This window comes from Oreochromis aureus, linkage group 19, assembly GCF_013358895.1.
Source record: "Oreochromis aureus strain Israel breed Guangdong linkage group 19, ZZ_aureus, whole genome shotgun sequence".
NCBI classification, from domain to species: Eukaryota; Metazoa; Chordata; class Actinopteri; order Cichliformes; family Cichlidae; genus Oreochromis; species Oreochromis aureus.
In genome coordinates this window covers 268,089-339,716 of record NC_052960.1, presented here as the reverse complement: position 1 = coordinate 339,716, position 71,628 = coordinate 268,089, and the positions used below count along the sequence as shown (strand labels likewise).

Sequence of the window (71,628 nt, the reverse complement as noted above, 5' to 3'; positions counted from 1 at the left end):
ATCTGGGGATGCTGATGTTCGCTTTGAGTAAATTTCTGTTTTGTTGATTTGGGTTAGACCATATTATTACATTATAAAATGCTAAAAGGGAAAACATTTTTTGATATAACTCAAGTTACCATTAACTGAGGTAACTCATGATTAATAACTGTTCTGTTTAAGTTTATTTTTTGTCATGACACAGACTGGATCATAAAGGGGAGAGTTAAGTACAGGTTTTGTTTCCAGGAAGTTCCAAGGATCCAGACTTTGCATGGAGCAACGACTTGGAGAAGATTTGACATAATAATTAAATTGATCTTATTCCTTAAACACAGGTTTTCAGGGCTGGAGCAAAATACCGGAGAGGAGGATGGCTGAAGTGTTCTGAGAAATGATATGATATGACTAACCTTTTTCCCTTTTAATTTCCTAAGCTTGGGTGAAGTATTTTGAGTTTTTTGCCACATGAGATGTGTCAAAAAAGAGAGGGATTTAAGATTTAATTTGTTTAATTTGAAATGGGTTTTAGTATGATTTTATAACGATTGGGGTTTTTTGATAATTTAGATATGGTAAAATTCTTTAAATTCTTTAAAGAGAGGATTAAAATGAACTGAATTAGGTTTAGAAGATAAATTGCTGGTGTTAATAAGAAGTTGTATACAAAACTTAAAGGGAAACTGTGGGAATAAAGGATATGCTTTGGGGAAAAATAGTGAAGATTTTATGAGTAGAAAATGTTTGGTTTCTTTTTGACTTTTAGAATAAGTTGTTATACTATAGGCTTTAGAAACAGATATTAAACAGATTTATTTCTAGGGTAGAGGAGAGCTTTTTATGAGGATGATTTCATACACATTGCATTTTGTGCCTTTGAAAGAGTTGTGGCTCAATTCGTCTCTTGAGGGTCAAAAACTTTTGGTTAGCGTTAGGATTAGCCAATCTACTGTGAGGATGATATGAGTTATGGAAGGATTGCGCACGCTTACAGACATATAGAGTTCATCAACACACCTGACAGTATTGATTCCAGGCAAAAGGCCTGAAATCCATTTAGCATTTAACTGAATAGGAGTGGGCTTGTAACTAAATTGGGTGACATGTAAAATATTGAGATAACACATGCAGCTCCAAATGAGTCTTATTATATAAAATGCAGCTACAGAATAACGAACGCTTGTCGAAGTGACCAAGGTTTCTTTTTGCTTTAAACCAGGACCAAAGGGGGGAAAGCTTATGTATTTTGGTTAAGACTGATAGAATATAATGACTGATAAAATATAATTAGAATGTACCATTACATTAAGAGCAGCAAAAATGAAATAAAATGCTGTACCAAAACAGGTTATAACACAGGAAATGTGAGTTCTAAAATACAGTTAGATTTCAGCTTTTAGCTATGATGAAATTTATTTAGGAGCTAATGATCATATGTTTACACTTAGTTGATTAAAATGGTTGTTTTTTCTTTGACCCTTGTGTAGAATAAGTGGTTATGATGATTTTTCTTGTGAAAGGTGATTTTAGGCCAGAGCTGTGACAGCACAGGATGTTGAATAAAGTGAACAACAGGAAACATATGACAACAGTGCTGTAAGACTGTTAAAATGCTGTAGATTGAGATGAGTGATGTTTAAGATTATATAGGAACAAAAGTCAGAAAATCAGAAGATAATTAGGTTTATGCTTTTGATTAAAGACTCCCCAACATAATAGGTTGAACCAAGTTTGAATAAAGAGAACAATTGATGGACATAAGTGAGGGGAAGAGCATAGTAGGGAGAAGGTTCTTTTTATCCATTACAGTTAAGGTGAATCTAGTCTTAGACTAGGAACTACTCTGTGAATTATTAGTTTCGGTCATGCTTTTATTTGTTTTGGTGACCTCTGGATAACATCCAGAGGTCAAGAGAGGAATTGTTGGGAACGAAATATTATTTTTTGTCATTTTTGTTATTTCCATTTATTATTTTATTTTTATTAATTCTATTTTTATTATTTTGTTATTACTGTTATTACTGTCATTACTGTTGCATCAGTATTGAAGTATTGATACAAGAGGTATTGATATTGCATTCAGATGTTCAAACATATTGGTATCATATTAACCTTTATTACAGGTCCAGAAAGAACCACTTTAAACTGTTGAGTTGAATCTATAACCCGAAATGCTTTTGAATTTATAATCTTAAATGTTTATGCAGACTGCATTGTGAAAGAAAAGGCCTAACCCTGAGTATCCTCAAAATAAGACGGGAAACTGCATGCTTTGCAGGAAGTGAAACCAAAACCAGAGTTGCAGTGCAAATAATTCTGAGAGCAGTTTGGATGATGCTATTATCATCTTTTATGCATTTATATTTCTGATTAAGCTTTGATTAAGCTTTAAGTAGTTGGATTAGATTGAAACAGTTGTTTTATACATTTTACATAGAAGTTAAGATCATTACACACAGGATGGTCTTAGCCTGGTTGCCTAAGTTGAGGTCAACTAAGGTTCAGAAAGCAGATGCAAACTCTGCACGCACAGACAGACGTGACATACACATACAGACACAAATAGTGAGAGGTCACGACACGTACGCAGTACACAGCATGCACGCGCCCCCGCACGTCCACACACACACAGACTCATTTAGTAGGTAAGAGTTTATGACTGCAAAGTTGTGCATGAGTGACATTTTGTGCAGAACGTGGACCAGATGTCCCAGAAGATAAGCGACAGCGAAGACAGCTGACAGGAAGCACCTGGCGTCGACCCGAAGAAGATGTTCTGTTTTAGACTATGTTAAGAGTCATTGTGGTTTTGGAGTGACGTATGCTTTGTTTAAATCTGCCTAGCAACAGAAAAGGGGGCTGTATTATCTTAACCCTATAAAACCGTTGTCTGAATATGGTAAAGCAGTTCAATACTGATTGGGTTGTTGAACTCACACGTGTTCATTAAAATGCCGTCTAAATTGCACCCGCCCGGATCTGTGGTTATTTATGGATTCCTCTCTCAACATTGAACCCTGACAATATACAATAAAGCGGTGCATGCTCAATCTCTGACTGAAAGCGCTAATTCGTCATTCGGCTTTTGTCAGACTAAAGTCACTGTTAAAACTGTTTGAAAAGCTAAGCTATACAACAAGGAGAGATTGATGCTACGTCCACACGTACCTGGGTATTTTTGAAAACGCAGATTTTTCTATGCGTTTGCACCTTTCGTCCACACGTAAACGGCGTTTTCAGTCACTGAAAACGGAGATTTCTAAAAACGCCTGCCAGGGTGGATATTTTCGAAAACTCCGTTTTTGCACTTACGTGTGGACGAGAAAAACGGAGAAAACGCAGCGTCAAAGGTGTGCGCCTTTTTTGACGTCACACTGTGCGCCACGTTATTGTTTCGGTGAAATGAATTTCTACAATACTGTTACTGTTAATTGTACTCTCTGCAGTGTTTAAATGCTTACATATACACACATAGTTACTGTCCCTCCACACATACGACTCGGTTCTGTTTCTATGCCCCATCTTTGTTTACTATTTCCTACCGAGGCTTCTAGACTTCTGATTGGCCAACATTTCTACACAGTTAGGAATATATCGCCACCTGTTGCTTTGGCATGTTCCTTGCAGCGTTTTCCTTCATTTCTGCGTTTACGTGTGGACGGGATTATTTTTTAAAACGAAAACGGAAAATCTCCGTTTTCAAAAATACCCGTATGCGTGTGGGACGTAGCCTGAGAATTTCCTTTTAGTTCTCAGTTTATTTGATATTGACAAAAGTTAGTCAATTTTGTCTGTTCTTCTGTAAAACGACCTAAGATTTATTTTTAGAATTAAAATTTTGTTTCTAAGTGGAATTGACAATTTAGTGGTCTGTTTTGTTTGTTCTATTTTGAAACTTAAACGCTTTAGCGGCTGCCTTTTTGTGTAGTTTACAATATTTGCCTTTATCTGAAACTGAAGTCTCATGTTCCTTAAGTACATCTACCCTGTTGAACTTATTATGGGAAATAAATATTTTAATTAAAACAAGCTGCTAATTATTTCACATTTTACTTGTGAGCAACGGCACATTTAAATCTTACAAATATAGTTATTTGGCTTATATCGTGATATATATCGTTATCGCCTGAAATGAAAAAAACATATCGTGATATGAAAAAATCTTATATCGCCCAGCTCTACTTGAGGGCCAATTAAAAATGGACCGCAGGCCGCACTTTGGACACCCCTGCTGTATTCTCTCCGCTGGCTCACCACCATAGGGCATGTGAGTGAAGTTGGCCCCCCCACCTTCTTCAAATCCAACAAAAGTGGTATCAAACGTTTGTGCTACGTTTGTGCTGGTTTGTGCTGCAAAAATTTTCGTTTGCGCTGCTATCATTTTAAAGATATTAATAAAAATTTCTAGAGGTCATCAGAGGTCAACCAGCCCCCCCATATTAATTAAATCAAACAAAATGGGTGTCAATCAACTGTGCTACGTTTGTGCTGGTTTGTGCTGCTAAAATTGTTGTTTGTGCTGCTTCTGTTTTAAAGATATTAATGAAAATGTAAAGGTCAAAAGGTCAACCAGCCCCCCCACATTACCCAAATCCAACAAAAGTGGTATCAAACGTTTGTGCTACGTTTGTGCTGGTTTGTGCTGCAAAAATTTTCATTTGTGCTGCTATCATTTTAAAGATATTAATAAAAATTTCTACAGGTCATCAAAGGTCAACCAGCCCCCCCATATTAATGGAATCAAACAAAATTGGTGTCAATCAGTTGTGCTAAGTTTGTGCTGGTTTGTGCTGCTAAAATTGTCATTTGTGCTACTTCTGTTTCAAAGATATTAATGAAAAGGTAAAGGTCAAAAGGTCAACCAGCCCCCCCACATTACCCAAATCAAACAAAATGGATTGTTTGGACAAAACAATCAACCCAAATCAAAATGGTCACATTTGCGACCAAACTGGTCGCACTCTAGAGCCCTGTAGATATATATATATATATATATATTTATATCTTTTGTTTTAATTATTTATCGCTTTTATAGCCGTGGTCTCTCATCTTGATTACACAAAGTAATTTACTATTACTACTCTAAAATATGAATTAGGGATCGAAATGTATTTATAAAGAAACCTTTAAATAATATTTCAAATAATAGTCATAATTATGATTATTATTAGAAATATCAAACATTTAAGTGAATTTTCTGTTACACGTATTGTCTTAGCCCTGCGATAACTAGCAGCCTGTCTTTGTCCTGTATCAGCTGGGATAGGCTTCATCCTCCCGCGACCCTGAATTGGATACATGAATTGTATTGAATTGTATTCCAGTTATGTAATCTGATCATTTACAAACTCAAGGTATCCAATCAAAATGTAAGTAATAATGATAAAAATGGGAAAGCAGAAATAAGTGTGACATGAATGTAAATGTCAGCTGTCATAGGCCTCTCGCCCTATGACAGCTGGGATAGGCTCCAGCGCCCCCCGCGACCCTGAAAAGGATAAGCGGAAGTGAATGGATGGATGGATGAATGTAAATGTGTCAGCTGACATAGAGGACAGCTACATGTAGTCTGAAAAACCTTTGTTGTCAAGTTTGCAGGTCTATCACGAGACATTCTTACATAGAAGAGACTGTTAAAGTCTCTAACTCAGTGAAGCATTATTGGTCCCGTCTGTTTGGATAAATATAGTAAGCTGATGTATGTGCATTTATTGACACACTTTCTTAAGTGCTTATCCAGTTCAGGATCACAGTGGAGCTGCAGCTGAATGTGTTCAGTAAAGAAACCTTACAAAAGTTAACAATAAACCTGCATCTCTGTACGTTGTTGTCCACAGGATGAGAAAATCAAACTGGAAGACTGTGGAACATGTTAATAAATGTTTGTGTTTATGCCTGTGTCTTTCACAGGAGGCGCTGAAAGGTTTCCCTAATAGTTCCTGGTGAATCAAAGCAGAACCATAAAGGTTGCTGGACTGCATGATGGCCTTACCCCTGAGCAGTCATCCTGTTAAAGGAGGAACCAGTTAGAAGCTGTTTTCAAAGTAGCTGAGCAGATTTCATCTCAAGTAAGCGATTAACTGTTTGTTCATTTGTTCTGCCACTTAAAGAGCATTTAAGGACGTCTTTTGAGTGTCCAGTTGAATTAATTCTACTGGCTCTCATGGTCATTTGTGATTATGGACATATTTTTCATGTTCATCCAGCTATTTAGTAAATTCTATCTATTTAGTAATATCTGTCAGCTATAAAATATAATATAAATATAAAAATATCTAAATATCTCCTGCCTGTTATATTTTAATGATGTAAGACCAGACGTCTGTTATCGTATTACATTAGCATTAATGGATTGGATTTATATAAGGCTGTTCAAGGCACCCAAAGCGCTTGATATGTGAGCATTCCTCACATATCAATGAGATGCTGTACAGTACAATCCTACAGACACAGCAGAGGGATAACAGCGGCTATTCAACATCGTTACATGACACATTTGAGCTGCATGATGCAGACAAAGTGACTAAATCATCTTTTTGTGGTTTATTGTCTTCAAACCAGCAGACAAAGCCGATGGCAGAAGATGTTTGGAGAAGAACTTCAGGCCGTGTACTGACAAGGTATTTTTTTCTTGTTATCAAAAGACATTTGGAGTGACGGCTTCTACAACTGTGCTGAAGTAAAGCTTACAGCCTAAGAAATCACAGTGTTGATATTCAGCACAAAGAGAAAAGCTCACTAGTTTGATTTTATTTACAATCATAGTTTTTATAAATTCTGACTGTAAACAGCTTTTACAGCTTTGATATTGTTTGACACTCGATATCAGGTGATGGGATTTAATTTAAAGGTTTCTTTGTCCCAATGAGCCATTTACACTGACCAGTGTCAGTTTGACTGTAACACATTCATTATTTAGATCCAACATTTCTAAGAGAAATAACTGAATGTAAAAAATGGCAGCACTCAGACCAGGTTTAACTGATAGAGATGTCTGCATGCATTATGAAATTTATGTATCCCAGATCATTGTTATTCATCTAGTCATGGCAGACCCACCCCTTCCTCCCAAGTAAACTGCAACCCAAAAGAACTAGTGGGGCTATTTACACACTCACAACCAGTGTGGGGTAAAAAGAGCCACCAAAAACCTGTCAGCCTGCACAGCTACAGATGTGCTAAAAGCTATAAGAGTTAGAAGCTCTGCTTATGGAGAAACTTTCTAAGCCTAACAGAGGACAGGTACTCCTGCCCAAATAACATGATATAACCCCACATACAGCCCAGCCATAAAGTGAACCAAGTCATTTGGTTAAAGACAGCATGGGAGCAAATGCCAGCCTGCACCAACCTGACATTTCTTCCTCCTGAATTAAAAGGATGGATGGATGAAAGTTAAATGACTACAAACCTAAAGCCACTAGTTCCCACACTGGAGTTCCCCAACACTGTGTTAACTGTACTGAGCTTGTATCAACAGTTGTAACAGGCTAAGCTACCTGAGACACTGCATTGAACGATTGTTTCTATCTTAATGGTTTCAGCTCAGATGTTCTGCTTTTTCCTTTCTGTAGATCAAAGCAGCTCGTGCTCTGTCTGCTTCCATTCTGATGGCAAGAAGAAGGAGAAGAAGACTTCAGCGAAGTGGCGTTCATGGTCTCAGTGGACAGTCATGGTCACACACTGCATGTGGTTTTAAAAGCAACATTGTTCACCACAACAATGGAGATGTGTAATATTAGTGCAGCTACGGTTTGTTCTTGAACATCAGTTCTGTTTTCTACTTTGACCACTTAGACCAAAAAAGTGTTGTTTTCAGATTCTTTCTTATAAATCTATAAAGCACCTGCTCATTTTTTATTACAATTAGTTTCACATAAATGTTAGTGTTTCCTTTATGGTCTTTTAATGCTTACACTACACTGTACACGTCTACATTAGAGACATTTCTGTTACCTGTGTATGAGACTGGGCTGCTTGACTACGATTTGGAAATGGATGCAAAATCACACAGATCGTGCTATTGTTTGTTTTTTAATATGATGGACTGAACACAGGAGGTATCTGACTAAGCAAAGATTAATCTGAGCCCATTTCTACCTGTCTCTACTGTTTCAACTGTAACTGTCAGGATATATATTTATTCCAGCTCTCATAGGGCAAAGGAATGACTCAGACTTGTCAAATGTTCTTTGATTTGATACACAATATGAAGTTCACAATTTTCTTACAAATAAAACTATAATGACAAACATGAACAGCTGTGCTTATTTCTGAGACATGAGTTTTTTGAACGTGTTCATATTTAACAGTGTGCATTTGTATGCTGAAACTGTAATGGTGAACCTGAGGTGATGGTCAACAGAAGGCAAATATATATAAATATAAAACAGTACTGAAGTAATGTCTTTACCCTCTGCAGCGTGTGGACGCTGTGCACACAATCACCTTATTCACTGTAGTAAACATGCACCGCTAGCTCACGTGACTGACTGTCTCCATGGTTACATCGTATATTGTTAGCTATGTAAACAGCTTCCAAAGATACCGCCATAGCTCTCTGCAACACTTTCACGCTTTGCAAATCATTTCACGTTTTTGATAGTTATGAAGACAGAATATGTTTTTAAAGACATGCTAGGCGGTTGCTATGGTGGTTGCTGTGGAATAGGGTGGACCGCGCGTCCGATTCCTGTTATTAGCTGTCCGCCGTAGGAAGGCTGCGTTCCGTTTAGAAGTAGCAACAGTCTGCCGTAACTCGAACTCAAACCCCGTTTTGTTCTTTAATTAAAGGGCTTTTACAGCCGTTCATGACACGCACACACACATAAAACACTTTGCCTCACCATGACAATGCAACTTTACTAAAACCTTTAAAGTATCTGATATAGGATAGAAAAATGAAGCAACCACAGATTTAATGATGAAGACTCTGGGTTCTGTAGTTCACGTTTTACAGTCCTGAATGACTCACTGCACATCCATATAATTTATTGAAGAGGAGTTTAGAATGCACTTTACATTTAGACTGTTGCTGTTTAATTTTTTACATTGTTACTGTGTTATGTCATGAATAAGGTTCACCTGCTGGGGGTTTGATGGATCAGCTGGACAATACAGTCAAAGACAGACTTCATCCATCATATGCAAGAATCCTAGTTGGATTTTTGTTTTCACTCATATTTTTGAACCAAATATTGAAAACAACTGTGACAGACTGGATACCTGGTCAGGGTGTACATAACCTTTCACTCAAGCATCCCAGGACAGAGCCCTGCCCCACCATGAGCCTGGGTGGATACGTGGTTATAATCTAAAATGACTGATACTGAATATGAATATTTCATGAATTATAATACAAATTCCTAGACATTTGTTCCAGCAAGAGTAATATTGATTACATATGTCTGAATTGCTAACCCTAACCCTAGCTCAACAGACCACAATGCCCTGGACTGTCAGTATTATTACATGCTGTGAACATAAGTAGCTTTGATCACAGTTTATGTTGTAAAAGGAATATTGAAAAAAAGATCAACATTGTGATGTTATTTCTTCCAAACTGACCAGAAACATGCTTATCAGACTCTCACAGCACAGGATCAGACTCACTGTGCATGACGGCTCAGGCCAATAATGTTTGTTAGATTGTCAGTTGTTTAGTGCTTCTGTACAGTTAGGGTCACCGTCTCTGTGTCAGTATAATTAATATGCAGAAAACACTAAAAGTTGATTGTCTTCCAATATTCTAGCATAATTAAAAAACTTTGACTTTGTAAGTACATATTGTTACAGTCCTAATGCCAGTATGATTCTTCATAACTCCTACTTTGAAATACTGAACTTTAAAATTGACCTGATGAAAGATAATTTACAGTGGGAGTCTGTCAGGATAATTCTGACTATAAGATCACTGTATTAATCTGAATCCTTCTGAAATGTGCTGTGAATGAATGCTGATGCAACTGACTGTGGGAAAGCTGTTAATAAATGAATCTGTGACACATGCAACACATTCACAGAGGAGGAGGACACGCAGAGGCTGTGTTATAGTCAGAAATCCAAATCTTTAGTCAAAAACAGGCGGCGGTTACAAACAGGAAGACAAGCAGTCCATTAAACAGTCTACAGGGTCAAACATACAGAGAATTCAAACAGCAGTAAAAAATAACTGAACACTGAAAAACTTAAAGCAATGTGAGACGAAACAAAAGTAAGCAGTGCAGTATATTCACTGAATTATCATCAATTACAAAAGAGAAAAACGACGATTTCTAAGGATTATTTGCTTAATTGCAGTTAAGAGTGTGGCTGGTAAAGATGGAAACATACAGAATGTAAACTGTGTGAGTTTGGTGAACTTTGTTAGTAACAAATGAGGTAAAAACAAACAAACAGACAAAACACAGAAAGAGGCTCTCAGTATTCATTAATAATTAGAAAGCATCTAAACATTCTGGTCATGGATTTTTACAGTCTTAGTTCCGCTCGCTGTCATCATTATAATCATCATGATCAATGGCGAGGTCCTGAGGTGGGCGGGGCTGTCTCTGGTGATGTCACCATGAAGGAACAGCATCTGGCACGTGTTGGTGAAACATCCCAGTACACTGGTGTAGTTTCCTCTCCAGCTGGTTGACATTTGACACTTCAACATTAAGGGGAAGAAGAAGAAACAGTGTTAGGTCAGGTGACCACATGGTTTCTAAAATAACTGACAGGAAGTAACCAGGCCGTTAGAAATGGATGGCATGTGTTTAGAGTTACTGTAGTTAGGTAACTCTACTTACCAAAAGCAGAGCTGCTAAATGTTGCAGGAACATGCTCATGTGTGGTGGTCATTCATTGCTGCTCCGGCAGGTTAGACAGTCCAATAGTGATATCCTGCCCATCTGAGAGTTTGAAAACACACATGCAAAGATTTAATTGTATTACAGTCAAAGTCGGATGTTCGTTTTTGTCCTTTAAAAATGTTTGTGTATTTGAAAGCACTAACATTTAAGGATGACTCGGATCGTCTCTCTCTAAGAGTGTCTCCTTTAAAGGGGAGACAAGTGTATCCACTGATCCACGTCACTTTACCTGGATGATATGACTCCTCTCTCCCTCACTCAGAAACACTCCTAATATAACCAAGCAAATAAATAATATTGAAGGTTTACTTACATCATTACAAAAACATCAAAAACTTCTCCCTTTGATTCCATTTCTCCATTCCTGCTAAACATCAGGCAACAAATATCCCAGTAAATCACAGTAAAATGTAAAAGCATATTTTCTCTGCTTTGTCTAACCTCTGCAGAGCCTCTGTCAAGAAAAACATATCTGTAAGCATAAAACAAATATACATTTCATAACACTGCACTGGACAAACCTCGGTTAATTGATTTCCTCTGTGCAGTGCAGACGAGCATCAGTCAGCAAGTCAAGGTGGTGAGATGGACTCGTGCCCTTTGTGACTCTGCTAGTTCTTCTGAGGAAACACCACTGTCTCTCCACACCGTCACCATCTGTGAGCACAAACTGCCGCTCTGCTCTGTTAGCATGTAGGAAATCACATATCACACACACAGGGGTGAAGAAACATTAGAGCTCAACTTTGGATACTTTAGATCAAAACTAGCTCTTAGTTTCAGCAATCAGACAAACAATGATACCAAACTGATTCTGTATGAATACAATATAGTATTGTCAATACAGGTGTGAAATTAATGTATTAAAAGTAATATATATATATTTGATAAATTAGTTTGCTAAATTAGAATATATTTTTCTTTTTCTTTCATTTAACAATTGCATCTGAATGAATTAAATATTGAACCAAAATATATTGTCACATTCTTCATTCTCAAATACAAATTTCACAAAGTAAATGTTTGATTAACATAAAAAATATGAATTACAAAAAATAATTGTATATTATTAAAATATTATGCAACCATGACCAAAGTCAGAATCATCATTACAATATTGTGGACTTACTGCTTGTATAATAGTGATAAACTTCAGGGGAGATCATGATGACAGAAAACTGTAAACAACACTCTGAAGTCTGAAGCTGCTTTTCTTGTTTCTGTGACCTCAGCACGCTGACAGACCTGAAGTTGCTACAGATTTTAAAAAATGATAATTATAGGGAAGAAACTTCTCTTTTTCATCGCTTTAATCAAACATTTGATGCCTCAGCTGTCTCAGTCCGAAAGCATTCTGCAACTACAACTAACCTGAGGAGGCTTGGATTTGGCTGCAGGTGCCCCTGTACATCCTTCTCAGCAGCACACATGTGGGTACCATTTATTCACACTTCTTCCTGAGCTTTGCTTCATCACAAGACTAAAGGTGGCATCCCGTGTCACAGTCTTATCATCATCCAATTGGAGAAGAAACATTTATGGTCTCCTGGTTTTGTTTTCTGATCCTGCAAAAAGACTGAGGACAACAAAGCCCAGAGAACACGAGACACACAACATCCAACATTCAGACTCAACAGCCTCCATAAATGAAGAGCACCAGGTTGGTCCAGTTATACTAGATATGAACATGCTTCACATTACTGTGTATCAATAATAAGCAAGAGAAAAACTTTGAACATGCAGAGCATGAGGTCCCATCATCAGACTGTAAACAAATATCCACCAGGCTTCTTTGTTGGCAGAGGTGAAGATTCTCCCATTGGGGATCAGTAGAGTGTATTAACCTGTGGTATAAGCAGCAGTCACTGAAATATTACTGTTTCAGATATGAAATCTGCCACATAAAAGCCAGGGTGGGAGGGATCTCTACAAACTGACTTACCTCTGCAAATGTGAGGCTGTTCCTCCAGCTTCAACAAAAATCTGACTCTCCAATCACAGACAAACAAAAAACTCCAGCTGGGAGATAGAAAACGCTGCCTGGGTCTTGCTGGATGTTGCTGGTCAGAGTCCCACATTAGCAGAGTGCTTCTTGGTCCCACTGATCCATGTGGACAGCGACTGTGGCGAACTGTTCTGGCAAACGGAAAAGAGAATTAAAATGACAAAAAGCCAAACAGGATTTCCACAAAGACTCTCTTAGAATCAGCAATCAGAAAATCATTGGTTCATATTACAATTAAATATGACCAGGTTCCTTAAATGTAAGCAGTTAAGATCTGATTTCATTTACATACTTCACACAGTACATTTCTCCAAGCTGTCAGGTAAACAGAATTAATCTCAGGTAACATGACTCACAGTAGAGATTCAGTAAGAAAGATTGCCAGCTCTAATATTATTACCACACCAACAGCTCAGATTTCTAGAAGTATTTAAACAAATGTCAGTCTATCCATTCATTTTCTTCTGAATATTCAATTCAGGTTCACAGTGGGAGGGTGGGTGGGGGGGGGGGCGTGTCGTGGAATTTTGTAAATAAAATCTGCTGTGATCAAGCTATTTATTACTGCATGCAGGAGAGCCAACACACATCAAACATCTAAGTTCACAGTCATGTCAGCTCTGCCACAGAAGTGGTGCTCCCACTCCTCTTTGCATTCCAAGAAAGAGGGAGGAAGTTACAAACTGATCATACCACACTTCACGCGTCTCGCTATGAAACCTAACGGATCAATGGTTAAGCTGTTTTGTGCCCTTGGCCTTATCAGCACCTGTAAAGGGAGTTGTTTTCTCAAACTGCTGATGCTGAAGTAAGTTCATCTAGTTTTAGAAACTTTCACTGAACAGTCTATAACAGTGTCACAACTAAGCATATGCATAAGCACTTAAATACTTTAAATGAGAATAATAGAAACTTTCTATTAGAGCCTGTCCCAGTAGTCATAGGTAGAGCACACCTGGACAGGTACCAGTCTGTCAGAGGACTAACAGAGAGACAGACATCAGAGTAACACATCTATTTAAAATTAATGTAAGCTTGCTGCAGCTGTATGTATGAACATGTGTTTCTGTGCTCACAGTCCACCTCTCAGGAACCTGCAGTTCATTTTAAGTCTACTTTAAACAGACCTCACAAAAGGCTGATGTGGCTGGATCAGTAGTCTGATTTAAGTACGATAACTTTAAGTGATATACATGTGCTGAAGATTACTGGACCAAGCGAGGTCCATTTGATGAAGTCCTTGGGCAGATAAATGACAGAAACAGTTTTTGAGTCTTGTGTGAGAATTTTGAAGCACTGAGGTTGAGTTTTCTCCATGCTTGGTGCGCTGTGAGGACTTATATGACGGTTATAAGTCCAAAGTTTATGCCTTGGAGGCCAAGAGTTGTGTGAAGAGAAGAACATGACTTAGAAAAGGACATTTATGGTCAGATTTTGTCTAAGATGGGGAGAATTGTCCGATATGGGTTTATTTTTCTTCTCTTGTAAAAGGACAGACGCAGTTACTGGGTGTTGTCTACTACCTCTATTGTTTTTTGTTTTTATTTTAATAGAGGAAGTTTTATTAAACATGGACATGTCTAGAATTGGGCACTTTAAAATGGTAACAGTGCACTTAGAAATCCTGTCAGGTGATTTTGTTTTGTGTTTTGATGAGCTAATAATCAGCTCTCTTTTTCTCATTTTTGTTCTAAGCAGGCCTGCAAGAGTGAATAACAGCGCTGTAAAAAATTTCCGGACAAACAAATATAAGGTGACTTTTCCAGATTACAATGGGTGGAGGAAAGGCTACCTGTGGGGACCTGATCAGATTGAAAGTCCCTGTCTAAAAGGATTGTAGCGAGCCAATCCAGTCCAAAAGCATAAAGAACTAGTTTCCATTTTTGTGTGTGTGCTGTGAGAGTGATTAGAGGTTTCAATTGTTAATCTTTGACTTGCTCTTTCTGATTATGAACAGCATGTCCAAAATACTTGTATGAAAGCATATTGAGTGATTTTAACTGTGTGAATGCTGTCAGTATTTGATTTGAGTGATTCTGTGTGATTGGTACCAAATAATGTATTAAATTTATCTGAATTGTTTCGCCCCACAGAACGGACTAATTTACATACCGAGGGATCTCCATTTATATCACAGCAGAATTAAACTCATGGATTATTTTTCACAATACAATAATAAAAATAAAACTAATACAGAGGCAAAATTTACCTTACCATCTCACTGGGAGCCAACATGGGAGCAGGTTAGTGGTGAGGTGAGGGAACTCATACAGTCAGACATTCATATTTTTCATCGATTTCTTCCAGTAGTAAACGGGGGGATGGGAGGAAGTAATTAGGGAGCTGCAAGAAAACAGCCCCCAAGGGTAGCAAAATTGTTATTATGGATAAACAACAGTATGTATGGGAGGCACACAGACAGCTTGCAAATACTAAATACTATAGGCCAACACGGGAGAGTCTACAAAAAACGTCACAAAACCTAATTTATAATATCATCAATCGGTTATATTATAAAAAATACATCACCGCGAAACAGCGGGATTTTTTGTTTGGACCCACCTCCCCTCGTGAAAGACAATTATATTTGCTACCGAAAATCCATAAAGAACCAGGGAGCTGGCCAATACCACATTGGGTGCCATTAGGCAGACCTATAGTGTCGGACTGTACTTACAATGTCTCTCTGTATATAGACCACTTCTTGGGCCCCCTCTCCACCAAACATCCGAGCTACCTGAAAGACACTTATCACTTTTTGGAGGTTGTCAGACAAATAGTGCTACCCAGCAATGCTCTGTTGTTTACGATCGACATCGAGAGCCTGTACACGAACATTAGTACAGACTTAGGTTTGAACACAGTACAAAATGTCTTCAGTTGAAACCCAAATGCCCAGAGACCAGATGAGGAGATATTACAGCTTTTAGAGCTTTGCTTGAGATGCAATTTAATGGGAATCGGTACCTGCAGGTGGAGGGAACAGATATGCCCCTCCTATGCCAATCTACTAAAAAACTAAAAATACTAATGAACCAGTGACAACCTGAACATCATCAAAAACACAAAGAATCAGAGTGTAGTTTGAGTGCATTGATCTTTAAATATGGGAGGCAGGTGCTTTGAAGAAATGCCGACACAAACCTCTTTTTTACCTTCAGTTCCTGGATGACATCATAGGGGCCTTTAGATCTCACCTTGGGTCAACACACCTGAATCACATGATTAGTTCGTTACCAGGCCTCTGGAGAACTTCAGGACATGTTGAGGAGCTAATTTAGCCATTTAAATCAGCTGTGTTGGTTCGAGGACACATCTAAAACCAGCAGGGACACCGGCCCTCGTGGACTGAGATTGCCCATCCCTGGTCTAACCCCAGCAAAGTCCTTTGTCTTGTCCTAACCCTAACCCCAGCCCTGTATGTTAGCCCTAACCTTAACCACTTCATCCCCACCCAAACTCATTTTTAAACTTAATCCTAAACCCAACCCTTTTGATTTTTCATATTTATATTGCGTATAAATTAGTAATGGGGAATTTAATTAGTCAAAATTCTTGAAAAATTGGATTAAAATTCTAAAAAACAGGGTTCACAATTTTATCAGTACAATTCATAGGGTTTGCAGGACTATTTACAGTTAAAAATGCATTAAAAACAAATTGGGAATAAAAACAGTGATTAAATTAATTTGGTTTTAAAATTCATTAAAAGTAATTTCATAGAGTTCAAATATGTTAATTTTGGCTTAAAAATAGCTAAAACATAATGCAGATTAAAAAATAAAGAGAAAATTCTTTTTTTTTTTTTTCTTTTTTTTTTTGTCTGTCCCATTTGGTTCTTAAGCCGTCAGAATTGTTGTCTGAAGACCAACAAGGATACCAAATGGATTTATTTTTGCCAAATGGATCATCATGGCATTGCCGTATTGGTCCATTTGATCAAACTTTGTTGTTATTATTTATTTTATTTTCAGTTGTTACAGACGGGACAGACATGACTGGGGGACAGGAAAGGGAGAAAGAAAGAGAGGAAGGAAAAGAAAAACAAAAGGGAAAAGGGACAGTGAGAAAGGGCACTTATAAAGACAAAGAGAAAGAAAAAAAAAAAAAATCTCCTGGATCACCTGTTGAGAGAAAAAGAAGAGAAGACAAGCAAAAAAAACCAAACAAAAACAAAGCAACATACTAAACACAACACCATCACGTTAATCTAGCTAAGTGTGAACAGCAGTAAATACTAAATATTGAAAGTTGTTGTGCAGCACGCAGGACAGACAGCGCACAATGTGCTTTGAAGTAGCAGCTAAGAAAGGTGTAGTTTATGTTCACGAACAGTGAACACCGTGTGCACACCTGTGTGGATCTACGCGCTTGTATACAAAAAGGTTTTCCCATGTAACGGTCTGCTAGAGGTGTGGAGGGCCATAGCCCCGTCCCCCAGGGCATGAAGCAGGCATGGAGGAGATCCAGGCTCCAGACATCCAGAGGACCCAGAGTGCGAGAGCCCAAGGAGTACCACCGGAGGGGCACCTTCCTGGGAAGGGCTGAGGAGATCCCCAGACGAGGGGGTCACCCAGTAGCCACGGAGCAGAAGCCAGAGGGGGCTGCACCGGCGTGCCCGCCGGCTCTGCCGGCAGCCAGCTGTGCCAGAGTGAACCGAGTTGCAGGCCCCGAGGCCGGAGGCCCGAGGGCCCCCTTTGCCCTGGAAGAGGCCTGACCGAGCGACAGGCATCGGGCCCCGCCAAGTAGCCACCGGGAAAATTCATTTTTACCGAACATAAGTTCAAAAAGACGAATGGGAATTTAGACAGCCGAGGGGAGAATATAAAAGGCGGAGCTCGCACAGGAGCTCATTTTCCACTCGGCACTCGATGAGAGCACATTTCTGCCTGTCCAACTATTGCCAGCTAACCTAGCAAGTAGTTTTCTGTGTGCCACACCTGAAGAAGACCGTGTATGGTCGAAACGTCGTGTTTTTTTCTGTTTATTTTTTAAATAAACAGTTATGCACACCTTCCTTTGTTCTTTATTGTTTTTTTGTGACTTTTCCTTTCCACATTTTGGTTGGTTTTGGTGTCAGCTTGTTTAGACTTGGCTTTAACAACCTGACTCTTTGGTGGGGTTTGGTGTTTTAGGCCAATTTTTTAGTTGGAATGATAAAACAGATGCTTTGTGTTCATTCATAAATTACTTTCTTTCATGTGCAGGCTCGGAATTTTCCTCGTTTCCTTTCTTACTGATGTGGGTTCATCTTGAAACTGCAATTTCCATTGTGTAGCCCCTCAAAACTGCTTCAATCTCAACAAATGGGGCTTGTTAAAAATTGGGACCCAGCCAGACTGGCATGGCCCCGCCTGCTTACTGCTTCCAAACAAAACTGGATCTGTATCTTTTCTTTAGTGGTGTGCTCTGTGTGACCTTGAATTATTAACTCAAGTTTAACTTTATTAAATGTTGTTGCGCCCCTCTGCAGTCTGCGGTGCTAGTGCTCAGCAGCTAATTGAGCACACCTGGTGAGGAGTGGATAAAGGCACACCTGAGGCAGGCTTTTGTTCCCAAAAGTCTTTGTGTTAGCTAAAATGGTTGGTTTATGGAACTTCAAGTAAAACCTCTACTTTGTGAAATTCTGCGGTTAGTCTTTATATTTATGTTGAGATTATTGAGCAGGGTCATAACGAATGTATGTTTAAGTTCAGTATTTTGTCAATGTTTCAAACACTTTAATGTTAAACATTTTGTTGTTGTTGTTTTGTTTTTTTTTAACAACAAACTGTCTGAATATGTCAGGTAACATTGATTGTTGTATCTTGTGATATCTCTTTACTTTAATCCTATAATACATTCAGTTTAGTTAGATAAACCCTGGCCTTCTTAATAAATGTCCACGCCTGGTTTCATTGATATCATATCCACCTAGATATCTGGATTTCATCATTTTGCCCTTACATCAATCGATGCCAAAGCATCGAAACAGCAAGAATGTTAACATTAATAATGAAAGAAATTTATTGGCTTCTTTAAGTGAAATTTTGTTGATGTTCCCGCCCCCTTACACTAGGCTTTGATCTTTCTTTACAGTTTTTAATTCTTTTTTTTTTTTAAAAACAATTTTAATCTTCTCAGGCAAACACTAATATATGCTGTTGACCATAAAGATGTGGAGTTGTTGTCTTTGTGGAGGAATGTTCTTTATGCTTTAGATCATTTTTATTTTTAACAGCTGATGAAAAAGTGCATTGTTTCAAAGCTGCATCTAAAGGCTGCAGCACAGTTGGCCTTAAGGATGCCGTTTGTCCACAGAATAACTGTTCGTTAAAGAGTGTTGTTGATGGGTTTGTAGCTCAAAGTTCTTTGTTTCTTATGCACGGGAGAGAACTGGACAAATGCCGTTCCTTCGCTTGACCCCAGTTGCTCTCGTCCGCTCCCCTGTAACACACTGCTCTTTTATTGAGGTCACATGAATATACATAGGTTCATTAACATATCACGTCTACATACAAACAAAGAGTACCGTGTGTGTGTGTGTGTGTGTGTGTGTGTGTGTGTGTGTGTGTGTGTGTGTGTGTGTGTGTGTGTGTGTGTGTGTGTGTGTGTGTGTGATGGTACTTGCAAAAAATAGCGTGCAGTGGAGACTGAAGACCAACTGCTGTTGACTTGGCCTGATATATTTTTGTACCTTGTCTGTGGAGTCAGTTTCTGCTGGAGGCGCACATCCAATTCACCAAGGATTGGGTACAAGATTTGGCTATTTTCAAGCCTCCACGTCGCGAATACGTCATCATCCAAACAAAGGTAGCTTGAAGTACTGCGAGTAAAATGCGTTTGATTTCCCTCCGAACATTCAGATTAGTGCAAGCATAAATTCATTCATGAGGGGGAAATTACAGTGAGAACATGTGGACGCTCTGTTAGTGTTACGGTTTGGAGGAGGACTCAAGCGCAGGACTGTGGTTCTGATGCTCACAAGAAGGATTTATTTACAATTCACCAGGTGAATAATACAAGAAGGTGCGGGGGGTGCTATATACAGCTGAGTGAGGGAAAGGGGTCTCCAGGGAAGTCCAGGGGAAAAGCTCGCGTTCTTCAGATCATCCACGCACACGATCACAGGCTCACACTCCAATACTGCCACACGGGAATCACACGGGGGAAAATCCAGGGAGCTCTGTGCGTAGTTAAGTACGACGCACAAAGGAAAACACTCTTAACTAGACTTCCTGTAGCTTGACTTCACTAACGCGTGGTAGACAACGATCCAGCGATGAACAGCAGTCGCCTCCTAGTTTAAATGCTGATCGTCTTTATGAGACCCAGGTGTCTCATCTCTCGAGGGCGTGGGCTGAGAGCGTGAACCCACAATGAGTTCCGCCCCGGCGAGGGAGAGAGAGAGAGAGCTGATCAGCGTGCAGCTGATCCGACAGTTAGATGGATAACATAGTGAGTTCAGTGCACCGATTGTCCTGAAGGATTAAAGAAATTGCACTAATTATGTCATATTCATTATAAATAATCCTAATTACACATCGTGCTTCATTGTTTGTGTGTAAAATATTTTAGTTTTATACTGTGAGATATGCCACGTTATACCCCTAATTGAAGATTGTGAAATTATTATGTAGTTTTAGTTTGCCTCCTGACTTAGAAGAATGTGGATGAATGATATTGTTTTATGATGCATGATACTGCTGTGTTATAAGAAATACAGTTTTCAGAGGATCATGGCCTTATTTGTCTGATTAGAGAAGAACAGAACATACTGCACAGGAAGCCAAGGTCATAACTTAGAGAGAAAGAATGTGGATGTTTAGGTTTTATGACTATGACTCCTGAAGCTATAAGAATGTGAGAAATGGTCAGACACATTGAGATCTTCTGTGACCCTCTCTTCCGGATGTATTGCGCAAAAGTGTTGTATGGAATAATGAGAATAGTATGGAATAAAATGATTGTTGATTGAGCATTTATATACCGAGTGTTGTTAACTGAGGATTTAACAATACATTGATCAATGGCCTGCAGAATCTCCTTATCATATTAAGTGATTCGTAATTGTCACTTCAAGTCAAACTTTATGCTTTCTCCATCTTGAAGTGATTGCATCCTCGCATTACATACTTTAGGTTCATTTTCTGCTGGCAGATTAACAAACAAACAAAAAGAACAGGCAGATTTAGAATATAACATGCAGCGTTCTACAGATGGACACATAAAAACACTTTATTTGTTACATTTATGATGAATGGATTTGAAAGTAGATTAAACACATTAAAGCTCTTGTCTTTAAATGAACTTTGTCTGTGTGTGTTTCAGGTACTACACTCTCAAAGACTGAATGAACCAGCATTGCCTCACAGGCAAGGTTGAAGCCGCCCACTGCAGCTGTATGGCCGGAGTCGCGGAGACCTGCACCCATGTCGCTGCTCTTTTGTTTAAAGTAGCAGCAACAGTGTTGATCTTTGGCACAAGGAATGTTACAGATGAACCTGCATACTGGGTTTGCAGGCATATGATCCTAACAGAGTTTAGACTTTCTAATTCAGACAGACTTTCTAATTCATTTGAAAGCCTGATGCTTAGCCTTGTCCATCCTAATCGTAAAAATGGAAAAACAGTTTTATTGGTTATCATCTATCGTCCACCTGGAGCCTTACACAGAGTTTCTGTCTTATTTAGTACTCAGCTCAGATAAAATAATTATTGTGAGTGATTTTAACATCCATGTAGACGCTAAAAATGACAGCCGCCACACAGCATTTAATCTCTTATTAGACTCAACTGGCTTTTCTCAACATGTAAAAGAACCCACCCACCACTTTAATCACACTCTACATCTCGCCATAACACTAGATTTACTAACCCTGCGCAAATATGCGGAAATTCCCTGAGCCCAACACCGACTAGAATTACTGACTTTTTTATTTTCTGGTACAAGTCCCGAGGAGTTATTCAGCCCTGCTGAGATTTTCCCAGGTCGTCAGCTCGATTCTCCTCCTGCTTTTGTTGTGCAAACTACCCATCATCTTTGAGTCCTGGCACATTTGTATTTGTTTACTCAGAGTAGCTCAGATCCAAGGCAGGCCAAACACCCCGGCAGCTCCACCCACCTCCTCTGCTGTCCAGAAGAGGACCTCTGACTTCTTGCACATCTGCCAGATGTGCAACAAAGGCTCCTTTGTTGCAGACTACAACATGTTCAGATGCAACAGACGTGTGTCCTACACAAACTTTCCTCACATGGCCAGCAGAAGTGGTGGTGGAGTTGCTGTGTGAGGAATCATTGTCAGGTTGTGAACAGACTTCCAGACTACAGTTTGACACATTCATGCAAAACCTGGAAAGACTGAAAGTCTAAATAATGGACTGTCACTTGATAATTGTGTGTGGAGATTTTAATGACAACCAGTTACAGAGTGGAAGAAAACAGATTCTGGAGCAGTTTCAGTCTAGAGGATATTCACAGCTGATCACTTCTGCCACTACAGACAAGAACATCCTGCTTGACTTCATTTTTATTTCTCAGCCACAGCAAAGTCTCCATTCAGGTGTCCTGAGAACATATTACAGTTACTCTGTATTCTGTGTCCTGTCCTCGAGCCAATCATGAAGCCGTCTGCTGAGTTTCAAAACAATTACAGATCATGTTTGTTACAGAGTTTACAGTTTGTATGGTGTGAAAAAGTTTTTTCATCGATAATGGAAGGATTCCCTGCTCTGTCTGTAAGAAGACAGCATTTCGGTCTAAGGCTCTCCTCAGCTCTTCCCAGGAGGGTGGCACGGATGCCCCTCTGATGGTCCTCCTTGGGTTCTCGTACTCTGGGGCCTGGATCTCCTCCATGCCTGCTTCATGCCCTGGGGGACGGGGCTATGGCTCCCCACACTCCCTAGCAGATCGTTACATGGAGAAACCTTTTGAATACATGTGCACTGATCCACACAGGTGTGCACACAGCTGTTCAGACACAAACTACACCTTGGCTGCTACCTCAAAGCACATTGTGCACTGTCAGTCATGCGTGCTGCACAATAACATTTAATATTTGGCATCTACTGTTATTTATTGTTAGCTAGTTTTTACTGATGGTGTTATGTTTATTATGTTGCTCTCTTTGTTTTTTCTCATGTTGGTTTTCTTTTCTCGACAGGTGATCCAGTTTTTCTTCTTCCTTTCCCTCCCTCTTTCTTTCCGCCTTTCTCCCTTTCCTATCCCCCAGTCTGTCCCATCTGTAACAACCGAAAATGAAATGTTGTAGTGATGATGATGATGGCCAATCAAATGGACTAATAAGGCCATGATGATCCAGTTGGTGAAGTAAATCCACCAGGCATCTTTTTTGGCCTTCTGATGGCTAAAGATCCAAATGGGACAGGCAAAAAAGCCCTGTCATCCTCAGAGCAGAGACTGGTATGATTCTTTATCTTTGATTTGAAAACAAAATACAGTGCTTTTAATCCATTCCCTGTTTATTTCACAAATGATTTCCCACTCAAGTGTTTGAACTTGTTGGCACTTTTTGAAATTTAATTCACATTACGGGTGACAAGTCTGTTGTTCTACTCTGTCTCTGTGCAGGTATTGCTGTCTTCTGAGTTCTTCAGTTTCCCAACTGAGACATTCAAACCTCATCACAGAGCTCATGTCCATCCACACCATCATGTGGGTGAGAGATTGTTATGTGGCCTGCAGCACCTATGAGGTATGTCAATATTGTTCATTTGTAGTTTTTAGGCCTTAACACCAATAAAATATTGCTTTGGGTTTTTTATTTTTTTATTTCTTTTTGTTTTGTTGTTTTTTCAGAACACATTCGTGCCTGTATTTCAGCTTCTTATGATCTACACAAGTGGCCAGAGTGTCAGTGTTTGATCGCTCTCACAGAACCTGACTTCAGTCACCTCACTCCAGGAAGACAGAGGGCTGCAAGGTGTGTGTGTGTGTGTGTGTGTGTGTGTGTGTGTGTGTGTGTGTGGTCTAGAACTATAGCAAGCTATAGTTATACAGTTCATACAAACACACAGCTCTAAATCTTGATCATGTGATTATTAAATATCTATTGAACCATTTCATGTATTTTTATAGAAGGTACACAACCTCAAAATGTGAAAGTGTTTAAGAGGAGAAATAATGAAAGCTCAAAGTGTGTTTGTATGAATCCTTAGAATAGGTGTAACAGTGGTTTTTCACATCTGTGCTTACACTGCTCTAATAAATAGGAAATGGGTCACACATATAAAGTCTGTTTGAAGATGAACCTGTGGTTATCAGAGTGTGGTTAAGAAAGCCTTCAAAAGTTCATGACAGTCACATCCAGTGACATGTGCTTCTGTTTATCATTTCATATGAGGTCACACAGCTGAGTTCAACCATAACATTCATGCACTTCTATTTGTGCTTCAGACTCTATCCAATCCTTTAAATCAAGATTGAAAGCATACTTATTTAACCTGGCTTAGGGTCGGGAGACCAGTTAATACCCATTTTTAAACTTTTATTATTTTTATTTTATTATAAATTTTCCTGCTGTTTTTATCTTCTTAGTAGATATTTTGTATTTCTGACCTTCCTCCCTGTATTGAGGCTTGATACCTATTTTACTTAACTTCTCCGGTCTATAGTGCCTCCATTCTGTCTGTGCTAGTGCCCAATCTGTACTTTTGTTGTCTCTTTGTATTACTGTAAAGCACTTTGGTGTGCCTTTGGGTTTTTAAATGTGCTATATAAATAAAATTGTATTGTAATGTTAGTGAGTCTACTGTGTTGCTATCCCACCTACTTTTTGAGATTCGCCTCTCATGATGGTCTGATGATCTGAGCTACTCTGAGTAAACAAATACAAATGTGCCAGGACTCAAAGATGATGGGTAGTTTGCACAACAAAAGCAGGAGGAGAATCGAGCTGACGACCTGGGAAAATCTCAGCAGGGCTGAATAACTCCTCGGGACTTGTACCAGAAAATAAAAAAGTCAGTAATTCTAGTCGGTGTTGGGCTCAGGGAATTTCCGCATATTTGCGCAGGGTTAGTAAATCTAGTGTTATGGCGAGATGTAGAGTGTGATTAAAGTGGTGGGTGGGTTCTTTTACATGTTGAGAAAAGCCAGTTGAGTCTAATAAGAGATTAAATGCTGTGTGGCGGCTGTCATTTTTAGCGTCTACATGGATGTTAAAATCACTCACAATAATTATTTTATCTGAGCTGAGTACTAAATAAGACAGAAACTCTGTGTAAGGCCCCAGGTGGACGATAGATGATAACCAATAAAACTGTTTTTCCATTTTTACGATTAGGATGGACAAGGCTAAGCATCAGGCTTTCAAATGAATTAGAAAGTCTGTCTGGGTTTTTGGTTGATTTATGGGCTGCAAGTGACAAAGAGCAGGAAATCTGCACAAACTTGAACGTTTCACTGCAGAATCAATCACTGCTGCAGAATCAATGAATCATCTGATCAATAATCCGGATCAATGGTCTTTGTCTTCAGGCCAGAGTGAAGAAGAAAAGCAGCAGCTCGCTGACGGAGAACCCTGGCCACGTCGTCATCTTCCCTTGGATGTCGTGCCGCCACATCTGCGAGATGTACAAGAAGACTGATGCATACGCCGGGACAACGGAGGAGGTGGGTGTAGCTTTGCCGGGTTTGCCGGCAACCCTGTGCAGTTTTGAGCGCCTCGCCCGGAAGTTTTTGCCGGTAGCCTTCGGCTGTCAAAGATATCTTGAGCGCCGCCCGAAGCCTTGCCAAGTAGCGGCGCTTTGTGCGGGCATCTTGAGCATTTTGCCGGACTTCTTTGCAGTTAGCGGGCACCTGTGCGAATTTCTTGAGCGCTTCGCCAGATTATGGGCTCCCCACTCAGAGGGGTCTCTGAATTTCTTTTTTTTGTTTTTTTCTTATCCACAGACTCTGACACGAGGGGCATGGAGAAACCTGTTTTTTTTGTTGTTTTTTTGAGGTTGTTCATCGTTAAAGTACCAGGTATAGAACATTTTAATGTTTAGTGTGTGTGTGTGTGTGTGTGAGAAGATGTCCCTTTGTTGTTGATAAGTTGTGTTGAATATTTTGTCTGTGAATGTTCTCTGTCATCGTAGTCTAAGGAGCTTGGAAAGATGAGCTTCTAGAACTTGTATGTGAGGAGCAGGAGCTCCCTGAAGGAGAACCCCGGCCACGTCGTCATTTTTTTGAGGTTGTCCGTCGACAATGTACCAGGTATAGAACATTTTAATGTTTAGTGTGTGTGTGTGTGTGTGTGTGTGTGTGTGTGTGTGTGTGAAAAGATGTCCCTTTGTTGTTGAGAAGTTGTATTGAATATTTTGTCTGTGAATGTTCTCTGTCATCGTAGTCTAAGGAGCTTGGAAAGATGAGCTTCTAGAACTTGTATGTAAGGAGCAGGAGCTCCCTGAAGGAGAACCCCGGCCACTTCGTCATATTCCCCTTGGATGTCGTACCGCCACATCTGCGAGATGTACAAGAAGTCAGAGGTCCTCTTCTGGACAGCAGAGGAGGTGGGTGGAGCTGCCGGGGTGTTTGGCCTGCCTTGGATCTGAGCTACTCTGAGTAAACAAATACAAATGTGCCAGGACTCAAAGATGATGGGTAGTTTGCACAACAAAAGCAGGAGGAGAATCGAGCTGACGACCTGGGAAAATCTCAGCAGGGCTGAATAACTCCTCGGGACTTGTACCAGAAAATAAAAAGTCAGTAATTCTAGTCGGTGTTGGGCTCAGGGAATTTCCGCATATTTGCGCAGGGTTAGTAAATCTAGTGTTATGGCGAGATGTAGAGTGTGATTAAAGTGGTGGGTGGGTTCTTTTACATGTTGAGAAAAGCCAGTTGAGTCTAATAAGAGATTAAATGCTGTGTGGCGGCTGTCATTTTTAGCGTCTACATGGATGTTAAAATCACTCACAATAATTATTTTATCTGAGCTGAGTACTAAATAAGACAGAAACTCTGTGTAAGGCCCCAGGTGGACGATAGATGATAACCAATAAAACTGTTTTTCCATTTTTACGATTAGGATGGACAAGGCTAAGCATCAGGCTTTCAAATGAATTAGAAAGTCTGTCTGGGTTTTTGGTTGATTTATGGGCTGCAAGTGACAAAGAGCAGGAAATCTGCACAAACTTGAACGTTTCACTGCAGAATCAATGAATCATCTGATCAATAATCCGGATCAATGGTCTTTGTCTTCAGGCCAGAGTGAAGAAGAAAAGCAGCAGCTCGCTGACGGAGAACCCTGGCCACGTCGTCATCTTCCCCTTGGATGTCGTACCGCCACATCTGCGAGATGTACAAGAAGACTGATGCATACGCCGGGACAACGGAAGAGGTGGGTGTAGCTTTGCGGGTTTGCCGGCAACCCTGTGCAGTTTTGAGCGCCTCGCCCGGAAGTTTTGCGGGTAGCCTTCGGCTGTCAAAGATATCTTGAGCGTTTCGCTGAAGCCTTGCCAAGTAGCCGGCGCTTTGTGCGGGCATCTTGAGCATTTTGCCGGACTTCTTTGCAGTTAGCGGGCACCTGTGCGAATTTCTTGAGCGCTTCGCCAGATTATGGGCTTCCCACTCAGAGGGGTCTCTGAATTTCTTTTTTTTTTTTTTTCTTATCCACAGACTCTGACACGAGGGGCATGGAGAAACCTGTTTTTTTGTTGTTTTTTGAGGTTGTTCATCGTTAAAGTACCAGGTATAGAACATTTTAATGTTTAGTGTGTGTGTGTGTGTGTGTGAGAAGATGTCCCTTTGTTGTTGATAAGTTGTGTTGAATATTTTGTCTGTGAATGTTCTCTGTCATCGTAGTCTAAGGAGCTTGGAAAGATGAGCTTCTAGAACTTGTATGTGAGGAGCAGGAGCTCCCTGAAGGAGAACCCCGCCCGCGTCGTCATTTTTTTTTGAGGTTGTCCGTCGTCAATGTACCAGGTATAGAACATTTTAATGTTTAGTGTGTGTGTGTGTGTGTGTGAGAAGATGTCCCTTTGTTGTTGAGAAGTTGTATTGAATATTTTGTCTGTGAATGTTCTCTGTCATCGTAGTCTAAGGAGCTTGGAAAGATGAGCTTCTAGAACTTGTATGTGAGGAGCAGGAACTCCCTGAAGGAGAACCCCGCCACTTCGTCATCTTCCCTTGGATGTCGCACCGCCACATCTGGCAGATGTACAAGGATCAGTCTGGACAGCGGAGGTGGTAGCAGGAGCTGCGGCGGTATTTGTCCTGCAGGTGTCTTGAGCGGCTTGCCAGATGCTTTGCGGGTGCCGGCCCCGTCGTGCGAGTGTCTTGAGCGGCTTGCCAGATGCTTTGCCGGTTGCAGCAGAAGAGCAGCAGCTCACTGAAGGAGAAGCCCGGTCACGTTGTCATCTTCCCCATCGATGTCGTACCGCCACATCTGGCAGATGTGCAAGAAGTCAGAGGTCCTCTTCTGGACAGCAGAGGAGGTGGGTGGAGCTGCCGGGGTGTTTGGCCTGCCTTGGATCTGAGCTACTCTGAGTAAACAAATACAAATGTGCCAGGACTCAAAGATGATGGGTAGTTTGCACAACAAAAGCAGGAGGAGAATCGAGCTGACGACCTGGGAAAATCTCAGCAGGGCTGAATAACTCCTCGGGACTTGTACCAGAAAATAAAAAGTCAGTAATTCTAGTCGGTGTTGGGCTCAGGGAATTTCCGCATATTTGCGCAGGGTTAGTAAATCTAGTGTTATGGCGAGATGTAGAGTGTGATTAAAGTGGTGGGTGGGTTCTTTTACATGTTGAGAAAAGCCAGTTGAGTCTAATAAGAGATTAAATGCTGTGTGGCGGCTGTCATTTTAGCGTCTACATGGATGTTAAAATCACTCACAATAATTATTTTATCTGAGCTGAGTACTAAATAAGACAGAAACTCTGTGTAAGGCCCCAGGTGGACGATAGATGATAACCAATAAAACTGTTTTTCCATTTTTACGATTAGGATGGACAAGGCTAAGCATCAGGCTTTCAAATGAATTAGAAAGTCTGTCTGGGTTTTGGTTGATTTATGGGCTGCAAGTGACAAAGAGCAGGAAATCTGCACAAACTTGAACGTTTCACTGCAGAATCAATCACTGCTGCAGAATCAATGAATCATCTGATCAATAATCCGGATCAATGGTCTTTGTCTTCAGGCCAGAGTGAAGAAGAAAAGCAGCAGCTCGCTGACGGAGAACCCTGGCCACGTCGTCATCTTCCCCTTGGATGTCGTACCGCCACATCTGCGAGATGTACAAGAAGACTGATGCATACGTCGGGACAACGGAAGAGGTGGGTGTAGCTTTGCCGGGTTTGCCGGCAACCCTGTGCAGTTTTGAGCGCCTCGCCCGGAAGTTTTGCGGGTAGCCCGGCTGTCAAAGATATCTTGAGCGTTTCGCCCAAGCCTTGCCAAGTAGCCGGCGCTTTGTGCGGGCATCTTGAGCATTTTGCGGACTTCTTTGCAGTTAGCGGGCACCTGTGCGAATTTCTTGAGCGCTTCGCCAGATTATGGGCTCCCCACTCAGAGGGTCTCTGAATTTCTTTTTTTTTTTTTTCTTATCCACAGACTCTGACACGAGGGGCATGGAGAAACCTGTTTTTTTTGTTGTTTTTTGAGGTTGTTCATCGTTAAAGTACCAGGTATAGAACATTTTAATGTTAGTGTGTGTGTGTGTGTGTGTGAGAAGATGTCCCTTTGTTGTTGATAAGTTGTGTTGAATATTTTGTCTGTGAATGTTCTCTGTCATCGTAGTCTAAGGAGCTTGGAAAGATGAGCTTCTAGAACTTGTATGTGAGGAGCAGGAGCTCCTGAACGAGAACCCGGCAACGTCGTCATTTTTTTTGAGGTTGTCCGTCGACAATGTACCAGGTATAGAACATTTTAATGTTTAGTGTGTGTGTGTGTGTGTGTGTGTGTGTGTGTGTGAAAAGATGTCCCTTTGTTGTTGAGAAGTTGTATTGAATATTTTGTCTGTGAATGTTCTCTGTCATCGTAGTCTAAGGAGCTTGGAAAGATGAGCTTCTAGAACTTGTATGTGAGGAGCAGGAGCTCCCTGAACGAGAACCCCGGCCACGTCGTCATTTTTTTGAGGTTGTCCGTCGTCAATGTACCAGGTATAGAACATTTTAATGTTTAGTGTGTGTGTGTGTGTGTGTGTGTGTGAAAAGATGTCCCTTTGTTGTTGAGAAGTTGTATTGAATATTTTGTCTGTGACTGTTCTCTGTCATCGTAGTCTAAGGAGCTTGGAAAGATGAGCTTCTAGAACTTATATGTGAGGAGCAGGAGCTCCCTGAAGGAGAACCCGGCCACTTCGTCATCTTCCCTTGGATGTCGTATCGCCACATCTGGCAGATGTACAAGGATCAGTCTGAACAGCGGAGGTGGTAGCAGGAGCTGCGGCGGTATTTGTCCTGCAGGTGTCTTGAGCGGCTTGCCAGATGCTTTGCGGGTGCCGGCCCGTGCGAGTGTCTTGAGCGGCTTGCCGATGCTTTGCGGTTGCAGCAGAAGAGCAGCAGCTCACTGAAGGAGAAGCCCGGTCACGTTGTCATCTTCCCCATCGATGTCGCACCGCCACATCTGGCAGATGTGCAAGAAGTCAGAGGTCCTCTTCTGGACAGCAGAGGAGGTGGGTGGAGCTGCCGGGTGTTTGGCCTGCCTTGGATCTGAGCTACTCTGAGTAAACAAATACAAATGTGCCAGGACTCAAAGATGATGGGTAGTTTGCACAACAAAAGCAGGAGGAGAATCGAGCTGACGACCTGGGAAAATCTCAGCAGGGCTGAATAACTCCTCGGGACTTGTACCAGAAAATAAAAAGTCAGTAATTCTAGTCGGTGTTGGGCTCAGGGAATTTCCGCATATTTGCGCAGGGTTAGTAAATCTAGTGTTATGGCGAGATGTAGAGTGTGATTAAAGTGGTGGGTGGGTTCTTTTACATGTTGAGAAAAGCCAGTTGAGTCTAATAAGAGATTAAATGCTGTGTGGCGGCTGTCATTTTTAGCGTCTACATGGATGTTAAAATCACTCACAATAATTATTTTATCTGAGCTGAGTACTAAATAAGACAGAAACTCTGTGTAAGGCCCCAGGTGGACGATAGATGATAACCAATAAAACTGTTTTTCCATTTTTACGATTAGGATGGACAAGGCTAAGCATCAGGCTTTCAAATGAATTAGAAAGTCTGTCTGGGTTTTTGGTTGATTTATGGGCTGCAAGTGACAAAGAGCAGGAAATCTGCACAAACTTGAACGTTTCACTGCAGAATCAATCACTGCTGCAGAATCAATGAATCATCTGATCAATAATCCGGATCAATGGTCTTTGTCTTCAGGCCAGAGTGAAGAAGAAAAGCAGCAGCTCGCTGACGGAGAACCCTGGCCACGTCGTCATCTTCCCTTGGATGTCGTACCGCCACATCTGCGAGATGTACAAGAAGACTGATGCATACGTCGGGACAACGGAAGAGGTGGGTGTAGCTTTGCCGGGTTTGCCGGCAACCCTGTGCAGTTTTGAGCGCCTCGCCCGGAAGTTTTTGCCGGGTAGCCTTCGGCTGTCAAAGATATCTTGAGCGTTTCGCCCGAAGCCTTGCCAAGTAGCCGGCGCTTTGTGCGGGCATCTTGAGCATTTTGCCGGACTTCTTTGCAGTTAGCGGGCACCTGTGCGAATTTCTTGAGCGCTTCGCCAGATTATGGGCTCCCCACCAGAGGGTCTCTGAATTTCTTTTTTTTTTTTTTCTTATCCACAGACTCTGACACGAGGGGCATGGAGAAACCAGTTTTTTTGTTGTTTTTTGAGGTTGTTCATCGTTAAAGTACCAGGTATAGAACATTTTAATGTTTAGTGTGTGTGTGTGTGTGAGAAGATGTCCCTTTGTTGTTGATAAGTTGTGTTGAATATTTTGTCTGTGAATGTTCTCTGTCATCGTAGTCTAAGGAGCTTGGAAAGATGAGCTTCTAGAACTTGTATGTGAGGAGCAGGAGCTCCTGAACGAGAACCCGCCACGTCGTCATTTTTTTTGAGGTTGTCCGTCGACAATGTACCAGGTATAGAACATTTTAATGTTTAGTGTGTGTGTGTGTGTGTGTGAAAAGATGTCCCTTTGTTGTTGAGAAGTTGTATTGAATATTTTGTCTGTGAATGTTCTCTGTCATCGTAGTCTAAGGAGCTTGGAAAGATGAGCTTCTAGAACTTGTATGTGAGGAGCAGGAGCTCCCTGAACGAGAACCCCGGCCACGTCGTCATTTTTTTGAGGTTGTCCGTCGTCAATGTACCAGGTATAGAACATTTTAATGTTTAGTGTGTGTGTGTGTGTGTGTGTGTGTGTGTGTGTGAAAAGATGTCCCTTTGTTGTTGAGAAGTTGTATTGAATATTTTGTCTGTGAATGTTCTCTGTCATCGTAGTCTAAGGAGCTTGGAAAGATGAGCTTCTAGAACTTGTATGTAAGGAGCAGGAGCTCCCTGAAGGAGAACCCGGCCACTTCGTCATCTTCCCTTGGATGTCGTACCGCCACATCTGGCAGATGTACAAGGATCAGTCTGAACAGCGGAGGTGGTAGCAGGAGCTGCGGCGGTATTTGTCCTGCAGGTGTCTTGAGCGGCTTGCCAGATGCTTTGCGGGTGCCGGCCCCGTGCGAGTGTCTTGAGCGGCTTGCCAGATGCTTTGCCGGTTGCAGCAGAAGAGCAGCAGCTCACTGAAGGAGAAGCCGGTCACGTTGTCATCTTCCCCATCGATGTCGTACCGCCACATCTGGCAGATGTGCAAGAAGTCAGAGGTCCTCTTCTGGACAGCAGAGGAGGTGGGTGGAGCTGCCGGGGTGTTTGGCCTGCCTTGGATCTGAGCTACTCTGAGTAAACAAATACAAATGTGCCAGGACTCAAAGATGATGGGTAGTTTGCACAACAAAAGCAGGAGGAGAATCGAGCTGACGACCTGGGAAAATCTCAGCAGGGCTGAATAACTCCTCGGGACTTGTACCAGAAAATAAAAAGTCAGTAATTCTAGTCGGTGTTGGGCTCAGGGAATTTCCGCATATTTGCATGAGGTTAGTAAATCTAGTGTTATGGCGAGATGTAGAGTGTGATTAAAGTGGTGGGTGGGTTCTTTTACATGTTGAGAAAAGCCAGTTGAGTCTAATAAGAGATTAAATGCTGTGTGGCGGCTGTCATTTTAGCGTCTACATGGATGTTAAAATCACTCACAATAATTATTTTATCTGAGCTGAGTACTAAATAAGACAGAAACTCTGTGTAAGGCCCCAGGTGGACGATAGATGATAACCAATAAAACTGTTTTTCCATTTTTACGATTAGGATGGACAAGGCTAAGCATCAGGCTTTCAAATGAATTAGAAAGTCTGTCTGGGTTTTTGGTTGATTTATGGGCTGCAAGTGACAAAGAGCAGGAAATCTGCACAAACTTGAACGTTTCACTGCAGAATCAATGAATCATCTGATCAATAATCCGGATCAATGGTCTTTGTCTTCAGGCCAGAGTGAAGAAGAAAAGCAGCAGCTCGCTGACGGAGAACCCTGGCCACGTCGTCATCTTCCCTTGGATGTCGTACCGCCACATCTGCGAGATGTACAAGAAGACTGATGCATACGTCGGGACAACGGAAGAGGTGGGTGTAGCTTTGCCGGGTTTGCCGGCAACCCTGTGCAGTTTTGAGCGCCTCGCCCGGAAGTTTTTGCCGGGTAGCCTTCGGCTGTCAAAGATATCTTGAGCGTTTCGCGAAGCCTTGCCAAGTAGCCGGCGCTTTGTGCGGGCATCTTGAGCATTTTGCGGACTTCTTTGCAGTTAGCGGGCACCTGTGCGAATTTCTTGAGCGCTTCGCCAGATTATGGGCTCCCCACTCAGAGGGGTCTCTGAATTTCTTTTTTTTGTTTTTTTCTTATCCACAGACTCTGACACGAGGGGCATGGAGAAACCTGTTTTTTTTGTTGTTTTTTTGAGGTTGTTCATCGTTAAAGTACCAGGTATAGAACATTTTAATGTTTAGTGTGTGTGTGTGTGTGTGTGAGAAGATGTCCCTTTGTTGTTGATAAGTTGTGTTGAATATTTTGTCTGTGAATGTTCTCTGTCATCGTAGTCTAAGGAGCTTGGAAAGATGAGCTTCTAGAACTTGTATGTGAGGAGCAGGAGCTCCCTGAAGGAGAACCCGGCCACGTCGTCATTTTTTTTGAGGTTGTCCGTCGTCAATGTACCAGGTATAGAACATTTTAATGTTTAGTGTGTGTGTGTGTGAGAAGATGTCCCTTTGTTGTTGAGAAGTTGTGTTGAATATTTTGTCTGTGAATGTTCTCTGTCATCGTAGTCTAAGGAGCTTGGAAAGATGAGCTTCTAGAACTTGTATGTGAGGAGCAGGAGCTCCTGAGCGAGAACCCCGCCACGTCGTCATTTTTTTTGAGGTTGTCCGTCGACAATGTACCAGGTATAGAACATTTTAATGTTTAGTGTGTGTGTGTGTGTGTGAAAAGATGTCCCTTTGTTGTTGAGAAGTTGTATTGGATATTTTGTCTGTGAATGTTCTCTGTCATCGTAGTCTAAGGAGCTTGGAAAGATGAGCTTCTAGAACTTGTATGTGAGGAGCAGGAGCTCCTGAGCGAGAACCCGGCCACGTCGTCATTTTTTTTGAGGTTGTCCGTCGTCAATGTACCAGGTATAGAACATTTTAATGTTTAGTGTGTGTGTGTGTGTGTGTGTGTGTGTGTGAAAAGATGTCCCTTTGTTGTTGAGAAGTTGTATTGAATATTTTGTCTGTGAATGTTCTCTGTCATCGTAGTCTAAGGAGCTTGGAAAGATGAGCTTCTAGAACTTGTATGTAAGGAGCAGGAGCTCCCTGAAGGAGAACCCCGCCACTTCGTCATCTTCCCTTGGATGTCGTACCGCCACATCTGGCAGATGTACAAGGATCAGTCTGAACAGCGGAGGTGGTAGCAGGAGCTGCGGCGGTATTTGTCCTGCAGGTGTCTTGAGCGGCTTGCCAGATGCTTTGCGGGTGCCGGCCCCGTGCGAGTGTCTTGAGCGGCTTGCCAGATGCTTTGCCGGTTGCAGCAGAAGAGCAGCAGCTCACTGAAGGAGAAGCCGGTCACGTTGTCATCTTCCCCATCGATGTCGCACCGCCACATCTGGCAGATGTGCAAGAAGTCAGAGGTCCTCTTCTGGACAGCAGAGGAGGTGGGTGGAGCTGCCGGGGTGTTTGGCCTGCCTTGGATCTGAGCTACTCTGAGTAAACAAATACAAATGTGCCAGGACTCAAAGATGATGGGTAGTTTGCACAACAAAAGCAGGAGGAGAATCGAGCTGACGACCTGGGAAAATCTCAGCAGGGCTGAATAACTCCTCGGGACTTGTACCAGAAAATAAAAAGTCAGTAATTCTAGTCGGTGTTGGGCTCAGGGAATTTCCGCATATTTGCGCAGGGTTAGTAAATCTAGTGTTATGGCGAGATGTAGAGTGTGATTAAAGTGGTGGGTGGGTTCTTTTACATGTTGAGAAAAGCCAGTTGAGTCTAATAAGAGATTAAATGCTGTGTGGCGGCTGTCATTTTTAGCGTCTACATGGATGTTAAAATCACTCACAATAATTATTTTATCTGAGCTGAGTACTAAATAAGACAGAAACTCTGTGTAAGGCCCCAGGTGGACGATAGATGATAACCAATAAAACTGTTTTTCCATTTTTACGATTAGGATGGACAAGGCTAAGCATCAGGCTTTCAAATGAATTAGAAAGTCTGTCTGGGTTTTGGTTGATTTATGGGCTGCAAGTGACAAAGAGCAGGAAATCTGCACAAACTTGAACGTTTCACTGCAGAATCAATGAATCATCTGATCAATAATCCGGATCAATGGTCTTTGTCTTCAGGCCAGAGTGAAGAAGAAAAGCAGCAGCTCGCGCTGACGGAGAACCCTGGCCACGTCGTCATCTTCCCCTTGGATGTCGTACCGCCACATCTGCGAGATGTACAGAAGACTGATGCATACGTCGGGACAACGGAAGAGGTGGGTGTAGCTTTGCCGGGTTTGCCGGCAACCCTGTGCAGTTTTGAGCGCCTCGCCCGGAAGTTTTTGCCGGGTAGCCTTCGGCTGTCAAAGATATCTTGAGCGTTTCGCCCGAAGCCTTGCCAAGTAGCCGGCGCTTTGTGCGGGCATCTTGAGCATTTTGCCGGACTTCTTTGCAGTTAGCGGGCACCTGTGCGAATTTCTTGAGCGCTTCGCCAGATTATGGGCTCCCCACTCAGAGGGGTCTCTGAATTTCTTTTTTTTGTTTTTTTCTTATCCACAGACTCTGACACGAGGGGCATGGAGAAACCTGTTTTTTTTTGTTGTTTTTTTGAGGTTGTTCATCGTTAAAGTACCAGGTATAGAACATTTTAATGTTTAGTGTGTGTGTGTGTGTGTGTGTGTGTGTGTGTGTGAGAAGATGTCCCTTTGTTGTTGAGAAGTTGTATTGAATATTTTGTCTGTGAATGTTCTCTGTCATCGTAGTCTAAGGAGCTTGGAAAGATGAGCTTCTAGAACTTGTATGTAAGGAGCAGGAGCTCCCTGAAGGAGAACCCCGGCCACTTCGTCATCTTCCCTTGGATGTCGTACCGCCACATCTGGCAGATGTACAAGGATCAGTCTGGACAGCGGAGGTGGTAGCAGGAGCTGCGGCGGTATTTGTCCTGCAGGTGTCTTGAGCGGCTTGCCAGATGCTTTGCGGGTGCCGGCCCCGTGCGAGTGTCTTGAGCGGCTTGCCAGATGCTTTGCCGGTTGCAGCAGAAGAGCAGCAGCTCACTGAAGGAGAAGCCCGGTCACGTTGTCATCTTCCCCATCGATGTCGTACCGCCACATCTGGCAGATGTGCAAGAAGTCAGAGGTCCTCTTCTGGACAGCAGAGGAGGTGGGTGGAGCTGCCGGGGTGTTTGGCCTGCCTTGGATCTGAGCTACTCTGAGTAAACAAATACAAATGTGCCAGGGGCCTGTTCTTCGTACCTCGCTAAGTAAGTTAGCGGATTTGAATGTTGACGATTTGGCGTGATCTTGGATCGTTCGGTTCTCGAAGCTCATCTGGGACTTGCTGTCATAGCAACAGATCCGTGAAGAGTAAGCCTGCTCGGGAGCAGGTTTACTTTATGTAAACAGGATTAGATCGCGCCACTCAGGTATGTCCGCTGCAGTTATATGAAAGCAACAGCGATATTTTCGCCACTGTTTTACCATAAATAAATATTATCAATGTAACTAAAGATAATGCAGTATTTGATGCTTTATTGCTTTCATACAGATACATACAGGTCATTTCAGAAAAAAGGAAAATGTATTATTAATCATTCTATTACATGTATTTGATCATTCCAGATGTAATTCATATTTTAGAGTAGTAATAGTAAATTACTACGTGCAATCAAGATCAGAGACCACGCTACAAAAGCGAAGGTGGAGTTGGGAAGTCTGTTGCAGCCATGTCCTGTCCGTTTGTACGCGAGCAACCCATGCGGAAGGTGCAAGATTGATAAGGAGGGTTTACAGAATTCAGCGTAGATTGCGGGATAGAGCGGGATCCTTTAGCTCAGCGCGACAGTTTGCTCATAGAGAGATATTGATTCTCCGTGAGGGGGTATTATTTACTCTTCTGTCTCTCTCTCTCTCTCTCTCTCTCTCTCTCTCTCTCTCTCTCTCTCGATCGATATATATATATATCTCCCAACTTACTGTGCATGCTTCAGTCACCCTTGCATGGGAACAGGTAAAAGTGATGGAGTGTTATGTCAAACTACACACAAAAAACCCACAATGTCAATAAATGGCACAGTACGTAAAGGGGTGTGACGAGGGGTGCAGGACCACCACCTGTCTTTATGTGCTCTGCCCTTTTCTGGGTTGCTGTTATGAACAAACAAACAGATTATTCCAGGGTCATAGACTAAAAGCAATATAAGTGATAAATATTACCATACTGTAGAATATTCCTATATTTCACTTTTACTTGTTCCCATGTTCTAGTGGGTCCTGTTGTGGCTCTAATGTGGAAGAGGATATGGTGTAATATAATATAATGTGGTATAATATAATATCACATGATATAATGTAATGTCATGGATCACTTACGAGTGTAATTTGTCAGCAACTTTCTGCCAGCCCTCTCTCCTTGCTTTTGCAGCCTTTGCAGTGTTCCCCTGCGTTTTAATTAAACTCTGAAACTTCTGATATCCCAAAATCAAGAGTTCTTGCTCTGCTGCCGTAATACACTGAGTGCGCTCCTTCCACATCTTCGCCGACCAATCACAGGGTTGCCGATCAATGTTTCTACTATCGATGCGTAGCCCTTTTAAGTCACCCAGTGATCTCAGATTACTTCATCCAGCTGTACTAATCGTCAACAACAGGTGTGTTCGGAGAACCGAATTAGCGAGCTCACGGTTAGCGCGATGATTTGATCTTGGATGTGTCATTTGATCTTGGATGTAGTAAGCGAGGTACGAAGAACATCCCCAGGACTCAAAGATGATGGGTAGTTTGCACAACAAAAGCAGGAGGAGAATCGAGCTGACGACCTGGGAAAATCTCAGCAGGGCTGAATAACTCCTCGGGACTTGTACCAGAAAATAAAAAGTCAGTAATTCTAGTCGGTGTTGGGCTCAGGGAATTTCCGCATATTTGCGCAGGGTTAGTAAATCTAGTGTTATGGCGAGATGTAGAGTGTGATTAAAGTGGTGGGTGGGTTCTTTTACATGTTGAGAAAAGCCAGTTGAGTCTAATAAGAGATTAAATGCTGTGTGGCGGCTGTCATTTTAGCGTCTACATGGATGTTAAAATCACTCACAATAATTATTTTATCTGAGCTGAGTACTAAATAAGACAGAAACTCTGTGTAAGGCCCCAGGTGGACGATAGATGATAACCAATAAAACTGTTTTTCCATTTTTACGATTAGGATGGACAAGGCTAAGCATCAGGCTTTCAAATGAATTAGAAAGTCTGTCTGGGTTTTTGGTTGATTTATGGGCTGCAAGTGACAAAGAGCAGGAAATCTGCACAAACTTGAACGTTTCACTGCAGAATCAATCACTGCTGCAGAATCAATGAATCATCTGATCAATAATCCGGATCAATGGTCTTTGTCTTCAGGCCAGAGTGAAGAAGAAAAGCAGCAGCTCGCTGACGGAGAACCCTGGCCACGTCGTCATCTTCCCTTGGATGTCGTACCGCCACATCTGCGAGATGTACAAGAAGACTGATGCATACGTCGGGACAACGGAAGAGGTGGGTGTAGCTTTGCGGGTTTGCCGGCAACCCCCTGTGCAGTTTTGAGCGCCTCGCCGGAAGTTTTTGCCGGGTAGCCTTCGGCTGTCAAAGATATCTTGAGCGTTTCGCCCAAGCCTTGCCAAGTAGCCGGCGCTTTGTGCGGGCATCTTGAGCATTTTGCCGGACTTCTTTGCAGTTAGCGGGCACCTGTGCGAATTTCTTGAGCGCGCCGCCAGATTATGGGCTCCCCACTCAGAGGGGTCTCTGAATTTTTTTTTTTTTTTTTCTTATCCACAGACTCTGACACGAGGGGCATGGAGAAACCTGTTTTTTTGTTGTTTTTTTGAGGTTGTTCATCGTTAAAGTACCAGGTATAGAACATTTTAATGTTTAGTGTGTGTGTGTGTGTGAGAAGATGTCCCTTTGTTGTTGATAAGTTGTGTTGAATATTTTGTCTGTGAATGTTCTCTGTCATCGTAGTCTAAGGAGCTTGGAAAGATGAGCTTCTAGAACTTGTATGTGAGGAGCAGGAGCTCCCTGAAGGAGAACCCCGGCCACGTCGTCATTTTTTTGAGGTTGTCCGTCGTCAATGTACCAGGTATAGAACATTTTAATGTTTAGTGTGTGTGTGTGTGTGAGAAGATGTCCCTTTGTTGTTGAGAAGTTGTGTTGAATATTTTGTCTGTGAATGTTCTCTGTCATCGTAGTCTAAGGAGCTTGGAAAGATGAGCTTCTAGAACTTGTATGTGAGGAGCAGGAGCTCCCTGAACGAGAACCCCGGCCACGTCGTCATTTTTTTGAGGTTGTCCGTCTACAATGTACCAGGTATAGAACATTTTAATGTTTAGTGTGTGTGTGTGTGTGTGAGAAGATGTCCCTTTGTTGTTGAGAAGTTGTGTTGAATATTTTGTCTGTGAATGTTCTCTGTCATCGTAGTCTAAGGAGCTTGGAAAGATGAGCTTCTAGAACTTGTATGTGAGGAGCAGGAGCTCCCTGAACGAGAACCCCGGCCACGTCGTCATTTTTTTGAGGTTGTCCGTCGTCAATGTACCAGGTATAGAACATTTTAATGTTTAGTGTGTGTGTGTGTGTGTGTGTGTGTGTGTGAAAAGATGTCCCTTTGTTGTTGAGAAGTTGTATTGAATATTTTGTCTGTGAATGTTCTCTGTCATCGTAGTCTAAGGAGCTTGGAAAGATGAGCTTCTAGAACTTGTATGTAAGGAGCAGGAGCTCCCTGAAGGAGAACCCCGGCCACTTCGTCATCTTCCCCTTGGATGTCGTACCGCCACATCTGGCAGATGTACAAGGATCAGTCTGAACAGCGGAGGTGGTAGCAGGAGCTGCGGCGGTATTTGTCCTGCAGGTGTCTTGAGCGGCTTGCCAGATGCTTTGCGGGTGCCGGCCCGTGCGAGTGTCTTGAGCGGCTTGCCAGATGCTTTGCCGGTTGCAGCAGAAGAGCAGCAGCTCACTGAAGGAGAAGCCGGTCACGTTGTCATCTTCCCCATCGATGTCGTACCGCCACATCTGGCAGATGTGCAAGAAGTCAGAGGTCCTCTTCTGGACAGCAGAGGAGGTGGGTGGAGCTGCCGGGGTGTTTGGCCTGCCTTGGATCTGAGCTACTCTGAGTAAACAAATACAAATGTGCCAGGACTCAAAGATGATGGGTAGTTTGCACAACAAAAGCAGGAGGAGAATCGAGCTGACGACCTGGGAAAATCTCAGCAGGGCTGAATAACTCCTCGGGACTTGTACCAGAAAATAAAAAGTCAGTAATTCTAGTCGGTGTTGGGCTCAGGGAATTTCCGCATATTTGCGAGGGTTAGTAAATCTAGTGTTATGGCGAGATGTAGAGTGTGATTAAAGTGGTGGGTGGGTTCTTTTACATGTTGAGAAAAGCCAGTTGAGTCTAATAAGAGATTAAATGCTGTGTGGCGGCTGTCATTTTTAGCGTCTACATGGATGTTAAAATCACTCACAATAATTATTTTATCTGAGCTGAGTACTAAATAAGACAGAAACTCTGTGTAAGGCCCCAGGTGGACGATAGATGATAACCAATAAAACTGTTTTTCCATTTTTACGATTAGGATGGACAAGGCTAAGCATCAGGCTTTCAAATGAATTAGAAAGTCTGTCTGGGTTTTGGTTGATTTATGGGCTGCAAGTGACAAAGAGCAGGAAATCTGCACAAACTTGAACGTTTCACTGCAGAATCAATGAATCATCTGATCAATAATCCGGATCAATGGTCTTTGTCTTCAGGCCAGAGTGAAGAAGAAAAGCAGCAGCTCGCTGACGGAGAACCCTGGCCACGTCGTCATCTTCCCTTGGATGTCGTACCGCCACATCTGCGAGATGTACAAGAAGACTGATGCATACGCCGGGACAACGGAAGAGGTGGGTGTAGCTTTGCGGGTTTGCCGGCAACCCTGTGCAGTTTTGAGCGCCCGCCCGGAAGTTTTGCGGGTAGCCTTCGGCTGTCAAAGATATCTTGAGCGTTTCGCCCGAAGCCTTGCCAAGTAGCCGGCGCTTTGTGCGGGCATCTTGAGCATTTTGCGGACTTCTTTGCAGTTAGCGGGCACCTGTGCGAATTTCTTGAGCGCTTCGCCAGATTATGGGCTCCCCACTCAGAGGGTCTCTGAATTTCTTTTTTTTTTTTTTCTTATCCACAGACTCTGACACGAGGGGCATGGAGAAACCTGTTTTTTTTTGTTGTTTTTTGAGGTTGTTCATCGTTAAAGTACCAGGTATAGAACATTTTAATGTTTAGTGTGTGTGTGTGTGTGTGTGTGTGTGTGTGTGTGAGAAGATGTCCCTTTGTTGTTGATAAGTTGTGTTGAATATTTTGTCTGTGAATGTTCTCTGTCATCGTAGTCTAAGGAGCTTGGAAAGATGAGCTTCTAGAACTTGTATGTGAGGAGCAGGAGCTCCCTGAAGGAGAACCCCGGCCACGTCGTCATTTTTTTGAGGTTGTCCGTCGTCAATGTACCAGGTATAGAACATTTTAATGTTTAGTGTGTGTGTGTGAGAAGATGTCCCTTTGTTGTTGAGAAGTTGTATTGAATATTTTGTCTGTGAATGTTCTCTGTCATCGTAGTCTAAGGAGCTTGGAAAGATGAGCTTCTAGAACTTGTATGTGAGGAGCAGGAACTCCCTGAAGGAGAACCCCGGCCACTTCGTCATCTTCCCCTTGGATGTCGTACCGCCACATCTGGCAGATGTACAAGGATCAGTCTGGACAGCGGAGGTGGTAGCAGGAGCTGCGGCGGTATTTGTCCTGCAGGTGTCTTGAGCGGCTTGCCAGATGCTTTGCGGTGCCGGCCCGTGCGAGTGTCTTGAGCGGCTTGCCAGATGCTTTGCCGGTTGCAGCAGAAGAGCAGCAGCTCACTGAAGGAGAAGCCGGTCACGTTGTCATCTTCCCCATCGATGTCGTACCGCCACATCTGGCAGATGTGCAAGAAGTCAGAGGTCCTCTTCTGGACAGCAGAGGAGGTGGGTGGAGCTGCCGGGGTGTTTGGCCTGCCTTGGATCTGAGCTACTCTGAGTAAACAAATACAAATGTGCCAGGACTCAAAGATGATGGGTAGTTTGCACAACAAAAGCAGGAGGAGAATCGAGCTGACGACCTGGGAAAATCTCAGCAGGGCTGAATAACTCCTCGGGACTTGTACCAGAAAATAAAAAGTCAGTAATTCTAGTCGGTGTTGGGCTCAGGGAATTTCCGCATATTTGCGCAGGGTTAGTAAATCTAGTGTTATGGCGAGATGTAGAGTGTGATTAAAGTGGTGGGTGGGTTCTTTTACATGTTGAGAAAAGCCAGTTGAGTCTAATAAGAGATTAAATGCTGTGTGGTGGCTGTCATTTTTAGCGTCTACATGGATGTTAAAATCACTCACAATAATTATTTTATCTGAGCTGAGTACTAAATAAGACAAACTCTGTGTAAGGCCCCAGGTGGACGATAGATGATAACCAATAAAACTGTTTTTCCATTTTTACGATTAGGATGGACAAGGCTAAGCATCAGGCTTTCAAATGAATTAGAAAGTCTGTCTGGGTTTTGGTTGATTTATGGGCTGCAAGTGACAAAGAGCAGGAAATCTGCACAAACTTGAACGTTTCACTGCAGAATCAATCACTGCTGCAGAATCAATGAATCATCTGATCAATAATCCGGATCAATGGTCTTTGTCTTCAGGCCAGAGTGAAGAAGAAAAGCAGCAGCTCGCTGATGGAGAACCCTGGCCACGTCGTCATCTTCCCTTGGATGTCGTGCCGCCACATCTGCGAGATGTACAAGAAGACTGATGCATACGTCGGGACAACGGAAGAGGTGGGTGTAGCTTTGCCGGGTTTGCCGGCAACCCTGTGCAGTTTTGAGCGCCTCGCCCGGAAGTTTTGCGGGTAGCCTTCGGCTGTCAAAGATATCTTGAGCGCCGCGCCCGAAGCCTTGCCAAGTAGCCGGCGCTTTGTGCGGGCATCTTGAGCATTTTGCCGGACTTCTTTGCAGTTAGCGGGCACCTGTGCGAATTTCTTGCGCTTCGCCAGATTATGGGCTCCCCACTCAGAGGGGTCTCTGAATTTTTTTTTTTTTTTCTTATCCACAGACTCTGACACGAGGGGCATGGAGAAACCTGTTTTTTTTGTTGTTTTTTTGAGGTTGTTCATCGTTAAAGTACCAGGTATAGAACATTTTAATGTTTGTGTGTGTGTGTGTGTGTGAGAAGATGTCCCTTTGTTGTTGATAAGTTGTGTTGAATATTTTGTCTGTGAATGTTCTCTGTCATCGTAGTCTAAGGAGCTTGGAAAGATGAGCTTCTAGAACTTGTATGTGAGGAGCAGGAGCTCCCTGAAGGAGAACCCGCCCACGTCGTCATTTTTTTTGAGGTTGTCCGTCGACAATGTACCAGGTATAGAACATTTTAATGTTTCAGTGTGTGTGTGTGTGTGTGTGTGTGTGTGTGTGTGTGTGTGTGTGTGAAAAGATGTCCCTTTGTTGTTGAGAAGTTGTATTGAATATTTTGTCTGTGAATGTTCTCTGTCATCGTAGTCTAAGGAGCTTGGAAAGATGAGCTTCTAGAACTTGTATGTAAGGAGCAGGAGCTCCCTGAAGGAGAACCCCGGCCACTTCGTCATATTCCCCTTGGATGTCGTACCGCCACATCTGCGAGATGTACAAGAAGTCAGAGGTCCTCTTCTGGACAGCAGAGGAGGTGGGTGGAGCTGCCGGGGTGTTTGGCCTGCCTTGGATCTGAGCTACTCTGAGTAAACAAATACAAATGTGCCAGGACTCAAAGATGATGGGTAGTTTGCACAACAAAAGCAGGAGGAGAATCGAGCTGACGACCTGGGAAAATCTCAGCAGGGCTGAATAACTCCTCGGGACTTGTACCAGAAAATAAAAAAGTCAGTAATTCTAGTCGGTGTTGGGCTCAGGGAATTTCCGCATATTTGCGCAGGGTTAGTAAATCTAGTGTTATGGCGAGATGTAGAGTGTGATTAAAGTGGTGGGTGGGTTCTTTTACATGTTGAGAAAAGCCAGTTGAGTCTAATAAGAGATTAAATGCTGTGTGGCGGCTGTCATTTTAAATCTACATGGATGTTAAAATCACTCACAATAATTATTTTATCTGAGCTGAGTACTAAATAAGACAGAAACTCTGTTTAAGGCCCCAGGTGGACGATAGATGATAACCAATAAAACTGTTTTTCCATTTTTACGATTAGGATGGACAAGGCTAAGCATCAGGCTTTCAAATGAATTAGAAAGTCTGTCTGGGTTTTTTTGGTTGATTTATGGGCTGCAAGTGACAAAGAGCAGGAAATCTGCACAAACTTGAACGTTTCACTGCAGAATCAATGAATCATCTGATCAATAATCCGGATCAATGGTCTTTGTCTTCAGGCCAGAGTGAAGAAGAAAAGCAGCAGCTCGCTGACGGAGAACCCTGGCCACGTCGTCATCTTCCCTTGGATGTCGTATCGCCACATCTGCGAGATGTACAAGAAGACTGATGCATACGTCGGGACAACGGAAGAGGTGGGTGTAGCTTTGCGGGTTTGCCGGCAACCCTGTGCAGTTTTGAGCGTTTCGCCCGGAAGTTTTTGCGGGTAGCCTTCGCTGTCAAAGATATCTTGAGCGTTTCGCTCAAGCCTTGCCAAGTAGCCGGCGCTTTGTGCGGGCATCTTGAGCATTTTGCCGGACTTCTTTGCAGTTAGCGGGCACCTGTGCGAATTTCTTGAGCGCTTCGCCAGATTATGGGCTCCCCACTCAGAGGGGTCTCTGAATTTCTTTTTTTTTTTTTTTCATCCACAGACTCTGACACGAGGGGCATGGAGAAACCTGTTTTTTTGTTGTTTTTTGAGGTTGTTCATCGTTAAAGTACCAGGTATAGAACATTTTAATGTTTAGTGTGTGTGTGTGTGTGTGTGTGTGTGAGAAGATGTCCCTTTGTTGTTGATAAGTTGTGTTGAATATTTTGTCTGTGAATGTTCTCTGTCATCGTAGTCTAAGGAGCTTGGAAAGATGAGCTTCTAGAACTTGTATGTGAGGAGCAGGAGCTCCCTGAAGGAGAACCCCGGCCACGTCGTCATTTTTTTGAGGTTGTCCGTCGTCAATGTACCAGGTATAGAACATTTTAATGTTTAGTGTGTGTGTGTGTGTGAGAAGATGTCCCTTTGTTGTTGAGAAGTTGTATTGAATATTTTGTCTGTGAATGTTCTCTGTCATCGTAGACTAAGGAGCTTGGAAAGATGAGCTTCTAGAACTTGTATGTGAGGAGCAGGAACTCCCTGAAGGAGAACCCCGGCCACTTCTTTTCATCTTCCCTTGGATGTCGTTCCGCCACATCTGGCAGATGTACAAGGATCAGTCTGGACAGCGGAGGTGGTAGCAGGAGCTGCGGCGGTATTTGTCCTGCAGGTGTCTTGAGCGGCTTGCCAGATGCTTTGCGGGTGCCGGCCCCGTGCGAGTGTCTTGAGCGGCTTGCCAGATGCTTTGCCGGTTGCAGCAGAAGAGCAGCAGCTCACTGAAGGAGAAGCCCGGTCACGTTGTCATCTTCCCCATCGATGTCGTACCGCCACATCTGGCAGATGTGCAAGAAGTCAGAGGTCCTCTTCTGGACAGCAGAGGAGGTGGGTGGAGCTGATGGGTGTTTTGGCCTGCCTTGGATCTGAGCTACTCTGAGTAAACAAATACAAATGTGCCAGGACTCAAAGATGATGGGTAGTTTGCACAACAAAAGCAGGAGGAGAATCGAGCTGACGACCTGGGAAAATCTCAGCAGGGCTGAATAACTCCTCGGGACTTGTACCAGAAAATAAAAAAGTCAGTAATTCTAGTCGGTGTTGGGCTCAGGGAATTTCCGCATATTTGCGCAGGGTTAGTAAATCTAGTGTTATGGCGAGATGTAGAGTGTGATTAAAGTGGTGGGTGGGTTCTTTTACATGTTGAGAAAAGCCAGTTGAGTCTAATAAGAGATTAAATGCTGTGTGGCGGCTGTCATTTTTAGCGTCTACATGGATGTTAAAATCACTCACAATAATTATTTTATCTGAGCTGAGTACTAAATAAGACAGAAACTCTGTGTAAGGCCCCAGGTGGACGATAGATGATAACCAATAAAACTGTTTTTCCATTTTTACGATTAGGATGGACAAGGCTAAGCATCAGGCTTTCAAATGAATTAGAAAGTCTGTCTGGGTTTTTGGTTGATTTATGGGCTGCAAGTGACAAAGAGCAGGAAATCTGCACAAACTTGAACGTTTCACTGCAGAATCAATGAATCATCTGATCAATAATCCGGATCAATGGTCTTTGTCTTCAGGCCAGAGTGAAGAAGAAAAGCAGCAGCTCGCTGACGGAGAACCCTGGCCACGTCGTCATCTTCCCTTGGATGTCGTATCGCCACATCTGCGAGATGTACAAGAAGACTGATGCATACGTCGGGACAACGGAAGAGGTGGGTGTAGCTTTGCCGGGTTTGCCGGCAACCCTGTGCAGTTTTGAGCGCCTCGCCCGGAAGTTTTGCGGGTAGCCTTGGCTGTCAAAGATATCTTGAGCGTTTCGCCCGAAGCCTTGCCAAGTAGCCGGCGCTTTGTGCGGGCATCTTGAGCATTTTGCGGACTTCTTTGCAGTTAGCGGGCACCTGTGCGAATTTCTTGAGCGCTTCGCCAGATTATGGGCTCCCCACTCAGAGGGTCTCTGAATTTTTTTTTTGTTTTTTTTCTTATCCACAGACTCTGACACGAGGGGCATGGAGAAACCTGTTTTTTTGTTGTTTTTTTTGAGGTTGTTCATCGTTAAAGTACCAGGTATAGAACATTTTAATGTTTAGTGTGTGTGTGTGTGTGTGTGAGAAGATGTCCCTTTGTTGTTGATAAGTTGTGTTGAATATTTTGTCTGTGAATGTTCTCTGTCATCGTAGTCTAAGGAGCTTGGAAAGATGAGCTTCTAGAACTTGTATGTGAGGAGCAGGAGCTCCCTGAAGGAGAACCCCGGCCACGTCGTCATTTTTTTGAGGTTGTCCGTCGTCAATGTACCAGGTATAGAACATTTTAATGTTTAGTGCAGGGGTGTCCAAACTTTTTTCGCTGAGGGCCACATACATAAAAATATAGGAGGGGCTGGGCCACTTACTAGAAATTAGGTATATAACCTTAACTGTAGTGTATTAAAAATCACTTAAAAGTGGTCAAATGTGTTATATTGTTGAATTAAAGACAAAACTGCCTTCATCACAGCTTTTCATAAATGGATCTTTATTAATTTATTCAGAAAAAGCTTTGGTAGCTCATTCTCAGAACAGCAGCAGATTTCTTCTTGGACAGAAGATTTACAGCACAGAGAAAAAAACAATAAAGGGGAAAATGCAGGACGCGGGACATTTCAAGCTTGTTATTTAAGTTCAGATGCTTAGCAACACACCTATTAACGTCTTTCGTTTGCTTTGCGGTTATCAACATTAACAGACTGCACTGGACTTAATAACATGAGTCCATATAATTTTAGTAAATTATTCTGGAGTATCAGCTGCGCTGGGTATGTAAATCAGGGCCATCCAGCTGCGGTGCTGGTCCGGGGTGACGCCACTCGTGGCAAAAATCCGGACAAATGTCACTTGATCAAGGAGCAGATCTGCATCAGATGAGATCAGCTGACTTTTCAGCAGGGTGAATAACGTGCGCTGTGCACAAAATGTGTACTCTGTGTGTTAACAAGAAAAACGCATATAAGAAAGTGGTGCGCAAAAGCAGGGTAGTGACAGAATTGATGCGCATTATTGATATTTGAAGCATGTGTACCTGCACATTAACTGTGTGGCGGCTGTCGGGTACTGTGGAATATATTATTTTTTGACTCACCTAAAAAGCGCTGTGTGCTCGCCAGGTGGACGATAGAAAAACAATTAGCAGCTGTGCGGCGTCTGTGGCATCAGTGCTCTCATCGAATGCGATGGAGTAAAATCAAAAGCACAGCTTTATCAGACAGTTGCAGTTTAATGTTGGCTGACAGTCTTCAGTGCGTGGCACAACTGTATTTCTGGACACGCTGGCGTTGTTGAAGTCCTGCACTTTTCCGGGCACATTATTTCGGTGACTTTAACTGCGAGAGGCAGCGTTTTATGAGGTCTCCATCTGAAAAAGGCTTGCCATGTCTTGCCATGAGTTGGGCGACCTCATAGCTGCTATTGGAGCCTTTTCCTGGACAATTTGAGCACGAAAAAAAAAATACTGTTGCTGACCCTGCAGGAGAGCTACCCTTTGCTTTACTTTCTGCTCTCGCTCAGCACCAGTGTAGGATGCATAGGCCTGATGTTTGGTTTCATAATGACGTCGTACATTATACTCTTTCATAACTGCCACAGTTTCAGTGCAGATAAAACAGACACACGTCCCCTTGAATTCTTTGAAGAAATATTCACTCTCCCAAATTTTCTGCATTCACTCAACCTTTGGCTTCTTTGGTTCTGCCATGTTTAGTAACTTGGGGGTAAATTTCTTCTGTGATTGTCCTTTTTGGTGGAGCAACTGCCTTGATCAGCAGCAGCTCCCCTGGTGTTGAGAAAAACTAATAAGTGCAATACACTCAAGCAAAAGTTGAAGTGCTTGGGGCCATATTCTATTCTATTTATAAGATTACTTGCGAGGCCAATTAAAACTGGAGGTTGTCCGTCGTCAATGTACCAGGTATAGCCATGCTGGCCGGACTTTGGACACGCCTGGTTTAGTGTGTGTGAGAAGATGTCCCTTTGTTGTTGAGAAGTTGTATTGAATATTTTGTCTGTGAATGTTCTCTGTCATCGTAGTCTAAGGAGCTTGGAAAGATGAGCTTCTAGAACTTGTATGTGAGGAGCAGGAACTCCCTGAAGGAGAACCCCGCCACTTTCGTCATCTTCCCCTTGGATGTCGTACCGCCATATCTGGCAGATGTACAAGGATCAGTCTGGACAGCGGAGGTGGTAGCAGGAGCTGCGGCGGTATTTGTCCTGCAGGTGTCTTGAGCGGCTTGCCAGATGCTTTGCGGGTGCCGGCCCCGTGCGAGTGTCTTGAGCGGCTTGCCAGATGCTTTGCCGGTTGCAGCAGAAGAGCAGCAGCTCACTGAAGGAGAAGCCCGGTCACGTTGTCATCTTCCCCATCGATGTCGTACCGCCACATCTGGCAGATGTGCAAGAAGTCAGAGGTCCTCTTCTGGACAGCAGAGGAGGTGGGTGGAGCTGCCGGGGTGTTTGGCCTGCCTTGGATCTGAGCTACTCTGAGTAAACAAATACAAATGTGCCAGGACTCAAAGATGATGGGTAGTTTGCACAACAAAAGCAGGAGGAGAATCGAGCTGACGACCTGGGAAAATCTCAGCAGCCTTGCCCCATATCTGTCAGTACGCTGTCATCAAATGAAAATAAATTGAAACAGTCAGCTGGGCAGATGCTGGTTTTGTCTAAGATCCTTCCATTTCTTATGGACAAAATTGGAGAAAATCATTGCACACAAATGCTACGTAACATGTTAGAGATCATAAAAATTCTGTTTTCACCTATTATTGCTGTCTCAACTCTCTCCAGACTGAAGCTTTTAATAGAGGTGCATTTAAAACATTTCAAACAACTGTTTCCAGATGAAAATATTATACCTAAACATCATTATTTACTGCATCTTCCTTCTCAGATTAAGGCTCTTTGTCCTACAGTGAGGCATATGTGTATGCGCTTTGAGTCAAAACATTGTTTCTTCAAGCAGTGGGCTCTGAAAAGTAGTTTTAAGAATATTTGTAAATCTCTTGTGAAGCACAACCAACTTTATGAATGTAGTCAGAACGTGCATGAGAAACATCCCATTTTTTCAAGTGAAGTCGACATTGGTCCAGCCTCTGAGGTGAAAAATGGTCATTATGTAGAAGGAAAGATTGAAGACTTCATTGAGCAAGTTGACCATGTAGTGTCTGTACAGTGGAATATGCTACATGGAAATAAACATTCATGTGAAAAATCTTTGGTTATTTCTGATGTCATAAATGATGCTCCAGAGTTTGCACTTGTTAAAAACATCTATATTGTAAATGCATCTGTGTATTGTTTTGAATGCCAGCCTCTCTCTACAGTTGGGTGGAATGATCAATATTTAGCTTATGAGGTAGAAGTTCCCTGTCTAGCTCAGGCAAATATTTTTGTGGATGCTGGAAATCTTGTTGATTATACAGCATACCACTATGTAAACTTTAGTAACAGCAAGTACATTCCAGTGAAGTATGATCTCACTGACATCATCAAACATCATTTTTGAGTCTTTTGTGAATATGTGGGCTGAAATATGTTTTTAAACACTGGCAAAAATTATTGTTCTATTTACTTTTTATTTTACTTTTGGCGCAATCTGTTCAGTGCAACACAACTGAGAGGGAAACAATTTCAGTGTTTTGCCTCTTTTTCAATGTCACATTGATATGGTTTGACTGGTATGTAAGAAAAATAAATACACTGTGCTTAAGATACTAAGACTCATAATAATGCAATGTTGGGCATGTTATTAACCTGCAGTTCTCAATAAAGTAGATTTGATGTCTTGATTCAAGTTAGGTCTATTTCTTGAAACAAGATGATACAGCTTTTACAAATAACACAGCAGCTTAAAACGTTTATGAAATTCCAAAAAGCTTGTTTTGTGTGAGATATGACTCAAAACAATATGTTTTCAAGAGTTTTTACTTAACAAGATATCCAAGATGTACTGTCTAAAAACAAGTTCCTATATATCACTGAAACGTTACTCTTTAGCTTATTATGGCTTATTTTAAGTGTGATTAGATATTTTGACTTGAAATAAGACAAATATACTTGGTAAGATTTTGAGTTTTTGCAGTGTAGAGGACAAGTGGGGCTATGACTGTATGTTGCAGCTGACTAAAGGTGCAGTGAGTACTGGCAACTGCACTCTCTTGTCTAGTCTATTTCCCCAATCCCAAAGCAGACAACAATTGGACCATTTATGCCAAGAAAAGACAACTATACATGTTTTAAGTTTTCAATGGATGATGTAAAGTACAAATTGGGAGAAATTGACCCAAGCTGGTGTTCTGTCACACTCACGGGAAGAACCATAAACAATGTAAGGTTGTATTATTACTGTGGACATAGCACTCTTTTGGTTCGGGTTCCTCTGAGAAGTGAAGGGACGTGTGCTATGGTGCGACTGGGAGCTCCACTCATGCTAATCGGAAACAAGGTAAAAGCCATTCCACAACGCAATACACGCACTTTAGCAGCAAAACGTAAGAGACACATTTTGGCAAAAAGAGACCCAGGGGACACGTTTATGATCCTAGACTGAATTCACCCACCTGGATCGACTCAATAGGAGAGTTCCAAACGAGTATAAATTAGTGGACCAAGTAGCTTCAGGATTTGAAAGCATATTCATATGGATAACGCCCAATAAGAATGTTGATCGCATTAATTATGTTCACTACAATGTGCTGAGACTCTCTAACCTAACCAGGGATGCCATGGAAGGGTTCACAGAACAATTGGGTCCGACCTCGTTGATGGGGGTGCAAAATCAAATGGCCCTTGTGTTGGGTCTGTGTTTCCACAAGCCCCGCTGGTTTTAGAGACTTATTCATCATGAAAGAAAACAAGACAGTCAGCGATCGATCGATTTTCCTTGCTTGCAGGAGGTCTCGTTGGTGTCTACTACGAAAATGACCCCAACTCCGGCCTCCTCCGCTGCCTTTTATTGAGAAACAGTTCACACAAAACGCATCACAGCAAAGCAACGCCCACATGGTTCTCAGACAAGGCATTGTATGTATATGTGTGAACTTCTGTATGTATGTAAGAATGTGTGTGTGTGTGTGTGTGTGTGTGTGTGTGTGTGTGTGTGTGTGTGTGTGTGAGACCTCCTGCTGGGCAGGAAGCTTACATCAAAAAGACCTTCACAAGGATGTGTCTGTAATAAAGACTACAGCCCCCCACCCAGAACCTCGAGAATCTGGGGAGGGGACAGTGAAATTCTTTTCATCCCACAGTTAAACAATGTAGAGATGGATGGTAAGCATAAAAATGACAAACATTTAACAATTCACTCTAACATTCCCTCCTGTGTTGTGATTTTTATGCTCCAAATTATTCCTATGTAGTATATTCTTAGCCATGCACCTCTTGCTTGACATTTTCAGCACAGGTGTCATTTATACACAGGCTTCTGTCATGTCATTCATTTCAGTCAATTCATATTGTTGTAAGAGTACATAATTAACAAATGTATTAGGAATCATCTTAGTTCGCATTGATCTTATACACTGTAAAATGCATCCTATACATAAGCGAATCAATCTCAACAGTCCAAAATCAGGAGTTAATATTTTCAAAAGAAGATGCCACCAAGGACCAGACATTAACCAAGCTATCCAGCCTTGTGGTGCATCTACTCCTGTCATGTGATTCATTATGTATTTCTGCAAGTAAACAACTGAATGTAAACAGTCAAACAAGAAGAATCAACATTCTCAAAAATCATATGTCACTACAATCCAACTGTATACAGACATAGGCATTCAAACACATCAGTTGACTTTATTGTTTGTCCATGTGGCTCTCAGCTAACTTCAAAGCTGTAGCCTGGTCAACACCCTTCTTTATGACTCCTATCAACCCCCCAAATCTTCTCACTATAGGCATCCTGTGGGGGTTAGAGTCAACTGGTGAATTATCTGCATTTACAACTCTTATCCTGTCCTGTTATCACCGCAGAAAAAGCTTTGTAAAGGAAATTGGATCAAGGTGTTTTGATCTTCTTGGCTCACAACCTCAACCAGCTTAGAGAAGTGTTCATGATGTAAATGTAGACAAAAGGCTTCTCTGTTTACCAGTGATGGGAATAACGGCGTTACAAATAACGGCGTTACTTTTTTCAGTAACGAGTAATCTAACTAATTACTATTCCTATCGTTACAACGGTGTTACAGTTACTAACAAGGAAACGCGGTCCGTTACCATTTTTCAACAAACAGACGGTTGAAGCTGTGTTCAGCTTACCGCATCTTATATCAGCTGCACGGAAGTAGCTGTAAGTAATCTGGACGCTACAGCTTTAAGCAGCTGCGCGCTCCCGCGGACGGTAATCACGATCACTGTCTAGCACAACACCTGGAGCTAAGGAGGCAAAACAATCGCATGAGTGCTGCTGTTTGACTGAGGAAGAATAAAGTAGTCGTGGTAAGCCAATCACATGACCACTTAAAGACAAAGCAACAAGGTGCCAGTTTTAAAATTGTGTCGATAGGCCACGTAAAACCAGAGTCATGATCAACAATATATACGCAGCGTTTTTTCCTCAATAGTTTCGCCACGTTAGCGCTAGCAAGCACTCTCTGCTTATGAGCAAAAAAACAAAACAAAGTTTTAGGAGTGACGGCGAGAGAAAGAGAGAGAGAGAAAGAGAGAGGGAGAGAGCAGGAAAAGAGAGAGAGCGAGTTTTGCGATGTGAGAGATTTGTGACGTTTAGCATGTTTGGAGTGTGTGGTTAATGTGTTGTCTTGTGTAGTTAGTGTGTAGTGTTGTGGATACTTTTGTGTTGTGTGTCAGAACAATGAGGCGACTGCTGTCTCCAGGTAGAAACAGGAGTGATACACCTGCTGCTGTCAGACCTGCAGGTATCAGGCTGTGATGTTCTCCTTTGTAGTGGACAGAAATGATTTTTTGGAGTGGCACAAATAATTTGTGTGGCATCTTATTGAAGAACAGCTGATTGTTCTGTAAATAATTTGAAATGGTTATTTTAAAAGGGGGTAAAAAGTAAATGGATGCAAATAACTTTGTTGTTTGCAAAACTTGTGCATAGGATTTTAAAATTGACAATTAATATTTACATTTGAAGTTGTGAAATATGATTCATTAAACATGTTTATGGTTGTTACAGTAAAATATAACTTTTTCTACTGTGATTTTATGTTTTTTGTCTGATTTTAGATCAATTCTGGTTATACAGTATGATAAAATGAGAACATAACTGTAAATTCAGGCACGTGAGGTTGCGCTAAAAAGAATGATACCAAACAAGGCAAAGTAAATAGTTTTTAAAGGTAAAATGTGGAGAGAAAATCAAGAGTAGTAAAAAAAATGGCCAATTATACCCTGGACGCCGGAGGGTTAAACGTTCTTTGTTTTGTTTTTAAGTAGCATAATAGTTACTTTTCCAAGTAATTAATTACTTTTAGAATATTGTAACTCAGTTACTAACTCAGTTACTTTTTTGAAGAAGTAACTAGTAACTGTAATTGAATTACTATTTCAAAGTGTAAGGAGTTTTCCTGTAATGCAACTCAGATTGGAATAAATGACACTCAGACAGGTTTTACAAATTAACGTGCACGGGAGAGAACTGGACAGGCGCCGTTCCTTCGCTTGACCTCAGTTGCTCTCGTCCGCTCTCCCGTAACACTGCTCTTTTATTGTGGTTACATGAATATGCATAGGTTCATTAACATATGACGTATACCTGTGTGTGTGTGTGTGTGTGTGTGGGGGTCGAGATATGACCCCGTGAAGACTCCCAAAGCTGGTGCCAGGAGTCTAGCGGTCCATCTAAACAAAAGGCTCTTAGACTAAAACAGATACAGAGTAGGTGTCCTCCTATACCATAAATCAGTAAGAGAAGGTACAACCTCTCTCATGCTCCCAGGATGTGTGTGTGAAAGTCAGAGAGCTCTGGAATGCACACAAAGCTTGCACAACGTAACTTCTCTAGTAAAAAAGAGCAAACACATCTAGAAAACCTTAAACAAAATGTACTTCTAAACATAAACATAATAAAATCTTTCAACATTCCCTCCTGTTGTTTGATCTTTTCTCCTATATATATATATACATAGCAACTCACTAACACTGTATCAGTCTATGGCCACTTGTAAAACATTTTTAGCCAGGACATCATTAATTAGTGGGTTTTGTGAATAAGTTATATCCAAATGTCTATCTCATTATCATCTTCTTCATTCTGTGGTAGGGTGATGTAAGCATTAATTGAAGCAGTTACCATTTTTGACACCATGTTCTTCAAACAAGGTATGACGCATGAAGTAGAAAGACACAATAACAATAGTAAAACACCAACTAAAACAAGTCCTTTAAACAGCAGGGATTTCCAAGAGCCGCTTAACAACCACGTGAGCCAGTCTTCTGTGTTTGTAACATAGTCTTGTTGTTGTGCATCCCTGAGTTGTCTAAGTATTTTCAAAGCATCAGTCATGTTGGATGAGTGTACATTATCTGGAATGTACGTGCAGCATGTGTTGTTAAAGAGTATGCAGAGTCCTCCTTTTTCAGCCAGAATCATGTCCAGTGCGACTCGGTGTTGCATCACAGTTATGCGCAGGGCATCAATCTCTTCATTTTGTTGATTGTTGATTTTGCACGAGGCATTCAGGAACAGTCCAAAGCGGTAGTCCAAAGTTTCAATTCTTAACATGTTCTTTCCGGTGCCCACCCATGGAAACAGTGAGTGGAGGACCTTTTGTCCGGTGGTCCAAAGCTTAAATTCCTCTGGCACATCACTGCCATAGATGGGGTCATTTACATTATTTACAGCTGACATCCTGAAGGTGTGGTCTGAAATGAAGATTGGGGCACAGGTGCCCGTCCATCCGGGTGGCAGTATGAAGTAGGCACGTTGTCCACACAGCCAGGCCATTCCCTGCACCCAATAGGTGCCGTTGCTGGGCGCGGACGTGTTTACAGGTGTGCTTCATCACACGTCCAGTTTGTAGCTGTTAGGTTATTCACGTCGTAGGGGCACAGTGTCAGTGCGCAGTATGGCGTTAATGGCCCTCAGGTCATGTGCCATCCTGTATTTCCCTGTCCCTTGCTTCTCCACCGGCAAGATAGGTGTGTTCCAAAATGACTGAGAAGGCTCAAGCACACCTACTTCCAACAGTCCTTCAATAGTTTCTGCAATTCCCTCTTCCGCTTCTGGTTTGTGTCTGTACTGTGGTCTGTTAATTGGCGCCTCCGACTTTAGCTGAAACAGGACGGGTGAACAATTAGCCAGGCCAACATCCGTGGGCCCTGTTGACCACAAACTGTCAGGGAGCTGTGAAAGCGCTGCAACTGCGTCAGGGTGGTCTGTTTTTTCCCTGCCGTGTGTTCTTGAAATTTCTTTGTGTTCTACAACCACCGCGTCGTTAGACAAACAGGTGATGCGATAGGTTTTGCACTTGGGTGCATACCAAACGTTTGGAATTTGAGTACTTTGCCACCAGCCGTTTTCCAGGGCCCGCTTGACCATCGGTCCCATTTCTCTAGCCTGATGACCTATGTGGACCGCCAATGTGACATGAGGAGCTGAATCGGACCCCATCTCGTACCAAGGCAGTTGTTCTTCCGTTAATTTCACAGCAGCTGCTACTCCTTCGGGCCCAACATAAATGTTGTGGCAACGCACGTTCCAAATTTGACCTTCGAGGTCAGATTCAAATTGTTCTCGGTATGTGTCATCGTCGTCCCTATCATAAAACAGAGTGACGTGGTAAGGGTCACGCGGCGGGGTGTAGACGGCCAGGCTCATTATCCAGGGTCTCCACAGCTCATATTGTCTGAGAATGCCGTCGTCCACCAGCCTCCCCCAGTAAATATCAGCAGTAGCTTGTTCAGAGTCTTGGATCAGATATTGAGTCTTTGAATGTGTCCCCAGGCACGGGAACTGTCTGCCTCCCGGAAGAGTAACTGTGAGTCCATCTGTGGAACACATTATGGTGGCTCCCAGTTTCACGAGCAGATCCCTGCCCATGAGGTTTACAGGTACTTGTGGTGACACTACATATCTGTGCTTCAAAGTCTGTTTTCCCAGCTTGGTCAGTGCTGGATCAGTTAGTGGCAGAGTCATGGGAACCCCAGAGAAACCAACCACGCTCACAGTGTGGTCTGAAAGTGTTGCACTGTTCGGTGTGGATGTAAGCGTTGAGTAGGTCGCTCCAGTGTCCACCAGGAAGGTCAGTAGTGTTCCTTCCACAGTCATCGACAGCATGGGATCTGCCGTTCCCACACCGTCCGGTTTCTCAGGGCCCCGTCAATATTGCTCTCCCTCCCAGCCCCAGTCCACCACTGGATACTGGGCGACTGGTGCTGCACCTGGGTTAGGGGCTTGATGTCCACCTCTGTATGCACCTCTTCCTCTAGGAGCTCCACGTGCCTGGGTTTGGTAGCCTCGCTGTTGGCTGTTCTGGCTTGGTCCGGGGCAGTCTCGCGCCCAGTGTCCTTCAACTCCACATCTGTAACAGGCATTCCAAGACGTGTAGCTGGGATTCCCCGTACCACGAGCCCTTTGTCCTCTCCCGGCGTAACCACCACGCCCTCTGTATGGTCCAGCCGCCCCCCAATTTCCCGCGGGTTGTCTCTGCCTTGGTGCATTGACGGGCCAACGGTCATCAGGATACAGGTTGGGGTCCAGATCTGGCCAGTCAGGCATGGGATCAGGCTGCGGCTTTGCCACCATCATTTTCTTTGTGGCTTCCTTATTTTCTTTCTTCTTTTCGCTTGCCTTGTCTCTCGCCTCTATCAACTGTAGTTTCAAGAGCAGCGCTTGCGCTTCCTCCAGCTCCCTCTTCTGTTTGTTCGCCTCATCCCGCTCCAGGGTCAGCCGGTGGATTAAATGCCGCTCCCACTGGGTGGAGTCCGCGACCGCAAAGTCTGGATTCTTCTCTAAGTCAGTTCTCACCTGCTTAGGTAGTCCTGCCAACACCGCAGCTCTAAACCAAGCTCGTGATTCCCCTTCTTGGCCAGGATGTATCCCTGTCTCTGACAGCCACTGCTCTTTCGCTCTCGCTAAGAACTCTAAGGGTGTGTATTGTGGATCCCAAATAATTTTAGGAATGGCTCCAGTATTTGGGGTCGGGTACTTTTCACGCACTGCGTTTGCTAGGGCATTTCGCACTTCGCGGTATGGCATGTTGTTGGCATAGCTGGTTGTTCCTGCAATTTCTTCCACGTCCGCCAGCCCGCCTCCTAGCATCACTCTCCCCGCGGCCGCGCGAAAATCGCCAATAGCAATCTCGTCTCCTTCTGTCAACATATCCAGTTTCCTCAGCCATTTTGCTCCTCCTTCTGTAATGGGTGGCAGTTGTCTAACCAGTGCTTCCAGATCCCTGACCTTGTATGCCCGGTAGATCGGTTCATGTTTGGGGCCTACTATCAGCGGCATACCCCAGCGTGGTCTCGTGCCTTCCTCCTCATCGTTCACAGCCCTGCCTCTTCTGGTCTTCCCCGAGCCCCTCACGACGTCAAACACTGATTTGCGTTTCATTCTGGCAGTGGACCTCAGTTTAGTAGTTGGACGTCTGTGCACCGTTCTACTGCGCAAGTTCAGGTTTTTGTCCGGTTCACAGGCATCTCTTCGTTCAATTTCCTCCTCTTCTTCATCCAAGTCCTCTTCTGATGAAGTCCTACACTCTGTCATGTCCTCCTCCACAACTTTCGTCAAGGGCTTATGCCTTGTGCGTGAGGTCTTCTGGTCCTTCAGTTCCTCTTCCATAAGTTCCTTCAGGGCTTTCTGCTTCACCTCGGTCAGCGTTTCCACCACTGCCAGTAGAGCGTCTCGGTCCTCGTGCATTCGCCCATGAACTTGCCCGTCCCACCTATCCTGCTTCTTCGTGCTCTGCTTGCTTGCTTGGTGGTGTCTCTGTCTTTCCTGGTGCGGCGGCTCGACCAATTCTGACCTTCCGTCTTCCTCATCCTGCGAGGGCACCTCTTCAGTCGGAACCGCGGGTGAGGCTTCGGTGTGAGGCACCCCCGGCCCTGCTGCTTCTCCTAGTGAGTCTTGCGTCGTCCAGGCCCGGCTACACGATGCCAAACCGGGACCTGTGGCACAGGCCGTCTGCGTCCCTGCATTCTCCCTGTTGTGTGGTCCCACCACCGTCATTTCTCCATGTTGGGTCGGCCTGGTCATGCCTGGGTACTCGACATTTACGAGTCCTCCTATCACAATGCCCGTCTGTCCATCGGGGCCCTGCACCTGTCCTCCGTCTAAGGACATCACTGGCATCACGTAAGGGGGAGGAGTCTCCGCTCCACCAAGTTGTGGTGGGGCGCTGGGAAGTTGTGGGATCCACGGGTATATTGCTGGTGTTCGAGGGCTGTTTACTTCTTCTCCCTTCAACGTGAGTTTTGCCATTTTGTCCTCCAGCTTTTCATTGTCTTCCTGTAATTTCTGCAGTAATTTCATTATACTCACCGTGTCCTCTTCTTTTGCTGGCTCAGGCTGTTCCACTTTGTCCTTCATCCAGGACGACACTGCATTACACATCATCATCCACTTGCAGCAGTTGCCATGCATTGCCTTCAAAGCAGTCATTTCCTTTTTTGTTTTCCGGTTGACTGAGCGGCCTCCTGATTCATCCTGTAAGTTTTTTAGTTTCTTCTCACATCTCTCTCCCTCTGTTCTAAGCACAACCTCCAGAGCTGTCCTTTCATCTGTCCCTTTGTGTTGTAAGTCAAAAATTTTGCTTACCTCTGCTTCCATGGCTCGGCACTCCTTTTCGGCTGCTTTAGACGTACCTGTGCAGGCCATCCTTATGGCCTTTTTCAGCAATGTCTTGTAACGTCTCTGTCCGTTGGCCGAGCTGTCCGCCATTTTGTGATTTCCTGCAAGACAGCACGTACCTCTTCAAAATGGCTGCTGTCGGCTCCTCCCTGCCAGTCACCCTCCGGCACTTCCCTTTTCCGCCTCAGAGCTCGTCTCTCCGCTCTAACAGTCACTTCCCTTTTTTAATTCTGCTTGGTGACACAGAGAACAGTGAACTCAGGCCACACCACACAATATTATCTGCTCCGTCCATCCCTGAGCAACAATCCCGATCCCGTCAATGACATAAACCTGAAAATGATCCCCACCAATAAACTTAATAACTTTTATTTTAGTGTCTTGCCTCTAGTTACATGTTTAACGATATTCACAAAACCTTTACAGCCCTCAAGGGACCCTGGTGTGCCTGTCAGGAAACAGAGCTGCTGCCTGTCACGCTTTAGTGAGCAAACAGGAACCACACCCTAGCTCTCCAGGGACCAAGCATTTCTTCAGCAAATGTCATCTAATATCCACCACTGTCTAACAGTCAAGCTGAACTGTGTAAAGCAATAAAACAAACATGTGTAAAGTAACCCCAAATGCATAGCCATTGTAACACAACCTGAACATTCTTAAATGTCTTCTCCACTCCCCTCATCCGGAGAGGCCCATTGTACAGTGTCGACCTCCTCGCACAGGTCTACCATTGTACTAAACAATGTAAAGCTCGTGGTCAACCACCATACTATTTGTGATTCTGTGATAGTGGTGGCGACTTCAATTTCAATTGGGTCATCTGGTGCGTCCGCCCGTTCTCCACGAAACACACGACTGGCTCTAAACTGGCCCTCTCCCAGGGGAGTAATTGTTATTCTGCAGTGCCCAAAAGTCAGCATGTCACTGCGTTAATATGTGTGCTTTATGCAGTAAGATAGTATTAGTTAAAACACAAAATCAAATTTATGTATGCACATAACAGCCATGTGGCACACCAAAGGCAAATACAATAAAATACAGAACAGGAAATGGGAAATGTCGCACAAACGTATGAGAGAAAATGTTTATCAGTTTACAGGTCTGCGTCCTCCTCACTATTTTCTTCCACAATCTCACGTAGTGTGGTTACCAAGCGCAAACACTCATGTAACAACAGGGGGAATTCTGTTTCAGTCAAGTTCACAATTAAAGTGTAGTCACGCTCCGTGAGCCCTACTTCACAGCAAACACGCACCTCTGTTTCCACCCACCATGTTTGACCGTCTGTTACCGGAGTCAACACAAGACTGAAAGTAAAACCGGTGACATCCCTGCGCCCTTCCCCCAAAACTGTATGGTGTCTGTCAGCCATCAAATCTACAAATGGTTACATGTGAGTGTATGTGCAGGACAATATCGTCGCGAGCAAAATCAAGCCGAAAAGCAATGCAATCTATCGGGTCCACTGAAAGTCAATCTCAAAGCCCCGAAAGGCAGAAGCACAAAAGGCGGGAAAATCCCGTTCGGCGTCAGTGGGAGTGGGACCTCTGTCGGGATGACAGTATAAATCCAGCACCCGAAATATAATAAGACTACGAGCGGTAAAGTCTAATAACACTTGTGGTGAAGGCCTTACTACCGCAGTTACTGTGAAGCCATACTCAATGTTAGAAAACTCAGCGTTACAGCGACAAGTGACGTTAACAACGTCTCCTGTCCTGGTACACTCAACCACACAAGAGCCGTTATCGAACATGCGAGCAAAAGGAGACAAGCAATTATCCTTTCCACTCGAACAGAATGTCAAAATCCCTGAAAGCAATTCCACAAAAGGCCGAAAAGTCCTGTTCGGCGTCCGTGGGGTTTAAATTTCTATGCTGTCTACAGTATAATGTCAAGGCCCGAAAGATAACAACACTACTACATGCAAAATCAACCAAAGTTTCCTCTGATGACCCTGTTACTGCAGTTACTGAAAAGGCATACGGAATCCCTGAAGCCACAACGCGACATCGACAGGTTACGACATAAAAATCCCCTGCCCGTGTGTATTGAAGTAAGCAATATCCCGAATCCGACATGTGTATGTACAGACGCTTTTACACAATATTAAAAAGGTGTCAGTATAGACAATCAAAAACGCAAGTCATATGAATTTCAGCAAGTATTATAGCATTCAGGGATGTGTAAAGCAAAACACACAGCATAGATCATTCATCATTTGTAACAAAGTGGAAATCAAAGCAAATATTCCCTGATAACCCCAACACACGTCTTGCTTAACCCAGGCTCTGCAGTCAGTCATTAGTTACTCATTAGTAAACAGGAAATATCAGTCTAAATCAGTCACAGGCACCTCATTTACATAGACACACTCTGAAACTGAACTTCCTTATTTCGTCTCAGCCAAAACCATACACAAGCTATACAGAGTATCAAATTATATCCGAACGACGTCTCACAAAGAAAAAATATATATACAAGGCCTGAAAGCGAACAACCTACCAAATTTAGAAATAATTTACCATAACAGTCCGACCGACAAACTCCCTGAGTTTTTTGTAATCAATTGTAACCAGTCTCGGCCCCGGGCCGTGGCCAAATATCTAAGACCCTACACAATTTAAAAGCATCAATCAACTCAACCCGAAAAGCCCTGTTACGCGGACACTCCACATCCCAGGCTTCCCTTAAGTTTTAAGTTTAAAGTTAGACGCCCGAAACCCGGTTTCTACTGACCAAAAAAGTGCAAACCACCGCCCCGGACGGTAAACTGACCCAGTCAGTGGCTATTTTGGAGTGTCGTAGTTCTCCACACTTGCCAAGTGAACTATCCCTCCCCGAGGAAGATGTCGATCGTCACCGACAAATTGGAAGCGTCACCTTCCGACAAATGCACTTGTTAGACTCCCAGAGTCCCGCTCTATACAATTTAATTTTTTTGAAGACACCCCAAGAATCACAAACCCACCATATCGGTGTCCAAGCCCGGCTTTATATTCAATTGAGACTTTAATGTCACAAACTTCACCAATTACCTATTATTCTAAATTGTCTTTATCACTGTAAACGCATTAACTTGTCTTAATTCACTTTTCCTTTACAGTTATTTCTTCTTCACAACCATTTGTAACTTCTCTTAATCCTTTTACTCTTATATTCAGTACTTCTCCATATGCATATAATACCCAGAATGGCAACTTCTTAAATGATCGTAACACAAACATTCACCAGTAATCTAATGAGTAGACATTAATTTAAACATCCAATTCGGCACACTTCGGAATAATTCAACAGGTAGTGCCTACCTTTTGCGATGGGCTGCCCGTTTGTCCACTCAGGTCGACCACCGGATCCTGTCTATGAGACCCCCTCGGACGTCTACAATGCCAACACCGTCTCTCCCTACCAACCTCGGCCAATGCACCAATTGTTAAGGGTTCAGATATTGGTGGAGAGTACAAAGGCAAGACAGTCCAGAAGATTTGGGTCAAAGCGATCTTTTTATTGAAGTCTTCGCGCGGGAAGACAGTCACTGCACATGTCAGCAAGGGTCTTCGCCAAAATTATACTTCAGACTGCTTTTATAGCATCAGGGTATTATAACGCCCCTTCTAGCGTTTACAAGCACATAATTTGCATGTACAGAACATTCATGTATTTTAAGCATAAAGTGCAACATCGAGGTTCCTCTTTTTGGCATCTTCTTCCAAAAAAGGCAATGGACTCTGGCCTCTGCAGTCTCCAGGGGCTGGTCCTCTCCCCGCGTCACCTGTTGTCAAGAAAGCTCCAGTGCAACATGTTTGCTCGATACATTCAGGCCTATGCTTAAATCTAATTCTAGGTTATATGTGATATATGTGTGCTTTGTAAGCATGTGTGCGATCTTTCTTAAGCTCCCGGCTTCTTAACCAATGTGTCACCCAGACAGTCACGCTGAATGAAGCTTGAGACCTTTAATTACCTGGGAAAGCTTCAACTCCTTATGAGCACAGGACTGCAATGTGTGTATAAAGACATAGTAATACTGAAAATGGTTATGCTGCACCTGTAATGAGGATTAATATGGTGTCAGTGTGTTAAAATGATTATTCTGGTGTCCGGGTATTAACTATCACCTGGCCAGCTTAAAGCTGTACGAGATAATATTAATGCTGATTAATATGCTATCTAATATATTGTAGCAGTAAAGCAATTTCCTCTTTTCCACAGAAGCCATGGCATTTCTTGTGCAGTTTCCTACTGGTCAGAATACACTGGATGAAAAGAGACGCCTTAAACTCACACCAAGTGCTTACTTCAAGTCAAGGCTTTTCAACATTGATGCAAGATTTGCTAAAGATACAAATTACCTGTTTTTCTCACAGTTTGTAACTGAAATACACTTGGCTAATTCCAGCATGACGATACAGCTAAGGAAAGGTAAAACTATGACCAAAGATGGACGCAAAATCACATCAGGAATGTTACAAAGTAAGACAGAAGTAGAGAAGCTGGTAAGAAATAAAGATGCAATCAGATTTATGCAGCCACTCAGAGGAACTCCAGCTTACTGGCAGAAAACTACCAGAGATCTATTCAGTATGGTTCGTCAAATAGGAACACCTCAGTTCTTTGTCACTTTCTCTGCTGCTGAGATGAGATGGCCTGAAGTGATTCAAGCAATAAAGAGACAGCAAGGTGAAGAGGTTGATTTTGAAGCCCTGGACTGGTCAGAAAAGTGTGAAATTCTAAGATCAAATCCAGTAACCACCATGCGAATGTTTGATAAGCGTGTTGAGGCTTTGTTCAGAGATTTGCTTTTTTCTCCTGCACAGCCCCTTGGTGAAATCATTGATTACTTTTACAGAGTTGAGTTCCAGCACAGAGGTAGTCCACATATACACATGTTGCTGTGGATTCGAGAAAAGGTAGAAGTAGATGTGGATGATGACCAAACTGTCTGTGACTTTGTGGACAGATACATCTCAGCTCAACTGCCTGATCCAGAAAAACAACCTGAACTGCACAAAAAAGTCGCTGAACTACAAAAGCACAGCAAAAACCACACAAAAACATGCTTTAAGAGTGTGAACTCTGGTTGTAGATTTGGGTTTCCAAAACCACCATCCACAAAAACAATGATTGTGAGACAGGATGAGGATTCAGACACTGAAGCTGCAAAAGCCAAACTCAGACCTTTGTTGAACCTGCTGAAGGAACCTGAAGCTGCTTCTCTCACCATAGAGCAGATTCTGTCACGATGCAACTTGACAATGAATGCCTCCAAGACATAAACAAGAAAACAGCTCTTATTCTGAAACGTGACCCAAAGGACTGTTGGATCAACAATTACAATCCAGACCTGCTTGAAGCCTGGAACTCTAATTTAGATGTCTCATTAATATTGAATGCCTATTCATGTATAGAATACCTCTGTAAATATATAACGAAGAAAGAATCTGGCCTCTCTGAATACCTGAAGACAGTTATTGACAACTCTGATAAGAACACGGTCAATGAATGTGATGAAATGAGAGCTGTGATGCAGGCTTATTCAAAAAGAGAGAAATCAGCGCACAGGGTGTGTGACTCGAGTCTGTGGCCTAAAATGAAAAAATGTTCCCGCAGTGTTGTATTTGTACCAACAGATGATAACCCAGTAAAAATGAGTCGCCCGATGAGCTACCTCGAATCCACAACACATGACAGTTGTAATATTTGGATGACAAGTTTGAGTGATAAATACAAATGCAGACCTGAGACACCAGAATATGAGGAAATGTCCCTGGCTGATTTTGCTGCCTTGTGCCGGTTGGTGAGTGGTCCAAATGAAGGAAAAGATGTGCTTCCTCTTCTAAACCAGCTTGGATTTGTACAAAGGCGAAAGAATGATAAACCAGCTATAATCAGGTATTACCACTGTTCACAGGAAAAAGATCCTGAGCAATATTATGGTCGACTGTTGAGACTTTACCTTCCACACAGATCAGAGCAGGAACTGAAACCACAAGGGTTCCAAACCTATCAGTCCTTCTACAACTCAGGTTTTGTACGACTTCCATGTTCAGACCACAGTGAGTCTGTGAAAAGGGTTGTAAAGAGAAATAAAGACAAGTATGAGAAGAACTCTGAGGATATTGAGAGTGCACTGGAAGAGTTTGAACAAAATAGGGATGTTGTTATTGATGAATGGTGTAATCTGGCTCCTGAATCTGAAGTTGTGAGGTTGCAATGTGATGAGAATCTTCCTGAGAGACATTCTGATGATGAGAACGAACAGGAGAATGTTCCCGACTACAGTCGTCAGTCTGATGCTGTAACAGAGATCAGAGCCATCAGAGAACAACCTGCAGTCGATCCAGCTGTGGTACGTGTAATGTATCAGAATCTGAACCAGAAGCAGGCCTGCGTGTTCTATGCCATAAGAGACTGGTGTATTCAGCGAGTTTGTGGTTTGAACCCAGATCCATTTTTCTTGTATGTCAACGGCGGTGCAGGAACTGGAAAGTCACATCTGATTAAATGTATTCACTCTGAAGCATCAAAGATCCTGAGCAGACTGCCTGCTAATGCAGAAGAAGCTGACATATCAAATCCAACTGTTTTACTGACGTCATTTACCGGGACAGCAGCTTTTTCTATCAATGGCTCTACGTTACATTCTCTACTGAAACTACCCAGAAGTCTGAAACCACCCATTCAAGGACTTGGTAACCAACTGGATGAAGTCAGATCTGAGCTTATAAATGCTGAAATTATTGTTATTGATGAGATTTCAATGGTTTCAAAACCCCTTTTTGCCTATGTGGATGCAAGACTGAAACAAATCAAAGGCACTCAAAGACCTTTTGGTGGAATGTCAGTTTTAGCTGTTGGAGATTTTTACCAGCTGCCACCAGTGCGACAGTCTAAGCCTCTCTGTGTTTATGATCCAGAACAGATTGACCTATGGCGGGAACATTTTCAGATGATCACTCTAACCGAGATCATGCGTCAGAAAGATGATGTGGCCTTTGCAGAGATGCTGAACAGGATTAGAGTCAAAGAAAAGACAGATGAGCTTTCTCAGTGCGACAGAGATTTGTTGTCACAGGCTGTGACTGCACCAGAAGAATGTCCAACTGAGGTCTTACACATTTATGCCACCAACAAGAATGTTGAATCCCACAACACAGGGTTAGGGTTCATTCAAACATTATAATCATCAATGCAGATGATTTCCAGAAGGATAAACGTACAGGCAGAATGGCACGAAGAGACAAACCATTTACAGGTGCGCGAAATGATTTACCCGACACCCTGAATGTTGCTGAAGGAGCTCGAGTGATGCTGACCAGAAACTTGGACACACTAAACGGTTTGGTCATTGGTGCTTTTGGTATGCTGATAAAGGTGGTGAGATCTGAAAATGATGGACAAATAATTAAACTGGGGCTCAGAATGGACAACCGGCAGCCTATGAGACACAACCACAGTGCTAATGCAGCATCTGATGATCTTGTTTACATTGAGAGAGCAGAGGAGAGTCTGAAGTTTAAAGGAGCGGTACGCAGACAGTTTCCTGTAAAGCTAGCATTTGCCTGCACAATCCACAAAACCCAGGGTCTTACAACACAGACAGCTGTAGTTTCAATGAAGAACATTTTTGAACCAGGTATGGCTTATGTTGCTCTCAGCAGGGTGACGTCTCTCAGTGGACTCTATTTGCAGGACTTGGATGAGAACAAGATTTATGCCAATCCCGAGGTAACTGCAGCGCTCCAAACCATGAGACAAGCCAGCGTTGAGGAAATGATGCCTCTTCTTCAGGTCAGAGAAACAGCCAGCAGACCTGACACTCTTATACTGATCCATCACAATACGGAGGGTTTGCCATCTCACATCAGTGACATCAAGAGTCATCATGAAATGTGTTTAGCAGATGTTTTGTGTCTCACAGAGTCTCACCTCAAGGCTCCTTTGTTGCAGACAGTCTTCATTTGGACGGCTACACCATGTTCAAACGCAACAGACATGTGTCCTACACAAACTTTCCTCACATGGCCAGCAGAAGTGGTGGTGGAGTTGTTGTGTATTTGAGGATATTCATACCAACTGATGATAATCCTGTGAAAATGAGTCGTCCCCTGTCAGTTCTGGACAACACAACACCTGAGTCTTCCAATGTTTGGATGACATCTTTGAATGACAAATACAAAGCCAGACCTGAAACACCAGAGTATGAGGAGATGTGCATGGCAGACTTTGCTGCTACTTGCAGGATTGTGTATGGCCAACAGACAAAAGGTAAAGATGTTTTGCCCCTTCTCAATGAGATGGGATTTGTGCAAAGGCGCAAAAATGATAAGCCTGCTATCATCAGATTTCACCGCTGCTCACAAGAAAAACATCCAGAGCAATATTACGGAAGACTGCTTAAACTGTACCTTCCTCATCGTTCAGACCACGAACTGAAAACGCCATCTTTGCCAACCTATCAGGCTTTCTATGGTGCTGGCTGTGTACAGCTACCAGGTACTGACCGTCTTGAGTACGTGCAACACATTGTCAAAAGAAACAGAGAGAAATATGAGAAAAACAGTGAGGAGATCGAGAGCGCTGTTGAGGAATATGAGCAGAACAGAGGTGTGACTGACGAATGGTGTAATCTGGCACCTGAATCAGATCTCGTAAGGTTGCCACTTGTTGAACAAGAAAGAGAGCGAGACAATGAAAATGAACAGGAAGATGTGCCCGACTACAGCCGTCAGGCTGATGCTTCAACAGAAGTCAGAGCCATCAGGGAACCCCTGCTATTGATCCCACACTTTGTTACGTCAGATGTTTCAGAATCTGAATAAGAAGCAAGCCTGCATATTTTATGCAGTTAGAGACTGGTGCATTAAAGAGTCTGTGCTCTAAATCCAGAGCAGTTTTTCTTTTATATTAATGGTGGTGCTGGAACAGGAAAATCACATCTTATCAAATGCATCTACTCAGAAGCATCTAAGATACTGAGCAAAGTGCCCAGATATGCAGACGACGTTGACATATCAAAACCCACTGTCCTGTTAACCGCTTTCACTGGGACTGCAGCATTTAACATTTCTGGAACAACACTGCATTCTCTACTCAAGCTCCCTAGAAGCTTAAAACCTCCCATACAGGGACTTGGCAATCAGCTGGATGAAGTCAGATCAGAACTTTTGAATGCTGAAATAATCGTCATTGACGAAGTGTCTATGGTGTCAAGACATCTCTTTGCATATGTAGATGCAAGACTCAAACAGATCAAAGGGACTCGGAGACCCTTTGGAGGCATGTCAGTCATTGCTGTTGGAGACTTCTATCAGCTACCCCCAGTGCGACAGTCTAAACCTCTCTGTGTGCACGACCCGTCCGAGATCGACCTGTGGCGGGAGCATTTTCAGATGATCACTCTGACTGAGATTATGCGTCAGAAAGATGATGTTGTCTTTGCTGAGATGCTGAACAGAATCCGTGTGAAAGGAAAGTTGGATGAGCTTTGCGAAGCAGACAGAAATTTGTTGTCACAGGCCATAACTGAACCAGGCCTTTGTCCGACTGATGCGTTGCACATTTTTGCAACTAATAAAGAAGTGGATGCGCACAACTCTGCAACACTGGGTCTGCTCCATATTCATATCATTGACATCCATGCAGATGATTATAGAAAGGATCCTAGAACTGGCAGAATGGCACTTCACGACAGACCATTCAAAGGAGGTAAAAACGAGTTACCAGACACACTGAAAGTTGCAGAAGGAGCTCGTGTCATGCTCACCAGAAACATTGACATACAAAATGGTTTGGTTAATGGAGCTTTTGGAAAACTACTTAGAGTAGTTTACTCTGAAAATGACCAACACATCATCAAGCTTGGACTTAAAATGGATAATGAAACATCTGGAAAGAATAACCGCACACCAGCAGGCGACATGGTGTACATTGAGAGAGCAGAGGAGAATCTAAAGCAGAAAGGAGTGGTATGAAGACAGTTCCCAGTGAAGCTGGCCTTTGCATGTACAATACATAAGGTACAGGGTATGACAACCACATCAGCTGTTGTCTCTCTTAAGAGCATTTTTGAGCCCGGCATGGCCTACGTAGCTGTCAGTAGAGTGACGTCTCTCAGTGGACTGTATCTTCTTGATATGGAGGAGAAAAAAATATTCACCAACCCAGAAATCACTGCAGCACTTGAGAACATGAGACAAGCCAACCTTGATGACATGATGCCTCTTCTACACGTGAGACAAACACTGAGCAGGTCAGAGGTTTTCACCATTGTTCACCATAATACAGAGGGACTGCCAGCTCACATTAATGACATCAAGAGTCACCATGAATTGTGTCTAGCAGATGTTTTGTGCCTAACAGAAACACACCTGCGGGGCTCTTTTGTCGCAGAGAGTCTCCACTTGAAAATTACAATTTGTTCAAACGCAACAGACACCTGTCCTACACAAACTTTCCCCAGATGGCAAACAGAAGTGGTGGTGGAGTTGCTGTTTATGTGAAAAGTGACATTCAAGTGCATGAAAAACAGTACATCCATAATGTAACTGACCTTGAATTTCTGGCTTTAAAGGTTGAAGCACCAGTCAGTGCTCTGATTGTAGTTGTATACAGACCTCCAGACTACACTCTGAGGCCATTCCTGAAAAACCTGGTAAGCCTATTAGACTCATTAGAGATCATGGACTGTCATCCCATCATAGTGTGTGGTGATTTTAATGAGAATGTTTTATCCAGTGCAAAAAAACCAATCCTGGAGCTGTTTGAGTCTAGGGGATATGCACAGGTCATCACTGCCCCTACCACAGAGAAGAACACACTGCTTGACCTAATTTTCATTTCTCAGCCAGAGCGATGTCTCCATTCTGGAGTCATGAAGACCTACCATAGTTACCATGACCCTGTATACTGTGTATTGTCCTGTGATGATTCATGATCTAGATCTTTGAATACAGTAAGTAATTTTTATATTTCTGAATGACTTAAGAAAGTAGAGCGATATTTAAAAGTTGACTTAAGAAAAAAACGCCCTGCATTGCAGTATAATGTTTGAATTTTTTTTTACATAAAATACAATTAAATGAATTAAGTAATGATATCAGTAAAAGATGACAATTTTATTTATTACAGAAAATCTAAAAATCAGTAATCTATGAATGTCAGAAAAATCAAATATAGCAGTTTAAAACAAACAGTGTAGGCATATCCTCTCTGCAGCCAGGCTTCAAAATCCTGCCAGGCTGCCCCAGTCTCACTGTGGCTGGGAGGGAGGGAGGGTGGACCAGAGGATTGCCCACACAACACATAAATGTTCAACAGATTATTCATTGTTTCTCAATAAACAACACAGACTAACGGTTGCTTTTTTAAAAAAAGAAAAAAAAAGAAAAAGAAAAACCTAATTACAGCAATAATGACAGTTAAGCCAGTTTATCTGTGCCTCTATTTTGAAATAATAGTTACAAAAAATGTTATTGATTTCAGTTTGTTATAATCTTTAAAGTTTTTCAAACGTATATGATTATATATTTGGACAAATCTTTCGATGAAACATACATTTTTAT

At 42.8% G+C, this 71,628-nt stretch overlaps 6 long non-coding RNA genes across 11 annotated transcripts; 5 read left to right on the top strand and 1 right to left on the bottom strand.

The window, feature by feature from the left end:
• Window positions 1-11,364: 11,364 nt before the first annotated feature.
• Window positions 11,365-12,383, bottom strand: LOC120434746. Its single transcript, XR_005609318.1, has 3 exons — window positions 12,204-12,383; window positions 11,962-12,086; window positions 11,365-11,515 (listed from the first exon to the last, which is right to left on the bottom strand). It is a non-coding gene; the product is annotated as an uncharacterized LOC120434746 (long non-coding RNA).
• Window positions 12,384-25,405: 13,022 nt separating this feature from the next.
• On the top strand, window positions 25,406-36,373 carry LOC120434749. Of its 4 annotated transcripts, XR_005609322.1 has the most exons (6): window positions 25,406-25,450; window positions 25,730-25,804; window positions 25,918-26,035; window positions 29,802-29,919; window positions 31,965-32,082; window positions 32,210-32,280. It is a non-coding gene; the product is annotated as an uncharacterized LOC120434749 (long non-coding RNA). The 4 variants fall into 4 exon arrangements; XR_005609323.1 differs by lacking the exons at window positions 25,406-25,450; window positions 32,210-32,280 and adding an exon at window positions 36,299-36,373 and having other exon boundaries at window positions 25,589-25,804; XR_005609321.1 differs by lacking the exon at window positions 25,406-25,450 and having other exon boundaries at window positions 25,589-25,804.
• On the top strand, window positions 33,357-34,663 carry LOC120434751. 2 transcript variants are annotated; one of them, XR_005609328.1, is made up of 3 exons: window positions 33,357-33,429; window positions 33,710-33,784; window positions 34,591-34,663. It is a non-coding gene; the product is annotated as an uncharacterized LOC120434751 (long non-coding RNA). The 2 variants fall into 2 exon arrangements; XR_005609327.1 differs by lacking the exon at window positions 34,591-34,663 and adding an exon at window positions 33,898-34,000.
• A 2,612-nt stretch (window positions 36,374-38,985) lies between the features above and the next one.
• On the top strand, window positions 38,986-42,348 carry LOC120434748. Its single transcript, XR_005609320.1, has 7 exons — window positions 38,986-39,058; window positions 39,338-39,411; window positions 39,521-39,638; window positions 39,748-39,865; window positions 39,977-40,094; window positions 41,915-42,032; window positions 42,138-42,348. It is a non-coding gene; the product is annotated as an uncharacterized LOC120434748 (long non-coding RNA).
• A 967-nt stretch (window positions 42,349-43,315) lies between these two features.
• Window positions 43,316-45,010, top strand: LOC120434752. The gene is made up of 4 exons (XR_005609329.1): window positions 43,316-43,373; window positions 43,648-43,722; window positions 44,091-44,253; window positions 44,946-45,010. It is a non-coding gene; the product is annotated as an uncharacterized LOC120434752 (long non-coding RNA).
• A 391-nt stretch (window positions 45,011-45,401) lies between these two features.
• On the top strand, window positions 45,402-49,420 carry LOC120434750. 2 transcript variants are annotated; one of them, XR_005609325.1, is made up of 4 exons: window positions 45,402-45,429; window positions 45,549-45,666; window positions 47,467-47,584; window positions 49,348-49,420. It is a non-coding gene; the product is annotated as an uncharacterized LOC120434750 (long non-coding RNA). The 2 variants fall into 2 exon arrangements; XR_005609326.1 differs by lacking the exons at window positions 45,402-45,429; window positions 45,549-45,666 and adding an exon at window positions 47,301-47,353.
• Window positions 49,421-71,628: the final 22,208 nt, after the last annotated feature.